At 41.5% G+C, this 72,089-nt stretch overlaps 2 protein-coding genes and 1 long non-coding RNA gene across 6 annotated transcripts; 1 reads left to right on the plus strand and 2 right to left on the minus strand.

The window, feature by feature from the left end:
- Window positions 1-8,213: 8,213 nt before the first annotated feature.
- Window positions 8,214-37,545, minus strand: LOC308662051 (cyclin-dependent kinase 4 inhibitor B-like). Of its 3 annotated transcripts, none has more exons than XM_081317466.1 (2): window positions 37,162-37,545; window positions 8,214-8,483 (listed from the first exon to the last, which is right to left on the minus strand). In XM_081317466.1, exons 1-2 carry the CDS (start codon window positions 37,333-37,335, stop codon window positions 8,217-8,219), a joined length of 441 nt encoding a protein of 146 aa, XP_081173592.1. In that variant the 5' UTR covers window positions 37,336-37,545; the 3' UTR covers window positions 8,214-8,216. The 3 variants fall into 3 exon arrangements, 2 of the variants coding, with proteins under 2 accessions (XP_081173592.1, XP_081173593.1); XM_081317467.1 differs by lacking the exon at window positions 37,162-37,545 and adding an exon at window positions 11,060-11,495; XR_014025089.1 differs by lacking the exon at window positions 8,214-8,483 and adding an exon at window positions 27,788-27,902 and having other exon boundaries at window positions 37,162-37,362.
- A 19,459-nt stretch (window positions 37,546-57,004) lies between these two features.
- On the plus strand, window positions 57,005-66,645 carry LOC308662053. The gene is made up of 3 exons (XR_014025090.1): window positions 57,005-57,188; window positions 60,187-60,454; window positions 66,020-66,645. It is a non-coding gene; the product is annotated as an uncharacterized lncRNA (long non-coding RNA).
- LOC308662052 (cyclin-dependent kinase 4 inhibitor B-like) lies at window positions 58,741-68,935 on the minus strand. 2 transcript variants are annotated; one of them, XM_081317469.1, is made up of 3 exons: window positions 68,336-68,935; window positions 61,271-61,352; window positions 59,217-59,448 (listed from the first exon to the last, which is right to left on the minus strand). In XM_081317469.1, the coding sequence occupies exons 1-3, from the start codon at window positions 68,477-68,479 to the stop codon at window positions 59,348-59,350; spliced, it is 327 nt and encodes a 108-aa protein (XP_081173595.1). In that variant the 5' UTR covers window positions 68,480-68,935; the 3' UTR covers window positions 59,217-59,347. The 2 variants fall into 2 exon arrangements, with proteins under 2 accessions (XP_081173594.1, XP_081173595.1); XM_081317468.1 differs by lacking the exon at window positions 61,271-61,352 and having other exon boundaries at window positions 58,741-59,448.
- Window positions 68,936-72,089: the final 3,154 nt, after the last annotated feature.

A 72,089-nucleotide genomic window follows, 5' to 3' on the forward strand; every position in this document is an offset into this window, starting at 1 on the left:
AAGCAATAGGTTAAAATTGGGAATCATTCTAGCAACCAGGTTTTTAATGCGTGAAGGGTAAGTGATGCTGTTCTGTTTTTCAATCATTTTGTCATTGCAAAGACTAGTTCCTCAAAAAGCATACCTTCGTCTCCTCCTCCTCCTCCTCCTCCTCCTCCTCCATGTTTTATATTTTGCTTCCTTCTCAAGCCACTCTGTAAAAGTTTTGTTAGGCAATGGAGAGGCTATGGTTTAAATCAGTATTTTTCAAACTTGGCAATGGAAAGATCTATGAACTTCAACTCCTATGTTGGCTGTGGGATCCTGGGAGTTGAAGCCCACACATCTTTTAAGCTGTCAACTTTGAAAAATTGATTTAAAGAATTTCTTGGAATTTGAAGAATCCATGGCAGCATACTTTCCTGTCCCTGTGTACCTCCCAAACCTCTGCATTTGTATGAGGCAGAGGTTCTGCTCTAGGTTATAGCAGTTGGTTAGAAAGAATTCAAGAAGGCAATTCTATGGGCTTTTTCAATTTGCCCTGTTGCTCTCCAAAAATATGAGATAAGGCCAGGCTCCATGCAAATTCTTATATTTTAGGAAAATATATGAATGCCAAATTTAGAACACGTTACTTATAGTTAGTCTTTGGGACACAGAGAAGTCACATTTTCCTTTTTTTGTCTACCTTAAATTTGTATAATAGAATATTTGGGATCAACGGTAATATCAGTTACAAATTAATTCTTAATAATTTCCTTTTCTTATTACTCAATATTTCTATACTGCCAGTAATCCAATTACTAGAGTATAGCAGTATTGACAGGAAGACGGTAAAAAAAAAAAAGGCCAGGATTACAGAAGTGGTCTCACAGTGCAAGCCCCACCCTTTTGTATGTCAGATTCAAAAGTGCACTACAACCCACATTTCCACCATTCTGGCTTTTTTTCAGCTTCCACATTTCATTAACACAGTGTGCTATTTTTTTCCAGGTTTCTTTATGGCTCAGCATCTTCAGATGCCATCAGGGCCCTCTGGGACCCCCCTCCCCAGTTATGAATTTCTCAAGCCCCTTGATTCTCAATTGCAATGTTTCTTTTGCAAAGTTCTTCAGTCAATCAATTGGGACTTATTTACTGATCAGGGGAAAATATGTTACCTCTCAAGTAAGTGTATTATGTAAAGATGTGAAGACTTCTCTTCCCTCTACAGAGATTGAGAGAGTTCTGAAAAGCCAAGTTGAAAGGTGACCACCAAGAGTTTGAGAGAGGGACAGGCAACCTTAGATTCCCAGACTAAACTTCATATTACAAGCTTTCAACAAATAACAAATTTAAATCTCTGAAAAGACCTATTTGTAACAGAAGAGGCAGAAATAGAAGGGATAAAACAAAGGGGGGGGAAGGAACTGCTACCTATTTGGGATTCTAGCTTTAGGTAAAGGTAAAGGTAAAGGTTCCCCCGCACATGTGTGCTAGTCGTTTCCGACTCTAGGGGCCGGTGCTCATCTCCGTTTCAAAGCCGAAGAGCCAGCGCTTGTCCGAGGACGTCTCCGTGGTCATGTGGCCGGCATGACTAGACGCCAAAGGCGCACGGAACGCTGTTACCTTCCCACCGTAGTGGTCCCTATTTTTCTACTTGCATTTTTACGTGCTTTCGAACTGCTAGGTTGGCAGAAGCTGGGACGAGTAACAGGCGCTCACTCTGCTACGCGGCACTCGGGATTCGACCCACCAAACTGCCGACCTTCTGATCGACAAGCTCAGCGTCCTAACCCACTGAGCCACCTAACCCACTGAGCCGTCCTAACCCACTGAGCCGTCCTAACCCACTGAGCCAGCTTTAGACAATGACAAAATTGTATCCTCCAATATTAGACCTCTAAATAAGAGACTGACCACATTGCTGGACCTGAAGGCCAGGTTGACAGTCCAGCTAGGTGCAGGGTGACAGTGATTAGCCTGTTGTGATAGGTGGGGAAATGGGACCAATGGCCTTAAAACCATTGTTGCCAAATTCAAATGGCCCTGGTAGATGGGTATTCTGATGCAAACTGCTATTTTTCTATTGCAAATAGAATTAGGTGTAGCATCAGGCTGGAAACGGTGGTCTGTGAGTTCTGTACTCCCATCTTAGACACAAAGTCAGTTTGGGCCAGTGACTTCTGTCAGCTCCAGGAAGGAGGCAAATGGCAAACCACTTCTGAAAATCCTTGCCAAGAAAAACGGCAGGCCGTTTTGTGAGAATTAGACAGGTTTGAACGGAAGAAAGAAAAAGTGACAGAAAAACCAGTCACTGGGACGAAGGGAAAGTAAAGTATCAAGTAAAATACCAGCAGCTTTACCTAGGCCAGGGGTAGGCAACCTTGGCTCTTTTATGACTGGTGGACTTCAACTCAACCCATGGGACTTCAATTCCCATGTTGGCTCAGGAATTCTGGGAGTTGAAGTCCACCAGTCATAAAAGAGCCAAGGTTGCCTACCCCTGGCCTATGCCTAATAAGAAAGAAGATTTCCCAGGACTGATCTAGGCAACAGAGAACTGAAATGTATCCAATTCCCTTGGGAGCAAGACTCAAAGAATACAGTGACATTTAATGTTTTAGTAGGCCTGTCTGGGTGCTGCTTACTTCACTGATCTCCTTTGACTTTGTATACTTTGGGAGAGGGAGGGGCTGCTATACTTGTTATGCATATTTTATTGCTACATTCTTTCTACAAATACTTTTCTAAAACCACCTTCTCAGAATACTCTAAAACAGAGGTCTCCAACCTTTTGGGCACCAGGGACTGGTTCCGTGGAGAAAGGTTTTTCCACAGACCGGAGAGTGCGTGGTTGTGTGTGCTGCCAGCATCCCACAGATGGGGCTTTGCTTGTTTGTGTGGACTGGTTGCTAGCATACCACGGGCCCGGTACCAGTCTATGGACTGGGGGTTGGGGACCCCTGCTCTAAAATACACAATAAGCCCATAAAAATAACAGATTTCCTGGTATAGTTTTACAGAATTATTGCCAACTGCTATGCTTTTTGTGTGTGCAGGGAATTAATTTGCATTCTCTATAGCTTGAGAAGATAAAAGATGGGATGGAGGGAGAGATGTTGCATTTTATAGAATCTGCCATTCCTACACACACACACACACACACACACACATATCTTCTTGCAAGTCAGCTACAAATGAGTGAAGACTCAAATATCAATATTCAAACAAATCTTATCTCCCTTACCAGCATATATATTTTTTTAAAATATCCCTTGTACCTTTCCATACTTACAGTAAGTCAAAATCTGCAACCTCAGGAAGGCCATTCCTTTATGACTGACTAATCTAGGAAACTTGAAACATAACTAATTCACTTGTGAGCAAGCCTTAATGGATGCAGCGCCATTTAATTTTTAGTAAGCATTTTTGAGCCGTGCAAGCCCCTTCACCACGACAAGACCGTGATCCATGAAAGGGGTATATAACCTGAAGATGGTTCAAGGTTCTCTCCTATCAGCAGATTTTGGAAAGAGACGTATATTCTCTTTGATCACAGATCGCGTTCACGGGGAGAAACTGACCGAAACCTTCAGACAAACTTTCCTGTATTGTTCTGTGCTGACCCCCACACACACACACACACCCACTCCCTCAGCTGAACTAAACCGCCACCTAACCCAACCCCCCAACCCCCCCACCCCCAGTTATTTGCAGCGGTTATTTTCGGAGTCAAACGAGTTTCCTTCTTCACACGAGCGCCAATTTAGGCACTGCGCACTGTATGTAAGATGCCCAGCAGTTGGTTCGAGACGCTTGCCTACTTAGTGTGTAAGATTTGCATGTATGCCCTGTCGTTGGCTACAGTAAAAATAATAATAATAAATCGGTCTGTGAAAGAAGGCGCCGGATAAAGCCGGTTTTGGTGACCCAGGTTTGAAATAACTTCCTTCCTTCTAACGCGTTCGTCCTCCGACGCCTCCCAGCTTTTGCTGACCGAAAGGGTGGTGGTTTTGGGGGGTTGGTTTTTTTTTTTTTTACGGTTCCTTCCCTTCTGCCTCGCCTCGCCTCCCCCCCGGTGTCCCCCCTCTCCTTTTATGGAGAAGACACGCCCCCCCTCCCCGCCTCTTCCTTAGGAAGCGGCGTCCAATTCTCCATCTGCAATTGGAGGAGAAAAAGGCAGGGACTGCCAAATATGCGCTAACGAATACCCCCCCCCCCGCGCGCTTCCTAAATTATGCACTTAAAAGTAAACTGAAGCTTAAATCCTGAAGTTGCTAATAAATGTATGGCGCCTCTTTTCTACTAATTTTAGGGACCGGGTTGCAACTTCCTCCCGCTCCTTCTCGCGCTGACGAATGAGCCCCTCCCCTCATTAAGGCTCATTTATCAGGAAGAGACGAGGCGGGAGGAAATTTAATCAACAACGATTACTGAGGGATTAAGGAAAAGAGACTCGTGCTATTTCCCCACCCCCCACCCTCCCTGCGATAGATCTCGTTGTTTGGGGGAAGCCAAAAGAAAAATGCACTTAAATATGAAAGCGAGGTAAAGAATTGAAGCAAGGAATCGGCGCTGTGAACGCTTTCAAGGGCTCGGCGGTGCTTATGAAGGCAGAAAACATGTCTGGAGTGCATCAAATTAAACCTGAGTGAGAGAAATCTTTCTCCCGGATTTATGCCACTATTAGGGGAGGATCTCTGAATGACCTTGGGGCCTGAATGAACCTCAAATTAATGTAGCTTTTGAGATCAAAAATTTCACTTTTGATGTGTGCCCTGGTGCCTGCAGTAAAAAAAAATGGCAATAAAGATTATCTTATTTTATCTCCCTTAAACATTCCACATTTTAAAATAGTCCTGGAGAGAGTCATTAATTCAGAAACTTGTTATGAGAAGTGAGATACTAAAAGCTCATCTAACTTGGTGAGCCTTCACCTTATTCACAAACTAGCTTTTTGTACAAATCAACCCAATATGATTAGTTCAGAATTGACCATGTGGCGGCAATACCTAGCTAGGCAAATTAAGTGAATTGTGGTTAAATGAATGCATATGTGAACCTGTTTTCCCCCTTGGTCACTGTCTCTGGTAGCTACTCATGGCAGAGACATGTCCTGCCAACTTCTCCCTTGTCTCCTTATTCTCTTTCAACAAGGGCAGCAAATGTCATACTGGTTTAAGCACTGAGCTATTGAGCAGTGGAGAAAGGCACTTAGAACCTTAATGCTTATTAAAGAAATTGTTATAAGACTAAAAGCAATATAACTTTTGAAAGTGAAAAGTAAGGGAAGTTAAAAAAAAAGTTGTAAGTGAATAAAAATTCCAAAGAAAGCAAGAGAAAAGGGAAAGGTTATGAAGAAGTAGGTTCCGGTCTTCTTAACATCACTTACAAGTATATTTATATTTTATCCACTCTCTCTAAAGATACATAATTTCTTTCCATAATGTATCATTTTTAATCAGCTCCATAAATCATGAGCTCATATTTTTTAAGCAAAAAGTATTTAAGGGGTTGCCAGTCACTGTATGTAGCTATTGTCCTTTCTCTAAATTGATTTTGCCATCTCTGCTACTTCTGCCATCCTCACCAGCCATTCTGCTGTTGTATTTCAGGGTCTTGAGAACGGCATTTTGGTGACACAAAATTCTGACATCTGTATAGGAAATGTCACTAATAACTTTTACACCCTCAGCCCAAAGCTGAGATAGACTTAATAACATCCTTTTGAGGTCCCTAAATTAAAATGGCATTCCTTTAACTGAATCAGCCTGAAGGTCTTTAGAGTTTCTGAGGATAAAGTCTTGGTATTGTTTTTGCTGGCTCAAGGATGCTGAGAAGAGGGCTTAAGTCTGGGGTTCATCTCTTTTAAGAATAGACCAGCAAAATATTTTCCACAGCTTGATATGGCGGCAAGAACTGCCTGTCAAACTTTTTCCACTTCTTATGTCGCTGTATAATTCTAACCATACACAGAAGTATTCATTTTTTTAAAAAAAAATTATAGGTGTGATTGAAAGTCATCTTAATGAAAATCACGGTGAGGACACATTGTATGATAGTCTTGACTGTAAAGCAGAAACAGCATCTGCAGGGGAGGGGGGTGTCAAAAAAGTCAAGATGGCAACTATGGCCTAACCCCTGAGGATGCCTCTGAAAAATTACTTGCAGGGTTTTCCCCCACCCCTTAAAGGCTGCAGAGTGCCAGAGATAAACAACACACATGCATCCACACAAAACACATTCTATTTTTGCTTTTTAGGCAGTTGGTATCTTGAAGAGCTCATACTGTGAAATCAGACTCAGCTGTCTCTCCTGACTGATTATTCATCATGTGAAGTTTGTCCATTGATAGTAATCAGCTGATTTCCACATCTGTGTGCTGCTGGTTTGATGTGCCAAGGCTCCTTTCGTGAAGGAGACATTTCAATAAGATTGTATTTTTTAAAATATTTATTTTAATCATGCCTTTATTTTTTATATAAATAAGCTGGCAAACATACCAATTACGATTCCCTCCTCCTTCTTTTATTCCCACAACAACAACCCTGTGAGGTGAGTTGGGCTGAGAGAGAGAGGGACTGGCCCAAAGTCATCAGTTAGCTTTCATGCCTCACAGTCTCTTGGTTTCTAGCCTGGTGCCTTAACCAGTACTCTCATCCGAGCTAAAGAGTGCTGCAATGTGTTATTCTTGATTATTTACATCTCATCTGTGTCAAATTACTGTGTACCTGTGCCAGCAAGAACCTTTCAATAGTGTGGACACTACTTTGTCACTTCAGTTCAGACCTGCTGTGATCAATGCCTAGGTGTCATTAGAAACCTAGGACATGTAAAATCCAGCATACATAGATTAGATAGGTGTACTAGTTCCTGACACACTATGTTGTTTCAAATCTTTTCCCCACTATCAAATTGTAATACTACCCAGCCTTGCTTCATTTCAGCAAAAAACTAACATGAAATTTACTGTCCCCTTTATAGCTCCATAGTCTGCCTGAGCTACTGCTGGATTCTTGACTTATCTTCATGGGAATGAATTACAAAGCTTAATGAATTTTATATATATTTTATATATATCATGACTCTCCTCTGGAATATAGGGGAAACATTAAGATCAATACAAGTGGCGCAAGTTAAGGCTGGCTTATTTGTTAAGCGTACTACTATGAAAAGCAGTCAAAAAGTCTCAAAGCGTAAGAAAAAATAGAGTTGAAAACATAATAAAGACAATACCATTGGGATACAACATTAAGATATTAGTAACCCTCCCCCCCCCAAAAAAAATATTATGGCTTTGCAAGATTTACGATTTTGTCACTAAAATGTTATTAACATTTACTGGGATATAGTTCTCTTATTATACTGATCTACTGAACTACAAATTAGGCAACCAATTTAACTTATGCTGCCTTACATTGTACAAACTCAGAAATTTGTGTTGAATACAGTAAACCACAATTAAGTTAAGGTCTGGGAAACTTAAACATTGTTTCCAGTGAGGCTTAAGCCTGTGCAGAATTGCCCTTTAATGTCATATTTTAAGAGAATTCTCTAGATTTTGGAAGTTCAACACTGAGGTATTGATCAGGTGCAGTTTTGTGTCACTGCACAAAACTGTAACCCTAATTAAATGTAAGCCCCACCCAACCCCCGATTTTAGTGGAGTTAACTTCAGAGTTACGCAGAATCAAAGTGTTACAATATGATGTGGGCTTGTTTATCTGCCTGGGAATTATCCAAAGGCTCAGATACAGTTTACAACCTTGCAGTGGTGTCTCCTGTGCTCGGATGCAATTCACACACTTTGCTTTGTGTTCTGCTTTGATTCTGCCCAGGAAAACCAAGCTTATACACTGGGCCCCCTTCATTTTTAATCCAAATTTCTTTTTAAATCATGGGCAGCCCAGAGAGGAATATATGATCAGACAGAAGAAGGAAGAAGACAGCCGGCGGTGGAAAAGAAAGGTTTTTATTGAATAAGAAAGATGGTTTCTTAATTGAAGTCAACAGGCAACAAACTCGAGACCGGGCCTCTTCTTCAGCCGGGGCTACATTTGACTAATTGAACTGACCCCACTGGCGTTTTTTTTTAAGCCGCCTCTCAGCTTAAAGAGAGAGGCGGTCAACCCCCCCTCCCCCCAAATGTTGGCCCAGCTACTTGGGGAACGCCAAGGAGCCAACGCAGCGGATCAGCGCGCCGGGCTGGAATAGGGAGCCGGCCGACGCGGAGAGTCCCCAGCCAGCAGCTTCTACTAAGCGTTGTCCCTCGGTCGCCGGGCGAGGAAATGGACCACGTGGCTCTGCCCATTTTCTGCAGCCTCCTGAAGCGGGAGGCGGCCGTAGCGGTTCGGCAGGTCGAGGCGAGCTCCGCCGGAGATCAGTACCTGCAGAGTATCCAGAAACCCTTCGCGGGCCGCGTCGTGGACGGGCAGAGAGCCCGTGGAAGGGTCCGGCAGGTTGGGATTCGCTCCTCTCTCCAACAACAGCTCGGCCACTTTGGGGTTGCCCAGTTTCATCACCTGGAAGGGGGAAAAAGAAGACAGAGGGGTTGTCAGTCGACCCCTCCACCCGTGGCTTGGGCTTGTCCTCGGGAGCCGATTTCAAGCTTAAGTAGGCAAAAAAAAAAGTATGGAATTAACCGGGACAACTGCGAATCGAACCCCGTTCTAGACTCAAGTTCTTAATTTTGAAATTTCGGCCTCTCTACTCTTCTCCCAGTACCGGGGTGGGGGTTGGGGGTTGGGGGTGGGGAGAGATCCATAATTGTGGCCGAAGGATCTTTGGACTAACGAGAAAATCCAGAGCCGAGCAGCAGCTTGACCGTAAGATATTCTCGCCGCTGACCCACCCTCACATAGCCCTTACTGCAAGGATCACAAGTTCACAACACAAAGACGTAGTCGCGAGAGATTCCAGCGCCGGGTTAATGTGTGGGCCTGAAGCGGGGGAATTTCTGTTCCATGTAAGCAGGCGAGAGGCAACATCAAACCAACCTTGGCTGATCTCAAAAAGCTAAGTGGGAATGAACTAGACAGCACGTGGATGGGAGACCACCAAAAAAACCCCACAAAACTAAACTAGGGCTGTGGGTCAGACTAAAGCTGTGGCTGCACGTGACAGTGTGGAAGAAGCCAGAAGGCATTACGACTTGAATTGCCTACTATTACTTGTTCAAGAAGGCAATAACCAATAACTTGCTCAAGAAGGCCATTATCCTTAGTGACTCAAAATAGGAAGCCTTGCTTCTCAGCTTTATTAACTTGATGATATTTTGGACTACAAGTCAAATGTTTTTATTGTCCTGGATTAGGAGAGCTTCGGCCCATCTCCCAATAAGTAATAAGGTAGTTGTTCAAAGCAACAATTTGCAGTGCTTAAAGTAATCCTGACCTGTCCGTCCGGGGACAAAGCCTGCAAGGATGCGCAGGAAGGATAATCCTGTCCGTGCCCATTTGGGGCTTCATTGACAGCTTCTCTATTCAAATCCAGGAATTCCCTCTAAATAGGAGGAATTATGATGCACGCATAATTTTCAAATTCTGTATATATTTATACATGGAAAATCGCCGTGAAAAAAAAAGGAATGCCAGAACAAGTAGTTGGTTGGAAACGCCCCCCCCCCACCCACACACTTTCCCTTAAATTTCGTGAAGGTAAACCGGACGTCTATATAAGATATCCACTGCTTTACATTTGAAGGATTTCAGCCACGTTTTATTCCAAAAATATCAGGAAATGAAATTGGCATTGTTTCCACCCTAACTCATCTCTCTTCGAGTTTCTCCGCACCATCCTGACTTGCATGATACTATCCAAAATCTACTTCCTGCATTTTGGGACGGACGCTGCTCAAAAAGGAAAGTAGAGCTGGGGCAAAAGCATGAGTGTCAGCAACTGAACAAAATAAATAAATAATAATTAACAAATATGTAACGGCGATTAAAATGCAAGTATGCCGCACCGTGAAGAAAAGCAGCCATTTTTCCACTGTATTTCTTTTCTTTTTTCTTTTGAGGACTGATATTTCTAATTTGGGGGAAACTCTGGTTTCCCACTAATTTTAAACTCCAAACATAGCCAAGCTCACGTCTTACCGAGCGTCCTGTCCCCACACCCCGCTTTTAAGAAAATTACTGGAATTTCAGCGCATAACGAAAAGTTGCCGCACGTGTCAAAACGACCAAGTCGCTTTTTGCTTTATTAATTGCAAGGAATCCAGCCACTTCGTGGGAGGCGCAGCGAAGCAGGTTTTCGCGATTTGTCAAACCCTCCAAAGATCCGACGTAGTTCGTTCGAAAGCACGGCAGAGTCGTGCCCGCGTTGCAAAAAAATAAAAATAAAAATAAAAATAGGGCTGTGTGGAAAGATGGAATTGCTTCAGAGGAATAATGGCGCTGCGTCGTCAACCGAGCAGTCTTTGGGGCTCGTTTTTCTTCCTTCTCGCCTCCCAAACTTGGAAGTTAGGGGGGCAGGAAGCTTGGAAGTTGGGGGGGGGAAGGAAGGGGAGAGAGAAACAGACCGCTCCAAGCCCAACGTTGTTCAGACGACGGTTCCTTCCCAGCTTTTCAGTGTAGGGCCCCCTCTTCCTTAAAGCAACAGGAAGCCAGATCTACCCACCTTTCTCGAGCCCTGTCCAGGTTCCGACCGAGATGCGCTCTTAGAGCAGTTTCCCAACCTTAGGAACTTGAAGATGCGTGGACTTCAACTCCCAGAATTCCCCAGCCAGCTATGCTGGCTGGGGAATTCTGGGAGTTGAAGTCCACGCATCTTCAAGTTCCTAAAGTTGGGAAACGCTGTCTTAGAGCGAGAGGGCTGCTCTGCGCAATCGCCCTGCCTTGGGCCGACATTTATTTGCCCAGCCCCGTTATCGCTGGTGTCCATTTTCTCTCAACACCCCCCTCCCCCGCAAAAAAAAAAAAAATAGCTTTCCCGTCCACGCTCACTCGAGCCTGCCTCCCTTCGGAGAAGACACCCTCCGGAGGAAACGGGAAGCGGGGGCCCCCCCTGCTGCTCCCATCCCCCCCCCGCCCCAAGAACAGCCGAAGCGAGAACCGAGCGCCTCCCCGCGCCCCGTCCAGGCTGCGCGCACTTCTACCTGAATGGCGCTCCTGCCGTACGCGTTCAGCCCGTTGGGGTCGGCGCCTCCGTCCAGCAGCCTTCGCAGATGGGCTACGTTCCCTTCCGCGGCTGCTCGGCTTAGCCGGTCGGACGGAAGCATTCTGCAGGTTGCCTGTCTGGGGCACGAACTGTTGCCGCTCGCCCTCTCTGCGGGCCCCGCCGCCGCCGCCGCGGATTTTTGCCCCTGGCGGATCTGATTGGCTAAACTCTTACACCCACTGACGGGATTTTTTTTTTTTGGAGGGGAGGGGCTGCCCACTCTCCCGCCCTCCCTTTTATTTTTGCAGCTCAGGAAACTGCAGGACGGCTGTTCTTGGCGAACGCACGTGTTCTCTTGGCAGGTCTGTAAAATGGAGCTCTCTCCACCCACGCGCCCATATAGGGAACGGTTGCTGGAATTGGGTATGTGTAGTTTAACGAAGAGAAGGGTGAGGGGTGACATGATAGCAGTGTTCCAATATTTCAGGGGCTACCACAAAGAAGAGGGAGTCAAGCTATTCTCCAAAGCACCTGAAAGCAGGACAAGAAGCAACGGATGGAAACTAGTCAAGGAGAGAAGCAACCTAGAACTAAGGAGAAACTTCCTGACAGTTAGAACAATTAACCAGTGGAACAACCTGCCTCCAGAGGTGGTGAATGCTCCAACACTGGAGGTTTTTAAGAAGAGACTGGACAGCCATTTGCCTGAAATGGTATAGGGTTTCCTGCCTGAGCAGGGGGTTGGACTAGATGACCTCCAAGGTCCCTTCCAACTTTATATTATTATTATTATTATTATTAATTATTATTATTATTATTATTATTAATTATTATTATTATTATTATTATTATTATTATTATTATTATTATTATTATTATTATTATTATTAAAAGTGAACTCGGATGCTAATAAGTCCCCCTTCTTCCTAACCCCATAAACATGGAGGGAGGGTTCTTGCCTGTTCAACAAGCCAACTAACAATTTGTTTTGTTAAGGAATTTTGACTGTGGGGGGGGGGTTGTCCAGGAAGAGAGCCTTCTCTGAGGTTGCCCCCACCCCTTGGAACATTCTGCCCACCCCCGGACCTCCTGGTCTTCTGGAAATGTCTGAAGACCTAGCTCTGCTGACTTACTTGGGTCCCACAGAGGAGCCGTGGGGCTGATTATCTGGTTAGCACCTTGAAGGTGGTTTCTCCCCCCCCACTCCACTTTTTTAGCTTTAAATTTTAAATTACTCTTCTTTTAATTGCCTCTTAATGTGATCTGTATACGCAGCCCTTAATGTTTTTATCTTTTACTTAAACCCCACCTAGCGCTGCTGTCTGAGGGAGATGGGCAGTTTGTAAATTTGATAATTAAATAGCCATGTCAAAAAGTGTAAGAAAAAGTAAGAACTCTTTGAGTTCTATGGTTTTATACATCAGGACATCACAATAAAAAAAATCACCTGGTCCTTAGCAGTTCTTAAAAGCAGGTAAAGAAAAACCTGGGATGAACAACAGCACGTGACACATTGTGCCATGTCACCATGTATTCTACAATTGGAAATCCAAAATGGAGAAGCCATGTAGGAAAAACTACACCCTTACTGCTTCCATAGGTATGAAGGGGTGCTGCTAATCCAGTGCCCTTCATCAACTGATGATCAGCAAGTGTGTCTTCCTCTATAAATGCCAAATTTTAGGAGTTTGCTGGTCTCCAGCCTTGAGGTTGCGTTTTCTGTCTGGGCAGGATAGGTTTTCCTGCCTGGGCAGGGGGTTGGATATCAGCAATGATCTTATAGGAGCAGTTGTTGCTGCCCATCAATCTGGGAAGAGCTATAAGGCCATTCCCAAAGAATTTAAGTCCATTATTCTACAGTGAGGAAGATTATTCACAAGTGGAAAACATTCAAAGGCAATTGCCAGTCTTCCCAGGAGTGGACATCCTAGCAGATTCCCTCCGAGATCCAAGAGTTACATCTCAGTCTCTACAGTTAGCACAGTTAGCATGTTAAATGTTCAAATTCATGACAGTACAATCAGAAAAAAAAGGTTGGACAAGTATGGCTTGTTTGGAAGGGCTGCCAGGAGAAAGCCTCTTCTCTCTATTTGTTGCATCTGAACAAATCACAAGACTTCCGAACACTTTCCTTTTTGATAGACGAGACCAAAGTGGAGATGTTTGGCCATAATGCCACAGTGCCACATTTGGTGAAAACCAAACGCAGCATGCAGCATATCGGCACAAACGCCTCATACCAATTCTCAAGCACAGTGATGGAGGGGTGATGATTTGGGCTTTCTTTTTTTTTTTGCAGCCACAGGACCTGGCCACCTTGCAATACATCGAGCCGACCATGAACTCCTCTGTATATTCAAGTGTTTGAGCCAAATGTGAGGCTATGTCCGACAGCTAAAGCTTGGCCAACACTGGGTCATGCAACAGGACAACGAACCCAAGCACAGCATCCATTCTACAACAGAATGACTGAATAAGAAAAGAATCAAAGTGTTGCAATGGCCTAGTCAAAGTCCAGACCTCAACCCAATTGAAACACTTCAGAGGACCTTCAGAGAGCTGTCCATAAACAAATGCCCACAAATCTCACTGAACTCAAGCAAGGTTGTGAAGAAGAGCTGGCAAAGATTCCTCCGCAATGACCTGAGAGACTGATAAAAGACATACAGAAAATGATAACTTTAGGTTATTGCTGATAAAGGTGGTTCTGCAAGCTACTGAATCATAAGGTGTACAGGTAATCCTCAACTTAAACAGTTCATTTAGTGGCTGTTCAAAGTTACAAGGGCACTGAAAAAAAATGACTTATGATCATTTTTCACACTTGTATTGTTGCAGCATCCCCATAGTTATGTGATCAAAATTCAGACACTCTGGCAACCGACTCATATATATGACAGTTGCAGTGTCCCAGGGTCATGTGATCACCTTTTGTAACCTTCTGACAGAGTCAATGGGGAAGGCAGATTCACTAAGCAACCCCAGTGATTCACTTAACAAAGGTAAAATGGGGCAAAACTCCCTAAACAAATGTTTCACGCAGCAAGAGAAATTTTGGGCTGAATTGTGATCCTAACTCGAGGATCACCTGAACATATGTAGCTTTTGACACATGGCTTCTCCATTTGGCTTTCTTTTTGTAAAATAAATGATGACACATGGTACGATATGTCAGTACTGTTGTTCATCAAAACTGCTAAGGACCAGGTGATTTTTTTTTACTACGTCCTGACATGTAAAACCATAGAACTCAAAGAGGGTGTATTTACTTTTTCACATGATTGTAGATGTATCCAGCAACTACATGTAGTCTGTTTGCACAACACACTTCACTGAATGAACACGTGTTCATTAAAGTAATCACTTTGGCTGGGGTACTATAAACTTGTGAGCCCTCCCTCTGTTAGCCTGGTGCTTGACACAAATGGGGCTGATCTGTCTTAGGTTCGCTTTCATCAGGCAAAGAGCAATGTTCTTCTGAGCTGAGGCTCAGAAGAAAAACAAGTCAGGTTCCAGGGGGCTTCTGCCCACAGAAGCCAGTAAAGGAAAACAATTCTAAGTTGGTACTGGTGACTAACTCTGGGCTCAAGGGCTGGGTCTGGGTAAGTGACTTATTTATCTCCACTTCTGGGGGCAAGGAACTGCTTTGAGGTGGAGACGCCTGGAGGTGCAAGTTCCTAACTGCAGAGCAAATCTGATCTACTTCTTCTACCTCCAAAGCAGGCCTGGTCACCGCAGTTGGAGACTTCCCAAGACGGTGTGCCGAGGCACTGATTTCACTCATGAGATCCCAAAACCAGCTTCCACTTTTCCCATGTCCTGTTCTGAGAAGCTTTTCTCTTCTGCTTCCAGTTCGGGAATCTAAGACATGCTAGGGTGGATCAGACCCAAGGCCGATCCACCAGTCTGGGTGAGGGAAGAATCGAGAGTCCCTCTAGGAGGAGGAGCAAATGAACTCAGTAGCTACTCTTATGCTGATATAATTGGCTCGGCAAACAACATATGTTCCTGCGAAGCAATGGCATTAAGGAGGACAATCAGTCCTGATCGTGATCACTGATTTTTTAAACCTTTTGAGCTCCTGTGTTTGCATTGTAGAAAAGGAGCCATATTAGTCTATGATGGCTAAAAGGAGTCTGATATCACCTTTTCTGACTGTTAGCAGTCAGAAAATCAACTGATGGACATTTTTAGGTGAAATTTTTATGGGAAGAAGAGGGCTTCTCCTGGTGTTTCCACCATGTTCAGTAGTAACTGTTCCAATAGAAGAGAAATAAGATACTCTATCTGGTGGTGGAAAAGAGTAACAAGATGGCTTCTGTCTTTTCTAAATATTCAGCCATTTTGAAATATTAAGAGGAAGTCCATTAAAAGCTGCAAGAGGCTATAATCCAACATTAGAAAAATCCCACTACTTGAGGCTATAATGCAGGCATGTCAAACACAAGGCCCGCGGGCCAGATCCGGCCTGGGGAGGGCCCAGATTTGGCCCCCAGGGGCTGTCCCAGAAATGGCAAGGAACCAGCCCACGCTGCCCTGGCCCTGGCCCTGAGGGATCAGGGGCTGGTGGTGTGCAGCAGCAGCTATAGCTCATTTGCCTCAGCTCACCCCGCCCCTCCCAGCTTAACCCTGTCACACCCAGCCATGCTTTCACCTTTCTTCCCCCCCCCCTTCTCTCTTTTTTAAATCTCAGAAGGGGAGTGTTGCAGAGTAAGCAAACTTACAAAAAGAGGGGATCTCTCTCTCTCTCTGTCTCTCACACACATACATACATACATACATACACGTGCTGCGTGCTGCGTGGGGGAGGTGGTGTGCAGACAGTGGAGAGAGCAAACTCACAGATTGGCTTTGTGGTCTATTCCTGCCTCCTTCCTTCCCTAAAATCCAGGCAATAATAGAACTCTTTGGATTGAATGGGAAGTTAAAAGGAATTGGTGTGAGCTGAAATTAAAAGGCCGAGTCAACTTCCCCCCCCCCCCCAAATATTTTGTCAGAGACTGGAAAGTGTTTCTTGCTTCTACTTCTCATCTTCTCTTTTATAATTTAATCCAGCCTTGCCCAAACTAGTATCTTTTGGATGTCATGGACCACAGTTCCCATCATCCTGTGGCTATGCTGGCTAGAAATGCAATGTCTTATTTTCTCTGTAGTATGCGCCTAGGAGGCAGTAGGTCTGTGGGATTTAGATGTATGTAAACATTCGTTTCTTCTGCCTAATTTATTAAATCTACAAACCCAGGGTGGTTTAAAAGAAAACTCTCAAAGACAACTATTGTAAAGTATCACTAGCACTGCTTAAAACAATATTAAAAATGTGTAAAGAAAGAAAAATATTAGTAGTAATGTACTTAGTGCTGTTTGACCATAAAATGTGTTGTTATTCTACATATGCCTGGCTGAACAGTGTGTTTGGAGTTGCCTCTAAACAAGTGAGGGATGTACTGTTCATATTTTCCTTGGTAGAAAGTTCTATGATTGGGGTGCTGTCTCCGAGAAGGCTCTGCTTGTGGCCACTGTTCTATAAACCAAACCAGGGGGACCATCTGGCCTAAATGGATGGTAAACAAAGATGATTAGGGAGCTGGAGGCTAAAACATATGACAAATGTTTGTGGGAATTGGGTATGTCTAGCTTAGTGTAAAGGACTAGGGGTGGTGACATGATAGCAGTGTTCCAATATTCGATGGGCTGCCACAGAGAAGGGGTCAGTGTATTTTCCAACATATCAGAAAGCAATAATAAATGGAAACTAATCAAGAAGAAAAGCAGCCTAGAACTAAGGACTTGTGAAAACAACTAACCAGTGAAAAGGCTTGCCTTCAGAAGTTGTGGATGCTCCATCACTGGAGGCTTTTAAGTAGAGATTGGATTGGATATTCCATTGCCTGGAATGGTAATGAGCAGGGGCTTGGACTAAAGACCTCAAAGACTAAAGACCTCCAACTCTTTTTCTTTGAGAGAAGTGCTGCCAACCTCTCCCCCTCCCCTCATCCCTTCTTGGGCACAGAGAGAAGGAGGGAAGGAAGGAAGGAGGGGAGGGAAAAAGGAAGAAAGAAAGGGAAGGAAGGAGATGGGAATGAAAAGGAGGGAGGCAGGGAAGGAGGGGAGGGAGGAAAGAAGGAAGAAAAGAAAGGGAAGGAAGGAAGGAGATTGGAATAAGAGGGAGGGAGGGTCTGAGGGAATTCCTGCTTTAGCACTTGGCCACCAGCAGCCCTGTTGCCCTTTCACCATCCCCTGGTGGTCTCCCATCCTCTTGCTGAGGATGCTTTGGTTACAAAGCCAGGTCTCCTCGCATGGAGAGGGAGTGGACCTCCCTTTGACCCATGCACTTTGTCCTCCTGTACCTACCATGAGCAACCTGGCCAAGGAGAGGGAGGACAGCAGCAGCAACCTTGAGGAGGTAAGCGCAGGTGGGCACCCCCTTGGGGAAGTGCGGCTAGGCAAGGCAGGGATGTGGGGTCCTGGTGCCGTGGGAGCTCAAGGGTCGGGCTGGGCTCTTGACCTTTGCTGCCCGGGGCTCCGGGCAGTTCGTGCCACCATCCAGTTCGTGCACAGCCTGAGGTTCAGTGAGCTCCTCCAATGGACCATGCCCCGGTGCTCGCCCCGGTCCCACCCCACCTTCCGCCGGAGACCCTCGGATCTGCCCCAGTCCTGCCCAGGCCCGCACAGGTGCCCCCGACATCAGTGATGTCAAGCTGGCCACGCCCCACTCAGTAAGCTACACCCATGCTCGCCACATCCACCCGGCCCCCCAATGGCAACCACAATGCTGATGTGGCCCTCAATGAAATTGAGTTTGACACCCCTGCTATAATACAACTTTAAAAAGGAGCCAACTTCTTTAGGCCAGGGGTCGGCAACCTTAAACATTCAAAGAGCCACTTGGACCCGTTTCCCACAGAAAAGAAAACACTGGGAGCCACAAAACTCTTTTGACCTCTAAAATGAAGATAACACTGCATATATCGTTTTTTACCTTTATGCTATGTATAAAAAAAACTATAGTGTGCTGCATTTATGAAATCAATGAACTGCTACAAAGAAAACAAATTTTTATTTCTGCATGCAACAAAAACATTTTGAACTCCCCAAAAAAGACGCTGGGTCAAAGGTTACATTCAAATAAATTACTCAATGTCTATTTGAGTCCTCCTCGTATTTATGAAATAAAAAGCCGTTGCAAACTACAAAAACTACAAATAGAAAAATAGAAAAGAAAAAAATTGCAGGGGGGGGAGAAAAGGACAGAAGAAAAAAAACCTTTCTCCTTCATCCCAACAGGTAAAAACAATTTTAGTAGCTTATCTACCATCTTTAAATACAGGATAATTATACCCATACCTCACCTCTTAATTTAAAAAAAATCAAAATATTTCATTAAACGTTCTTTACTAAAAGTTCAGTAAGGACAACCACATTTATTCATATTCTCCCTCTCTCTTTCCCTCCCTGTCTCCCTCCCTCTCCCCCTCTCTTTTTCTCCCTCCCTCTCTCCCTCTCCCCCTCTTCCTCCCTCTCCCTCCCTCTTTCTCTCCCTCCCTCCCTCCTTCCCTCCCTCCCTCTCCCCCTCTTCCTCTTTCCCTGTCTCCTTCCCTCTCTCCCCTCCCTGTCTCCCTCCCTCTCCCTTTCTCTCCTTCCCTCCCTCTCCCTCTCCCCCTCCCTCTCCCTCCCTCCCTCTCTCCCTCTCTCCCTCTCTTTCCCTGTCTCCCTCCCTCTCTCTCCCTCCCTCCCTCTCTCTCTCCCTCTCTTTCTCTCTCCCTCCCTATCTCTCTCTCTCTTTCTGCCCATTCATTCATATCCAGTCCGAGCAACCGCACATGCCCACACAAACACATTTTTCTAGCTTGCTCTTGTGGGGATCAAGAGGAGGAGGAACTGGCCCGACGGAATGGGACAAATGAACACGGCTGCCTTAAGACGCCTGCTGCATCTCAGGCACCCCACCATGGCTGACACACCATGGACATTCTTATGGCTGGGTCTCCACCGGCACTCGTCTCCTGCCCTTGGTCTGCCAGTCCTCTTCCCCCAGCCAAGTCACTGTGTGTGTGTGTGTGTGTGTGTGTGTGTGTGTGTGAGAGAGAGAGAGAGAGAGAGAGAGAAAGAGAGAGGGGGGGCACTTGCACTTCTCTCTCTTGGGGGAGGGGGGGGGCTTTAAGGCTTTAAGCCAAAATAGCTGCAATTGGAATACGCAGATAAAGCAGTGTTACGCTGGCATTGAAGGCAAGTGGAGGCAGTGGACGGAGCAGGCAGGGCTCACTCCCAACATCTAGCCTGGCACCTGGGGCAGCTCCTTCAGATTAACAGACTGCCTGCCAGCTAAGCACTCGAAGCTGGCAGCCTGGTGAGCGAGACTGACTGAACCCCGTGGCTGAGCTGCTGCCAAAAAAGCCATCCCCATTTCTCCTCTGCTGCTTGCCCTTCCTGGGACGGCCTCGTGTGCTCTCTTGCTCGCCTCCTGCGGATGAGGCAGTGGTGTTCTGACTGTGGGAGATGGAGGAGCCCCACTGGGCGGAGGCGATGCCAAAAAAGTGGGACCTGGGCGAGGGGGAGTGAGGCAAAGGCAAGTGGGACAGGGAAGGAGCAGGTGCCACAGGCATCGTGCGGCTAGCAGAAGGCAGCTCTGCTGCAAGCCACCTGGTGGAGGAGAGAATGTGGGAGGAAGGTGAGGATCAAGGGCAAGGAGGGGATTCCTTGAACGGCGCCGTCCAGCCACAATGACTTAACAGCTGCAGCATAGCAGCTGGACAGGAAGAGGAAGAGGAGGAAGGCTCCGCAGGATGCGGGGAGAGAGAGAGAGAGAGAGAGAGAGAGAGGGAGAGAGAAGGGAAGCGCAAGTGCCTGTCTCTGTCTCTCTCTCTCTCTGCAAATGGCAGAGGAGGATTGGGAGCCGCAGTAGAAGGCTGAAAGAGCCACATGCGGCTCCAGAGCCGCGGGTTGCCAAACTGTGCTTTAGGCTATAATCCAAGTTTAAAAATAGCCAACTCTTTTTATAGCCTAAAGCTGTTGGCTTGTTTTTTTTTCTCTTTTCATCTTTTTTTTCTTTTCTCCTTGTGGATTTACAAAACTTGCTTGCTTGAACAATGAGTGCACCAAACTTCACTAAAATTACAAAAAAGCCGTGCTTCTGCACCCTCTTCTGGAATATCTAGTCCAGCAAGTCAGGGATCTATTGAAGCAATGTTACAACGAGAGAAGGAAAACCATCTCCAAAAAGACATGCACGCAACTTTACAACTAATGCAAGAAATGATGCAGAAGAATCATCAAGAAACAAAAAGCAATCTTGATAAGCTAAGTGAATAAATGCTTGAAATAAAGACACAATTTGAGGCTCATTAACAAATGATTCTTAAATATGAACAAAGAATTCAGAAGGGGAAAAATCAATCAGAAGATACTAGGGGGAAAAATTGAAGCACTAATGACAGAGAATGAAACATTAGAACAAGCAAATGAAAACTTAGAAGGAGCAGTCGCTGCTTTGGAAACGGAGAAAGTTGTACACTATTTGAGATTCCAGAACATATCCAAAGATAAAGAGGAAGCTATAGCAGAAGTGATTATTAATCTATTAGCAGGGGCCCTAAAAATTGAAAGATTGGAGATGCAGCAAAAGTGGATGAAATATTTAGAATGAATTCAAGTTATGCGAGGAAACACAAATTGCCCAGAGAAGTCCATGTAAGATTTATGAAGAAAACAACAAGGGATGAGATATTAAGAAGAGTCAGAGATGACCCATTACAATATAAAGATAAAGAAATAGTAGTGCTGAAACAGATTCCCAAGAGAATAAGAGATACTTGAAGACAATATCATTTCTTGACTACAAAGCTGACTGCAAAATGAGTAAGTTTTAGATGGCTGATGCCAGAAGGGATTCTAATCAATTGGAATAATACAACATATCGATTGGATTCAGCATGCAAGGCACAGGATTTTGATGAAAGATATAGAGCATTTCTGGGAGAAAGAACACAATATTAACAAGAGGATGGAAAAAGCCAGAAACAGACAGAACAAACAACAGATGAAACTACACAAGTGGAAGAAGAAAAAGAGAAGATGAATCAAGAAAATGAGGGAACAGTAAGAAAGCAGAGGATTATGATATCAACAAGACCTAAATATAAGTAAATCAAAATGGAGAAGGAAAATGGAATTTTTTCAGTGACTATAAATGGATTGAATTCCCCATCAAAAAGAAAAAGAATTTTCAAACAACTACAGAAATTAAACATTGATATAATTTGTTTGCAAGAGACACATAAAAAAACAACATTATAAATTTTTGGAAAATGCAAAACTTGGAAAACTTTATTACACATCAACTGAACAACAAAAAAAGAGGAGTAGCTATATATGTTAAAGAGAATGACAGATTTTAAAATGATTTATGCAGATGAAGAAGGAAGAATACTAATGGTAGAAATATTTTTAAATCAAAACCAGATACTTTTGATAGCAATATAAGCACCAAATAACAAACAAGAATTTTATCAAAACCTTCACAGAAAAATAGTAAAACTAGAATATCAAAATATATGCTTAATTGGGGATTTCAATGCAATAGTAGATGGGACATTAGATTATAAAAGCAGTAAATCAGGGAAACAAGGAAGAAAAAAAATTACCTAAGACTTTTTAAAACATGATAGAGGAAATTGGTGTACAAGATATTTGGAGAGAAATGAACCGAGGAAAATCACAATATACATTTTATTCTAATAGTTATAAATCTTGATCTAGAATTGATATGATTTGGATGATGCCTGAATTAAGGGTTAATATGCAGGAAATTGAAATAGAATTAGGTACTTGGGCAGATCATAATCCTTTAAAAATGGTGTGGAAAGGAATGCAGAAAAAATTAAGATGGACTTTAAAAGAGAAAGAATTTATAGAATTAGCAACAAAAGAAATGAAATTTTTCTTCAAAGAAAATAAAAAAGAAGATACAACATTACAAAATGTATGAGATACAGCCAAAACATATTTTTGAGGCGTAGGGATAACATACATGGTGGTGGGGGGGAAAGAGACAACAATGTCAGTTGTTAAGAGAAGAATTTAAAAAATTAGAATTTGAACTACAAATAAACCCACAAAAGAAAATATTAAAAAGACAAATGGAAATAATAAAACATAATTTAATAGAATCAGAAAAACTGACACAGCAAATTAAAAGGGCAAAGCAAAACGTTTTTGAAAATGCAAAAAAACCAGGAAGATGGTTAGCTAATAAACTTAAAAAACAAGGTGAAAAAATTGATAAACAATTTAGTAGATGAAAAAGGCTGTTTGCAATTTAAAAATGAAGCAATAAAAAAGATAATTAAAGAATACTATGAGAAACTGTATGTTAAGGAAGAAACTCCATGGGAGAAAATGACTCAATATAAATAATTTACCCAAAAGTCCAGAAAATTTCAAGACTATGTTAAATGAAAAAATAACAATGATGGAACTGACAGAGGCAATAAAAAGACAACAAAATGAAAAAAACACCTGGACCAAATGGACTTCCGGCAGAGTTTTATAAATGCTTACAAGATACATTAAGTTTACCATTGAAAGATGTATCTAATGAACTTTTATTAGAGGCAAAACTCCCAAACACATAAACAGAAGCAAATGTTACTTTGATACCAAAAGAGGACTCAGATTTGACCCAGATAAAAAAACTATAGACCAATATCACTATTCAATGTGGACTACAAAATCTTCATTTCAATAATAGCTGAGGCTGAAAAGATTTTTGACTGAATTTATACATCCAAACCAAAACAGATTTTTGCCAAAGAGACAAATAAAAAATAATTTGAGAGTAATACTAGACATATTGGAATATTATGAACTCCACCCAGGGAAACAACTGCCATTAGTATTTTTAAATGTCCAAAAGGCATTTGATAATGTTTCTTAGCAATTTATGATTCAACAACTAAAAACAATGGACTTTGGTTAAAACTTTATAAACACGATTCAGACAATATATTAGAAACAAACAGCAAAAGTGATTATAAATGGGGATTATACAGAAAAGTTTGATACACGAAAAGACACAAGACAAGGATGTCCATTATCCCCACTGCTATTTATCTTAACTTTGGAAGTTTTAAATAGAAACATTAGGCAAAATCCAGAAATTAAAAGATTGAAAATAAAAGGTGAAACCAATAAATTGCAAGCATTTGGAGATAATTTGGTATTCATTCTAGAGCAGGATATCAAACTGCTGGCCCGAAGGCCGGATGCATCATGCGGACGCCGCGCCCACCCCATTGCCGGCAATGGCAAAACTGTCCCAATACATTGTGCGACATCACGTGACGTCGCAAGTTTGACATGTCTGTTCTAGAGGAACCTTTAGAGGCGATTCCTAAACTGTTGGACAAGATAGAACTATTTGGAGAGATAGCAGGATTAAAGATAAATAGAGAAAAAACTAAAGTGATAGTTAAAAATCTTACAGATAAACAAAAAAAGCAATTATCAGAAAAAATAGAATTGCAAATAGTCAAAAAGGTCAAATACTTGGGAATATATTTGACAGCAAGATGCTCAACAATAAAAGAAGATAACTATATTAAATTTTTAAATCAAATAAAGCTTGATTTGGAAAAATGGAAGAATCTGCAACTGTCGATGTTAGGAAGAATTGTTATGATGAAAATGAATATATTATCAAAAATTCTATTTTTGTTTCAAACGATACCTATAAAACTGGAGAAAAAATTCTTTGAAGATTTAAACTCTCTAATTCAAAAATTTATCTGGCAAGGAAAGAAAGCTAGAATTAAATTGAAAATGTTACAAGAAGCCAAGGTAAATGGAGGTTTTGGCTTGCATAATATAAATATAATGGGTTTTATATTATCAAGCGTCAGTGCTTGGTTGGCATGTTTTTTTATGGCATGGAAAAAATAAAATACATAAATTCTTCCAAAATCACTATATTAGAAAGGCACTATTATTAACATGGGGAAAAAAATAAAATGTAAAATCTATTTGAAAATTCTAGGATGGCTTTCAATAATGGAAGCATTTGTACATCCAAATCTAGTCAGTCTCAATAAAATATGGACTTATAAAGATATTCTAAATTCTTAAGGGAACTTAAAATCCAGGCAAGAAATGGAAAATCAGGGCATCGATTTAACATGGTGGTCACATTTACAAATGCAAGTGAGATATGACAAAGATATTAAACAGTATAGATTTTATAAAGAGTGGACTATGTTTGACCAGACATTACTAAGTTAATTTAAAAAATGTACAATTTCTTATTAAATCTGAAAATGGAAGATGAACAAGTAAGAGACAATGGTAGTATGGGCAAAGAATTTGGGATATAATCTAGACTTAGAGAAGTGGCAAAGTTTGTGGGAAAGAAACTATAAATTGAAAATGTCAGCTTCATATAAAGAAAACTTATATCAAATGTTCTATAGATGGCACTATAGATGGCCACCAACAAGATTAGCAAAAATGTTTAAAAATATGTCAGAGAAATTTATTTATTATTTATTTATTTATTTATTTATTTATTTATTTATTTATTTATTTATTTATTTATTTATATAATTTTGGAAATGTTAACACAAACCAGGTACTTATTATCATATGTGGTGGACATGTGTTAAAGAAAGTAGATATTGGACAAAAATTCACACTTGGTTAGCAAAAACGTTAGAGAAACACAGACTATAAACCTGAATTTTTTTTACTAAGTATACTAAGTATAATGTCACAAAAACTTGTTAAGCAAAGTACATACCTGATTTTACATGTGATAACAGCAGCAAGAATTATATTTGCACAATATTGGAAGAACAAAGAAATACCACCAGAAAAAGAAATAATTAAAAAAAATACTAGACTGTGCGGAAATTACTTTAAGGTTGAAAGAAAAAGACAAAACAGAATATTTTCAAACTTGGGGCCTATTTTATCAATGGTTAGAAAAAGATTTAGGGTCTATGTCAAAATTGGCTGGATATATACGACATGTGACTTTCGGCCATAGCTCAAAAACCACAACAACAATGTTCAACAGGTTTAAAAAATTTAGCATGTGGAATGAACCCAACGGTGAGAGACTTTCAAGTCAATCTTTGTGACTATAACATGACTTTGTCAAAACTCCAGCTCTTAAAATTTTCTTCAGAGCTCGGTCTTAATGGTGAAGTACCAAGGTTGACCAGAATTTTTCTCAGAACACACATATGGTGTGATAAAATAGGCTGCAATCCATGGAGTTGTATAGTCACAGTCATGAATGGGTCAGTCTCTAAGATTCTACAGGACTCTCTTGTTTTTGAATGAACTAGTACAGCTTCCAAGTACATTTTAGTAAGTACTAACAAATTTACTAGTAATTAGTACTTATTTTACTAATACTGAAATAATTTACTAAGTACTTTTTATTTATTTATTTATTTATTTATTATTTAAATTTATATACCGCCCTATTCCCGTAGGACTTAGGGCAGTTTACAGGGAAAATTAAAATTAAAATACATAGCATACAAAATTAAAATCAGTTAAAACTATAATTAAATTACAATCCCTGAAGTTAAACTAAAACCCAATTAAATTAAATTAAAACCCCTGTTTTAATTTTTTTTTATTATGCAAACTTGCATAAATACAGATGCAAAACAATATCAGCTTTTGTATGCCTCTGAATTGACCTTTGGGCCTAGCTAGTTTGCACATGCTAAGCCATAACGTGATGATTCTTCTGCTGAGTCTAAAGTGTTGTGCTTATTCCATTAGCTGTCTGGTGCTGGCTCAGGAATTCTGGGAGTTGAAGTCCACGAGTCATAAAAGAGCCAAGGTTGCCTACCCCTGCTCTATACCTTGTGACCCTGGTCAGCAGTTTCAGCTTGATGAGATCAAAGCATCCTCACTTCCCAAACAGCCTCCTAATAACTGATTAAAACAGAATGGAATCAGTCTGAAACAATTAACTGCAGGATGATTGAACATTATGGACCACAGTCTACTTCATTGGTTGAGGTGAATAAATGCTTTCTGACTTCCCAGACTGAGGCTGAGTTATCCAGCCAGCCAGCCAGCTTCAGTGCTAAAGGACAACTGGAAATTGGGTTTCCCCTGTTCCTAGCCCAGCACCTTAACATTCATTTTCATTAATTAAAACAGTGTTACAGAAATGCTGTGACTTTTTAATGCCCCGAGATCCAGAAACTCTGGCTCTCTTATGAGGAAACTGAAAACAGTGAGATGGGCAGTATATCCATTTAATTAATAAATACATAAAAATAAACCTAATTTTTAAATTAAGTTAGAGTTACACTGGTGCATCATGCTGAACTCTGACCATCTCTTATTTTATTTATTTTTTTATTTTAATTCCATTTATATCCCGCCCTTCTCCGAAGACTCAGGGCGGCTTACAAGCTTAGCAGTAGCCTTCATTCTATGTATATGCCTGCTTATTAGGGCTTTCACCCCCCCCCCAAGCGGCATTATTACAAAGTCAGCTTAATTGCCCCCAACAATCTGGGTCCTCATTTTACCTACCTCGGAAGGATGGAAGGCTGAGTCAACCTTGAGCCTGGTGGGATGCGAACCTGCACTAATTGCAGGCAGCTGGTGTTACTTAAGGAGGCATTAGCCCACTGCTCCACCAAGGCTCTTGTGGGAATGATAGCTTTTGCAGCTCAACATCACTAGAGTTACATGGAGGGATGCCCTTAGGAACTTGGAAAGCAGAAAATGATCCTGTGCCATATATATATATATATATATATATATATATATATATATATATATATATATATATATATATATATATATATATATATATATATATATATATATATATATATATATATATATATATATATATATATATATATATATATATATATATATATATATATATATATATATATATATATATATATATATACCAATGCAATGCATGCCTACTTAAAAGAAAGGCCTATTGAATCCATTATGATTTATTCCCAGGTAAGAGTGGAAGGACATCAGCCTAGGAATCTTCTGTGCTTCATGTGTGTTCCTAGATTCCCTTAATCCCTGAACTTGGATTATTTTGCATTACAGGTAGTCCTCTAATGACAGCTACAACTGAGCTCAAAACTGCGGTTGCTAAGTGAGACAGTTAAATGATTTTTGCCAGTTTTCACCTTTCTTGCCACAGCTGTTAAGTGAATCACTGCAGTTGTTAAGTTAGTAACTCGGCTGTTAGGTGAATCTGGCTTTCCCCCATTGACCTGGCTTCCCAGAAGGTGGCAAAAGGTGATCACATGACCCCCGGGACACTGCAACCCTTATAAATATGATGCTGCAACAGTCATTTAGTGTGAAATGTAGCCATAAATTACTTTTTCCAGTGCCGTTGTTACTTCGAATGGTCACTAAATGAATGGTTGTTCATCGAGGACTACCTGCATACAGTTGGCTAACCTTCTACTCTCTCTCTCCACTTCGACAAAGGCCAATCCAGACTCAACTGAGTTCACACATTTCACCAAACCAAAAAGTACTGGGTTGGAGTTTGGTAAAGCCTCTTGTTTTAAACCACCATGGAGGTTTGCAAAGCAACTCTTTGCATGTGTGAAACCAGATGTTCTCTTCCGTCCTGATATTCCCCAAGAAGTCCATGAGTAAAAAATATGGCAAGGCTTACCACTTTATCAAATTATGGACAGGCCATTCTGCTGGAAGCCAGGAGACTCTTCTGTGGAGCTGCAAGGAGAATGCAGTTGAAATACACCGCTGATTGTGGGTTCCAGTGGGTATTTGTCAACTGGAGACATTTGCATGACTTCTGAAGTATCCTAGAAGAAGTGGAGTTATGTTGATGAAGGCAGTGGTTATAAAAATAATGATGATGATAACGACAAGGACAAGAACAAGAATTTTATTCTTTGGCTCCTTTGATGAAGACTTGTCCAATTGCAATCTCACAGTATGGAAGCCGCACAAGATGAGATGTAATTTACAGAAACCCATATTGGATCAGCCATTGCCCAGGTCAACAAGAATCACATCAGATGTTGAAGTTCCTAGACATCTGGTGACAAGTAGGCTTCAGAACTCAGAACGGTTGGCCTGGCAGTTGAGGTCAGCAATTGCAGAACTACTGGAAGAAAAGTTGCTTACCCATCAAAATATACAAAGACTGGGGGGAAAACCCAAATAATGATTTGCTATTACAAATCAAGTTCAGTGATAAGAGGATATCTGAAAAAATGTGCCAGTTCTAGAAAGAACAATGATCTGAATAAAAAAGATAATAGAGGATAGTATATCAATGTCAATGTATAATATGAAACAAAGTATTCACAGAAGCAGAATTGGAAGAACTGCAAAGATCTACCCAGGGCAAATAAACCAAAGCCTTATCAAAAATAACTTAGGCTATAGAGGCAAACTAGGGAGAGTCAGTAGTAGAGGAAACCAGCATAGCTATTGAATCATTTTTAATCTGAAACCAGGCCCCTCTATTCTACCTACTTCTCAGAAAAAGCAAAGCCCTCTAATTAACAAGAGGAAATGAAACAAAGAATAACTGAGCATCTAGAACAGCACAAAGACAACAGAATAAGACTGCTTGCATTGAAGCTTGTTCCAAAGAAGCAGCTAGCACAAATATTAAAAGAAGACAATACTGTAATATCAAATATAAGTACCAGCTCGTTGCAAGAAACAAACCAATTTATGTACAGCATGGCTGCAATTACAGTTAATTGTTCTTGCTTAGTAACCAATGAAGTTACAACACACTCTGCAGTTATTTATGATCTATTTTGAAGTTCCAATGGTTGCATCACACACCTCCTGTAGTCACGATTGCATTCTGAGTGGTTAACAACTAGCTTGAATATACAGCTGTTTGCAGCATCCTACCATCACATTACTTCAATATTCTGCATTTTTTGCCAGTTTCTAACATATACTTCAAGTTTCCAGTAAAAAAAAGTCCATTGGGGGAAAACTGACTCATTTAATGAGTGCCGGAGAAAAGGTCATAATAACAACCATGACTAATGATCATAATTCTAGGCTCAATTATAGGTAGTATTCAACTTACAGCCGTTCATTTACTGATTGTTTGAAATTACAATGGCATTGAAAAAAGTGACTGATGACTATATTTCACACAACCACTGCAGCCCCCCCTGTGGTCACATGATCAAAATCTATACGGTTGGCAATTTTCATACATTTATGGCAGTTGCAATATCTAGGGGTCATGCGATGGTCTTTTGCTACCTTGTGACAAGCAAAGACAATGAGGAAGCCAGATTCACTTAACAGCCATGGTACTAACTTTAAACAACTGCAGTGATTCACTTAACAACTGTGGCAAGAAAGGTTGCAAAATGGGATAAAGCCCATTTAATAACTGCCTTGTTTAGCAACGTTTTGCCTTTCTTATCGATTGTTAAGTCTGAGATGTTATTGGCAGGTGGTTGCCTGTCTGAATTCTAACGTCCCAGAGCTCTTAGCTTCTGTATTTTCTATTACTTTGTCTACTTTTAGGGTCCCACCAGTTCCTGCTTGTAAGCAAATGTTATTTCTTGCAGATATTCCAATGCACTGTTGTTGTTGCTGCTTTGTCATCACATTGTTTGTAGTCACATTTGTGAACATCTTGCAGCAATTAACTAGATCCAAGGTGGCAAACCTATGGCACACGTGCCACAGGTGGCACGCAGAGCCCTCTCTGTGAGCACGCACACCGTCGCCCCAGTCCTAGGCCTTCAACTGGGTTTTATAAAACCTTTTTGCTTTAGGCCTCCGTCGCCATGTGCAAAAAAAAAAAGTTTCAATCAATCAATCAGTTTCAACTTCTTGCAGGGGGGGAAAGATCTCACAAAGCTGGAATTGATTGATTGAACTTTTTAGTCCCACCCAGTCTGCTGTTACCACCGCAGCCACGCCTACCCAATGGGCCACGCCCACCCAACACCTGATGATACCTAAGTGGGTTTTGGGTTGCAGTTTGGGCACTTGGTCTCTAAAAAATTCACCATCACTGAACTAGATGGTCCACTGTTTCTTCTGCTGCTGCATTCAGTGTCTGTTGCTGTCTTCTCAGTTCTGGATTTATGAGCATTTGTTATTAAGGCTCGGCCTTGTGCAGCTAGAATTATCTCCTCTATTTCTTAAACTTTCCTGCTCTTAGTCATTGCCATTTCTTGTTGTTGTTTTGCTTGGTTTTTTTCTCTTTCCATTTGCTGCCCATGTAAGAAAGTGCTTTTTCAAAAGGCAACTGGAGTGGGGTTTCCCCCTTCCCCGAGGAGAACAAAAGAAACATCCAAGAAACTTCTGATGTTGGGGGAATAGAAGGATAAGTATTGATAGTTGGGACTGGACGGTGGAGGGATGGAAGGATAAGTGGACGGTAGAGGGATGGAAGGATAAGTTTCTAAGAGGATGGTGGTACTTGGAACAGGTCACACATCCTGCGATAATATCTTTTAACAGCATCAAATAACACCTGCCTATCCCAGGTCCTCGGAAATGGCTCAGTAGGTGGATAAAAATACCAAATCAATCAGTTGAAATATACACATCTGGCCAATAACGACGACCAACCCTAATAATTCATTCTAACTTATTGCTAGCAATTAAATCTGGGTACGTGTATAGATACGAAGCACAGGGCAATTCCGGAAAGGAAAGGCCTTCGAGAGACCCTCCGTCTACTCCTCCTTTAAGTCTACTCCTCCTTTAACTCGGAGCACAGTTCGCTTTAGCCCACAGGGCAGGAGAGAAGGCAGAGGGAATCTGTAAGGTCGGGACGACATGGGAAGGGCCTTCGCGGCCTAGCAGCAGAAGGCGAATGGGCAGCGGTTGGTTGCCTTCGGGTTCGAGCTCCGGGGCTTCGAAAGGACGCACTCGAGGTTTTCTGCCCTCTTTTCTTCCCCTCGAGGTTGCTTGAGGACTGCAAAGAGCCTCTGGCGGCGCTCGCAAGGCCGAACCGGCCTCATCACCCGGAGCGAGGCCGACGGGCGGATTCGGCAGATCGGCTCGGCAGCCCACCTGCTCGACCTCTACGACGAACAAGGCCGAGGCCTTCTTTCGATCCGAATTGAACCCTCTTGGCCAGCTTCGTGACTGGAAAGGCAGCGCCCGAGAAGCGAGAATCGCTTGCGGCTCTTCCTTATGGGCAAGGGGCGTTCAGACGCCCAAAGAGGCCGCGATTGCGGAGTTTCGAATTTCTCTAGCCAGGCCCGACAAATCTAGGATTCCCGGTGCCTCTGGAAAGCAGGGGGAAGGCCGACTGAGCGCCTACCGTAAATCCCCACCCAAGCTGTTGGGAGCAGGGATGGGTATTGGGAGTCCCAACGCTTCCGGAGGGCTCCAGGTTAGGGGAAGCTACGTGCGTAAGCGAAGGTAGGGTGGACTGTCCTCGGCTTGCACGACAACCGAAGCCTCAAGGCGGCCGTCGATTCGTGCCAGGAGACGGCAGGGGCGATCCCGAGAATGGAGGGAAAGGCGCGGCTGGTTTCGTACTGTCAAGGCCGCAGGCAGCCAATGCAAAGCCACTGCTCGTATTTCCCTTCAGAGAAACAAAGTCAAGCCACCGCTCGAATCGGACTGTACCCTGCAGGAATAAAACCCCACCTGAGTATTTTCCGGAAAATCCCCATTCCCACATGGCCCCGTTTGTTCTCCTAAATTTATCCCATGGCTTCCTTCGCCGTCCCTCTCTTCGCTTTATTTTATTTTAAAAAAAATAAGTGTGCTGTTGTTGCTCGTAAAGGCGAAAACGGCGTCCTGATTTGAAAATAGAAGCGAGCACGCCTCGTCTTGTAACGGATCGGCTTGCCGAACTTCCCTTTTCTTTCCTACGGCGTGCGTGCCTCGCCTTTCTCCAAAGACCTGTTGTAAGCTTCATTTTTTTCTTCTTCTGAAAGTGGAATGATGATCGCCACTTCCTTTTCCGAAGTAGCCGACAAGTAGCTGGCTCATCAGCTTTTGCAAATAAATAAACAAACGTGCGCGAGCTTCCTCGTCAGGGGAAAAAATGAGTAGCAGCCATATTAACAAGCAAAAGGCGAGGGCACCGCCGTCGAGCTCACCCGGAGGGAGTTTGAACTCACGAAGACAGCGATGCGTTGCCGATTCCGGGGCGATGGGACGAGCTTAGAAGTAACGGAACATCCGCCGGTGCGTGGAAGAGCACGAGCCAAAATTCAGGAAATAACCACCCACAGAGTGACAAAGGACAGTTGGGAAATTGCTTCATTAGGCTGCATTTTCATAACGCGCACTTAACTGGTTGGGGCTGAATTTTATTTATTTATTTATTTATTTATTTATTTTAATTCCATTTATATCCCGCCCTTCTCCGAAGACTCCGGGCGGCTTACAAGCTTAGCAGTAGCCTTCATTCTATGTATATGCCTGCTTATTAGGGCTTTCACACACACCCCAAGTGGCATTATTACAAAGTCAGCTTATTGCCCCCAACAATCTGGGTCATTTTACCTACTTCGGAAGGATGGAAGGCTGAGTCAACCTTGAGCCTGGTGGGATGCGAACCTGCACTAATTGCAGGCAGCTGGTGTTACTTAAGGAGGCATTAGCCCACTGCTCCACCAACTGTGAACTGTTTTGCAGTTTGCACCAAGTTCTGTGAATGGGACTCCCAGCTCAGGATGACCCCTTGTTGGAAATGCACCTGCTACGTCTTGACCTGGGTTGGCTAACTCGGCCACTGATTCATATTCTTTCATACACTTTCATACGCTTTGGTGTAGTAGTTTAGGTACCAGGCTAGAAACTAGAAGTCTGTGGGTTCTAATCTGTTCTTAGGTGCAAGTCAGCTGGGTGACTTTGGACCAGTCAATTTCTCTCAGCCCTAGGAAGAAGCAATTGCAAATACTTTTGAAATCCTGTCAAGTAAACTGCAACACATATTGACTTGAATGCACCCCCTTCTCCCCACCCCACCCTTGACTTGAGTTGGCTGACTTGGCCACTGACTCAGATATTGGTTGGTGCAGTCCAGTAAATATTGGTTCTGTATATACACAAGACACTAGAATTAACTGAATTGTTATGACACACAGTGAATCAATTGGCTGGATTGCACTGCATGTCTGCTGGGATTTTACCATTGAGTGGCAGAGGGCTTTCTCTGGGGCTGTTGGTCTTTTCAGTCCTACTTGGAAAAGTAAAGAATTGATCCCAGGTTTCTTTCAGTGTGGAACTAACTACAGCTTTCTCCTTTAAAAAAAACACATTCCCACCAATCTATGGTCCCTCTGTCCATCTATGGTCCCTCTCTCCATTAAGATTGGCCGTGGGGCTGACATCTCCCATTGCCAAAAGCATCTGAGATGATCCTCCAGGAACAGGAGACGAACAAGGCAGGCATAGACCCAGTTGGATTAATGGAGCTTTTTGTCCTGCCGCAATTGAGGGAATTTAGCAAGATGGATGTGCAATTGAGCATAGAGTCTATGGTGAGAGATTAGTTCCTAAATATGATTGATAAATTGAGGGTGCTAATTTTGTTATTGACAGGAAATTATTCTCAACAACAAAATGGGAAGTATTCCCCCCCAAAACACATAACTATCCAAAGAGAGGCTACGGTGCCTCCCCCTTAAGACCCTCCCCCCCTAGGACCATATTGAATGTTTATATCTGAGCTGAAGATGAACGTGCACTTCTGCTAGGGTCTTCCCTCCCCCTTCCTTCCCTCACCTTAATGATCTGCCTGCCTCTGCCCAGGAAGATGATGGATGGAAGAGCACCTGCATTCATTCTGATGACGGAGGAAAAGCACATGTCCAGGAAATCTATTCTCACTAAAGGTGGGAGAGGAGAAACTGAAACACTTTTTGTGCCCCAATGGTTTATTTCAATTGATGCCCTCAACTTGGTTACTGAATTACTTATTTATTTCCCACCTTTATTATTTTAATAAATAACTCAAGGTGCAGAAAACAGTACTCCTTCTCTCTTCTATTTTCCCCACAATAATAATCCTCTGAGTAAGGTTGAGGTGTGACCCAGCTGGTTTTCATATCTAAGACGGGACTTGAACTTGAGTCCCCTGGCTTCTAGATTGGGGCCTTAACCAACGTACACAGTGCCTTGAACAATCAAATGGGTTGGGTTTGCATAACTTTGTGTGTGTGTGTTTGTGCATTATCAGCAAAGACACACAAACATGTCACATGTCCACACATATACACACACACACACACAAACATGCAACCCCCAAATAAAAGTTATCACTAAACTTAGTATATTTTGCAAATACATCTGCCAGGCTCTTACCTGGTTAAGAATGCTGTGTGAATCAAGCCAATGAGACTTTAGTATACTGAAATGCTGGATTAGAATCTCAAAGACATGTTCATATTCTCAGAAGCACTTGGGCACATTTTCTTTCTGGACCATGCCTTCAGAATGGAGATTATATACAACTCAGACCTTCATGAGGCCATGGGGGTGGGGGTGGGGTATCTCACTTTTGAATAAGTACTTATATGAAGAATAGCTTTTTTTTTGCTTACTAAAGAAGTTTGTTTTATTTAAAGGAAGAAAAAAATGGTCTGTAAGACAATTAATTAAGGTTTGCCCAAGCTTAGTAGAAACAAAATGTTTTCAGTTAAAATTAAATATTATGCCATTATATATATTTGGAAATATTATTGAAAGCAGAGAATTCTGATTCTCTACTCACTCATTTCAGAGTATGCTCCATTCAGATTAAGGAAATTTGCATTTGAACATAGGAATACAATGCTCTGTTGCAAAAGCAAGAAAAAACTTCCATTGCAATTCAAAGCTTAACATGGCTACCTTTTTTGTTTACTTAAAAGGAAACCAATGATATTAAGTGGCCTTTCCTCACTGCAGTGATAGGTGAGAATTAGTTGGAAACGAGCCTTATTAAATTCTGAAATCTACTTCTAAGTGAGGATGTCCAAGGAGGAGCCATAATACATTTTTAATTTATGTCGACAAAAAATTAATTCATGGTGGGATATTTGGCTGATGGACTGGTGCAACATTCTTGGGCCTGCAATCTTTGGCACCTTTAATGGTTAAAAAATGGTCCACTAAATCCTGCCAAACCCAGTTCTGAGTAAACCTATACAGAACTGTGTTGTTACATAATCAACTTTTTCAAACCATGCATTTCATACAAATAGCTGCACTAGACTGAAAGTACTCGGAAATGTTTAAACATGTCTCTTGATTAACGTATCTTCGTTCCTTCATTGGGAAGGTCCTGCTTCCTGTTGTTTCAATTTAGAGATCATTTTCTTAGAAAAAAAAAGGAAAAAATAGAAAAGAGATCTTGAGACAGATTTAATTTTTTTTTATTTCAAAGGAAGACTTAAGCAGATCAGAATGTCCCAATGCAAAACAGAAAATATTTTTTTAATGTTTAGATTATGTTTTAAAGCTTGTCTGGGGCCCAAAAGGTCCCAGAGAAATTTTCAGTGAATATTAAGAACAACTGCAACTATCATGTTAAGGGTAAAAAAATTAGAGTAAATATCTATTGTAGAATGTGGATTATTGTGCCAAGATTGTGGGATTCTTGAAAACTGTCTCAAGAATAATAAAGTGAGAAGAGACATGACCTTAAGATTAATACAGATATGCACCAAGAAACACTACATAGAATAACCTTTTGCTTCAACTCTTCTCTAATGGGGTCTTGTCATTTAAGCTAGACGACATTTCTCTTCCAGGCCTCCATTAATCCTATTTACATTTTCCAATCTACTTTATTTTATTCTATTTATTCTATCTTGTAAATTTCCAAAATTGTCTTTGCAGAGAAATCTACCTGCCAGCTCACTGGATTACCGAAAGGGCAGATTAAATAGGAGACATCAAAGGCCAAGTGCAATTTTAGCAAACTATTTAAAATAACCATTGTTCAAACATAATTAATCTATAGGTTTTTTTAAAAAAATATAAATTATCTTTGGAAATTTAGAGTAAGACACAGAATCAGGATTTTTCCTTTTTTTAAAAAAAAAGTCTGAGAAGTAGTAGCTGCAAAACAAAAGTTAAAAATACAATATAAGCAGATATGGATTTAATAATGTAGAATAAAATAAAAAGAAAGTTGGCATAGAGAAAGGAAAAAGCATGAGACTAATGTTGCAAGGTTTTTTTTTCCTGGCCCATTGAAAATGGAGCACGAGGGAGGAAATTTCAGAGGGGATCTTTTTTATTAAAAGCATGGACCTTCTAGTGGAAGTTTTGAGCTTCTTTCACATTTGTGTAATTGGCCCCCTTTATTTTGCATCTTTGCAAAAATATACATAGTTGCTTTAAGATAGGGAGAAGATCCTAGAACTATTATCGGGTGATAACCAGCAACAAAGAGAGTGAAGTCAGCTTGCTTTAAATATGGAAAGGCCTACTCATCTTAAGAACAGCAACAGTAGGGGAGGCCTCTGAAAGCCACATGGGGAAATATTGCACCGAAAGTGTTTATTACACCCCCCTACACACACACACACACACAATCTCTAAATTAGTAAATTCATATTAATAAGGTTGTGGTTTTTGTGCAATAATTTGCAAAATCCAGTTTGCAGTATTTGCTTAAATTTACAGTGTTTTTTTTTACCAAATCTGTGTGCAGTATGTGTTTGTATTTCAGAACTCATTTCAATGAAACCACTTGGGAAAAAAAGCCCAACCATAAGGATAAGGTAATATATAATATACCGGTATATAATATATATAATATAATATAATATATATAAGGAAATATATAATATATAACCTTCTGAAACCCAGTCGGTAACAAGCACTCTTTCGAGTGAGCGACTATATGCCTACCTATGTATGCATATGTATTGCATGTGTATGTGCGTATGACAAATGCTGTATATGTATGACACATACATAAAAAGGAGAGAGGGGGGTGGATTGGCCCCGAAAGTGAAATCTCTTAAAAGGGGAAAAGAAGTAGAACGAATTCCCTTTGAAAAGGGAAAGGAAGAGAATAGGAATTGGGAAATGCGCACTTACTCGGAAACGGCGCGCCTCCCCGAAGGCAGGAGCAGAGGAAAGCTAGCCGCGTTTCTTTACCTGTCGAGGGCGGGAGGCCGGGCTCCGCCGGTGCTTCACCACCAGCCTCAGAGTGTGGGGCAGGGGTCTACTCCTCACCACCTCCCTGATCACTTTCATCAGGCAACGCTTCAGGAATCGAGGCAACCTCTTGCCCCCGACGCCTCGGACCCGACACTTGACCCGTCCGCCCATGCTTGTAGTCCACGCGAGGTCTCGGGCTGCTGCTGGTGTGTGTATGTGTGTGTGTGTGGGGGGGGCTGGCTTTTATGCCCTGCTGCAGATGCTCGTCACGGCATCCGGAGCGAGGGGAGGGAGAGGAGGGACCCGTTCTCGGAGCTCCTCCAGAATCTCGCAGTGACAGGTTTAGGGCCTCGGGCACCGGGCCAAAAAAAAGGTCCTGAACCCGCGAGTGGCGGAGCAGAGTCGGCTTTGCTTTCGTCCCCTCTTCCTCCTCCTCGTTATTAAAAAGATACCAAAAAAAGGGGAAAAAAAGAGGATCGATGCGCGCCTGCGGAGGCCCGGGGATGCGGAGGCAGGATCCGCCTCTCGCCCGCCGCCCCTCTTCGCCTTCTCCAACTGGAGGAGGAGGAGGAGGAGGAGGAGGGACGGGGATCGCTTTGCACGTTTTCAAAAGTGGCTTCGGGCCTCCTTCGGACCTCCTCCTCCTCCTCCTCCTCCACCTCCTCCTCTCCTCCTCCTTTTGTTCTTCTCCCACCCCTTCGCGCACTGCCTTTTTGGCTAAGGGAGAGGGGGCGGGGGGGGCGGGGGGAAGAACCAGGTCAGCCAAGGCTCGTTTGAATCAGCAAACCCATCTCAGCCGCCCCGCGCCGATCGCCGCCTCGCTCGCTTCCTTTCAACGGTCCAATCGCAGGGGAGGGGCGGAGCTAGAATGCAGCATAGCGGTCCGCGCGCGCCAAACAAAAGTGTCGGCAATTGCTGTTGGGCGGTCGGCTCGGTTTTGTTTTCTTTTAATTCGCAAGCTGTCGTTTCCGTATTTCGGGACTCTCTCCCGAGCCGGCCTTTGCCCGACATGCCTGGAGTGGACAGCAAGCAACCACGGGAGTCTTAAGGGCTCCGGTCTGGATAAACGGCATCCACTTACGATCTCTCTCTCTCTCTCTCCCCCCCCTCCCCCTCCACCACCACTTTCCAGAAGGAAAAAAAAGAAAGCAAAAGTTCCGCCTTTCTTCGGAGGAAAACTCGAAGGGCGAGGAAACGCGATGCAAGAGACGGTTGCGTGTTCGGTTTGACAGTGGCGAGAGTGGTTTGCTGGAGAACTTTGGATTAGAGATCGGCCAAGCCAGCTGAGGAGTGATTGTTTGTTATTTTCCTCCAGCTGGACGTCTGCCTGTTTGGCGGCGCCAATCGACCGGCGACGAGGTAAGTCTCCATTAGCCATCGCGCAAAGGGGATCCCCGGGCCTCGTCAGTTACTGATGAGGGAAGCAAAGCTGGTTCTTTCAGTCTGGGTGGAAACTTTTAAGGGAGCGGATCGTATCCTTCGTTCCGCTCGATCGTAAATCTTCTCTGTTAGCTGCGGCGGATTATTATTATTTTTTTTTTTGCAAACTGCAAGGTTTGCAACCGAGAGAATGAAAGACAAAGAGAGTATACTTGCGGGTTACTGACATTTCCGTATCCGCGCCTTTCCAGGCATTTACAGTAGAAGAGCGTGAATCTCCAGTGTCCGATCTCTTCTGAACGTTTTGCTTTCAGATAGAAGCCAGGGGCTTCCTGGCCTTCGGATTTACTTTACCCACCTTCAGAAGTGTCCCTACTTAGGCAGGGAAATAAACTACGGGATGATCTCACCGAATATTAAATTATCTTTTTACTGGAGGGCGGAGTCCTTTGTATCTCTGTGACTCAGTAACAATAACAAAACTGTTAGACTAATAATTACCCTTAACCAAACCACACGTTGACTGATTTCAACGAAAATACATTATTTCTAGAGTAATATGACTGAGAGAATGAATTTCTCAGTGATATGATTACAGCATCACTTCATCTGTCCTTTAAAAATAAGTATTTTGTAATCAATACCTTTTCTATGAAGAACGTAGGTGTTTACAGGTTACAACTTATTATCAAAAATATTTCTTTATATATATTCCGGGTCACAAGATTCCCAAACCCTTCTTCCCATTTTATTTTCAGAAATTCTCAAAATTTTTCCGGAAATCCTTTGACCCTATTATCTTGCCTTTATTTGCCTGCACATTAAAGTTACATTTTAAGTGGTTTTAAAGTCCTTCTGGCTCCCAATTTTTTGTTTCTATTCATTATTGGTTTATTTCCACCACATTCCTTTTTCTTTGTCAGAAATAAAAATACCTTTGTGAGTAGGGGGAATCCCGTACCACATCAACCTATTGCTACTACATGTGAAATTAAGCTTTAGAAATGCAGAAAAAAGTTGATTTGCTAGTTGTGATCCTTTATAGAGTAAGTCAATGAAAATAATAGAAAAATCTGTTGCATCGCCAGAAGGCTTGACCATACTCTTTAGGTGAGTTTGCCTTTGAAGATAACTCAGAAACTACAGCCAGTAGCCAGGTTGGTGTAACATGGTAGCCAGGCTGTTAGCTAGGGCAATTGGCTACTGAAGAATTATATATATATATATATATATATATATATATATATATATATATATATATATATATATATATATATATATATATATATATATATATATATATATATATATATAGTTGGTTTTGGTCCTGTCACATTGCTGGGTTTTTCCCTATAAAAGCTTATATGGCACGGCATTCGCTCCATGAGGGAGGGAGTGTGTTACTAAGCTTAATTCCGTCTTTATAATCTGGCCATCTGGAAAAGGCTATCTGAGAATCCTGTCCTGTATGGATATTTATATTCTTAACATTACTCTCTTTGGAATAGTTAAATATTCCTCTCTCTGGAATACTTAACTTCCAGAACAATGGCTGGCCTCAAATCTCCTTGCATTTAGAAAGTTTTTTTAAAAAATTCGAGCTAGCCTTCAGTCCCATAGTATGTTTGCTTATGACTGTGTGTTCTGATTTTTATGTTAAATTATTTTTTTTTGGGGGGGTGTTTTTGCTTTTTTGCTGAGCACCTCTCAGGATGATTATAAAACCTGTAACTAAATCAACAAAGAAGCTAGTCTTTCTCTCAAAATATTTAAAAGTGGGTGGGTGCAAGAACATGCTCAAAATGTGAATCTTTTTATTATGCCCTTTCAGGACAAGTTTCTGAAGATTTCTGCTGATTAATATTTGTATACATTAAAATAGGTCTAAAACTTCTTTCATTACAATGTGAGGGGCGGGAGGCAGGGTCTGTGAGGAAGAGAAAAACAAAACCTGAGGCTTGGCATGGGTTTGAGTTTCATACAAGGAAGTGATGACATGGCATGAAGACATTACAGTCTTTCATTCAGCCATTTTAGTGCTAATGTGAGTGTAGGCCTCAGCCTGGCTCTCCTTATACAGCACTGTGTCCTGTTTCATTCAGCTTGGTCCTACTGGTTTTTTTCATTTGTCCTTATCTAATTACTTTGCTTTTTCACCAAAAAAGATACAGTAGATGGATAAGTCATATACACAGTTGTATGTGCATTGATTTTGTTACGATGAAAGGCAAAAATCTCTTCTTATTTCTTCTAATAATATCTGCTATAGCAGCAAATTAGGTTACTCAGATTACAGAAACTATTCATTCTCTTATCATTCATTAGGTAATACTAGGAAGATGACCCAAAGTTGAAATAATATTTACCTTGCCTCTCTCACCTCCAGCATTGTTAAAAATATATCTTTGGGAACTGCCTATATGTAAACAGTATAGTAATGTATTGGCCTGGGCATGTTTTAAATATTATTCAAAGCAGGTGCTTGACATAACTAACATGTGAGAGCACATTTAAAAAAGAAATTTCATTTTTTTAAGGCTTCTGTGTCTAAGCCTGAAGAAAAAAACCCAACCCAGAATGGCTTATACAGAAAATGGAAAAAGTGGTGACTTCTTTAAAAAGATGTAAAATTCACACACCTGTAATTTCTGGATGACTCTTCTGAATTATTTTCAGGTTATGTCTAGAGTATTTATCAGTACCATTAATTCACAGTAAAAAAATGTGAGAGCAAGTTCATCTGAAATGGATATTGGGTGTATTTTTATTATTTGTATTTATCTTCTGGGGTTTAGCTTGTTCTTGAAATGTTGGTGCTTGCTATCAGAAAGGCAAGAAGACTATGTGGCATTTCTTGTATTTATTTGGATGTATTTTTTCTCTTAAGGGAAAGAACCATCTCTAAGGGATATATAATATATATTGTAATACTATATAATAACTGTAATACTATATAATTGTAATAATATGTAATTGTAAAATGATATTTGTAAATAAATGGATGTAACAAATATTTCTAGCTATACTAAAACTTCTAAAATATAGACATTTGCCATGTAACTATACATCACTTTCAGTTCTGTGCATTAAAAAATCATGATATTTGAGAGAATTAACATTTTAACTCTAAGTAGCTTGAGACTGATTTTATTGTGCTTTCTCCTAGAAATGTTCCTTTTATCTGCTCAGAACTTCTGATAGACAAGAAGACTGAAAGGTTTGCATTTTATCTAATAGTAAATATGTTGCCCTTATTTTTAATGTAAGCATTAAAGTTAATATCTATTTAAACTTTTTCCTGAGATAGGATCAGAAAAAGATTTTCATTTACTTTCAGTTCACAAGAATTTAGATAATTAATTTTTATGGTAATAAAATGGAAGTAGAAAATGTAATTGTTCAGAGAATTGTCTGAGAAAATGTAATATACTGTATTGTTTTTGTAGATTTGAAAGTTGAGAGGCTAGTACATTAATTTTTTGTTGAGCCAGCAGTGCTAGTGGGAGATGACTGTAAGATGTTGACTGCCATTGTTTCTTCAATCTTTTTAATATATCATTTTCTATACTTAGAGTTGCACACATAAGGCAGTGAAATAGCATCATGATAGTAAAATATAACATACTTCTAGCTTGTTGTAGATTCTGTAGAGGATACCCAGTTAATTTAATATTATCATTGAAGGATATATATATATATATATATATATATATATATATATATATATATATATATATGTATATATATATATATATATATATATATATATATATATATATGTATATATATATATATATATATATATATATATATATATATATAATGCTATTCTCCTAATGGCATTTGGAAATATTTCTCTTTGTTTTTATTCAGTCTTTCCTAATTCATTGTTTTACAGATGAGGTTGGTAATCCAGTCAGGAAGAACAGTGGCCACGATAAATAAGAATTTTGGAAAATGTGTTTCCATCACATGTAGAATCAACAGGTTATAAAAAAATAGTTATAAAGATTATCTAGTGTGTTGAAACCTTTCATATTTATCATATTAGCATTATCTTGTTTTAATCTCCCTTAAATACTAAAATTTATATAATTTTGTAGCCAGAGTGATTTGTAGAATACTTTGATTTGCAAAATACTTTGAATTTGAACCATTTAAAAGCTGAAATCCCCTGTTTCCTGTGGGAAGATTTTTATATATATATTATTTTGGAAGTTGTTGTACTTAAAGCAGTTCTGTTTTAACTAAAACAGAAAAAGTTGATCAAAACAGCTAGTTTCCCTTTGAAGTAGGAGGGTTCAGATTTCATACAAATCTGAAACATTTTGTACATTCTCCGGTTCTCTGTATTTTCTGCTATTTTTTTCTACCTGGTTTTATTAACAATTTGCTACAGCATGGATGTAACTCAGTTATTTTATTAACCATCCAGGGTTCTTTTTAAGAGAAAAAGCAGTATAAATAGAATACAATAGATAACCTTTATTGTCATTTTTTTTTACTGTGGGCACATTGGCCCACATTAAAAATGAAATTTTGTTGCTTGCTCCAAACAATATTCCAAACGAACAAAGCAAACGAACATGAAAATATTTTGACATGTGAAAATTATTGATATATGCTTCCCTTTCCTTCATTTTATCCTTTCATAACCCTGTGAGATTAGCTACCCTAGCAGAAACTGGTTGAGCTTCAAGAGTATGCAGGAATATGAATTCATTTCAGGCTTAGTAGAGCATTTTAACTGATAAGCACATGCATTCTCAAAAGACACACAATTGGTTGGTTACAACTAAGCCATAAAGTTTGCTTGTTGTTTTAAACTGGCTCATGATATCTAATAGGTGCTAAAATAACAACATTAATTTGAACTAGACAAATTTGGGATTTTAGTGGCATTATGCTTAAGGGATTACAGTAATTATTTTCTTCTCCTCCACACTTAACTAATACATTTTCACAAAGTCCACTGGTCCAAGGTTAATTACTATAATCCATTCTGAAGGTAACAACAAAGATCTCCACCCTCACAGTTCAGGACAAACAGAAAATCTTGGTCCTGTCCATTGTGACATTCTTGCTCTCACTTCAAAATTGCTGCATCACCCTGCTTGACAAAAATTGTGCATCCGGTTTTAACTGGTAATGAAGATTACAAACATATTCTCTACAACAAAAGGAAATGTAGTGCTAATGAGTCCTGCATGAAGTTGAAAAGATACAGACAAATCACACCTTTCCCATATTTAACACTGTATTCTGAGGTCGATCAGTGTGATTCTACTGTGACTACTACTTCTATTAGAGGCCAGGTCATCTTCAATAGTGGTGAGTACTTTGTCAGTGATGGCTCCATGTTAATGGAAGCTACATAGCATGAATTGCAATATGTTCTAATAAATTTGCAACTTTCCCTAGTGTGCACTTTTTAGAAACACAAGTACTCTTAACATATCTGCAATTACTAGTAATCTACAACTGACTTTTATTAATATCAAAAAGTTAGGTAGGATTAGAGATGGTTAGGAATTGGATGGGAGACCAGTTAGGAAATCCCAGAGCCACAGATTAGATTGGGATGTAAAAAAAAACACAACACATCCTGGATAAATAAAATGCAATACATCTATATTGTTTCAATAAACATCATGGATAAATTGGTAGGAGTTGACATGGCAGAGTTTGCCAATCATGTGGTAGGTGTAACTAATCCAAGACACCCAATTAACCAGGAGGCAGATTGATAAGCTTCTTCCTCACTCTCTTTCTTACCACGCTTAAATGTTTTTTTTTAAGGATAGGTGGCCCATTCCCAAATATCTAGGTTGCCCTGTCTGGGATATATGAGGAGAAAATAAAGAACAGAAGACGGTGCTTTGCTGCATCCCAGGATTCCTTTTCAGGGTGAAAACAAAACAAAACAAAAATATGGTCAGATGGGGAGTGCTGAAGGTGTATATGCTGCCCATGTCTTATTTATTTGTCCTTTTGTTGTTGAAAGTGTAATTCATGGAAGTGACTGTTCAGCACCTCGTGACCTACTGATTACAAGAGGACATTGAGGTGTTGGTAGACTGCTAAAAGATTTACTCTGTGTCCATTCTTTGTCTACTTTTCTGCTCTTTCTGTCTGCTTCTTTTTACACCCATACATGGAGCACACATTCTTTGACTGTCCACTTGATAGGATGCAGCTAGCTAAATGCTAATCTTTGATTATCTCTGCAATGTATTTCCTGTAAATACTGTGCATCTTTCCGTTTTATTTAAAAAGTCCTTTCTTTAATTCTTGTTCAGGTCAGATTCCTATTCTCAGAATCATTCATGTGCACCAAAAGAATACTTCCACTTTCAACCGAGATAGAAACAACCTGCAGCATGACTGACCCAGATTTTAAACTCAAGGCCTAAATGATGAGGAAGAAGTTATCTGAGCTGTACCTTCAGCCCCGGCACTCAAGATTTGATTACAGAAGCCAATTCCACAGCAAAGGTACTACCGTATTACAGTGCTTAATTTGTAGGTGGTGCTTCTGCTGCTGCTGCTGAAAGCAAAAAATAAAAATAAAAATGGATTTTTGGTTTTTTTTCTTGGGAAGGAAAATTACTAGCCTTGTTTTGAGTAGCAGAGTATGACTGTTTACAAACTCAGTGCTTGTTGAAATAGAAAAGCTGCTCCGATGAAGGAAAAGGTGCAAGAGGTTGGAGAAGAAGGTTGATAGAGATGGCAGTTTCCAGAAGAAAAGGGGAAACTTACAGAAAAATCTTCTGTTGGAATACTCTCTGTGTTGCCCGCCCTTCACACAACTCAGTGCCAAGGCAGAAAAGACAACTGGCTCCTGAATTTGGAAATTTGTCCTCAGGCGGGAAGAAAGGGAGCCAGAGACTACACAGGTAAGAAGCTGCTTATGTAGTGAGCAGACAAGATCGATTACCAAGGCAACAAATAGATAAGCGTGATGGCGAACCTTTTAGAGACCGAGTGCCCAAACTGCAACCCAAAACTCACATGTATCGTCGGGTGCCGGGTGGGCGTGGCCCATTGGGTGGGTATGGCCCATTGGGTGGGCGTGGCTGCAGTGGTAACGGCAGACTGGCTGGGACTAAAAAGTTCAGTCAATCAATTCCAACTTTGCGAGATCTTTTTTTTCCCCGTGAGAAGTTGAAATTAAAACCCAGATGAAGGCCTAGGACTGGGGCAACGGCGCGCATGCCCACAGAGAGGGCTCTGCGTGCCACCTGTGGAACGCATGCCATAGATTTGCCACCAGGGGCTTAAGCCCATGTGAAAATCTCTCAGACACCCCAGGTGATTTGAATGACCTCCTCTTCCCTATTATGTTCACCTGGCCCACTAGGGCTGGAAGGCAGGACATGCTTCGGATCCTATCAATTATATATTGTCATTTGATGGGAACTATGAAAAAGGGCCTTCTTGGTGGTGTCCCCTTTGTTATGGAACAACAACATTCCCCCCCACCCGTTCCTTTTCCAAAAAGCCCTAAAAATGTGGCTTTGTCAGTAGACCTGGCCACTACAAATGAAAATAGAGCTGATCCAGAGGCTCATCTAATTGTGTTGTTGCAGCCATGTGGGGTGGGATAGAGCTTTTAAATTTTTAAGTACAGGTAGTCCTCGACTTACGACTGCAGTTGAACCCAAAATTGTTAAGTGAGATATTTAAATAAATTTTGCCCCATTTTATGACCTTTCTTGCCACAGTTGTTAAGTGAATCACTGCGGTTAGTAACACAGTTTTTAAGTGAAGCCAACTTCCCCATTGATTTTGCTTGTCAAAAGGTTGCAAAAGGTGATCACATTACTTTGGGACACAGCAAGAGTCACAAGTACGAAGCATCTGAATTTGGATCATGTGACCATGGGAATGCCACAAACGTCGTAAATATGAAAAATGATCATAATTCATTTTTTTCAGTGCTATTGTAACTTTGAACAGTCACTAAATGAACTGTCGTAAGTTGAGGACTACCTGTATTGTAAGGTGCCCGAAGTTGAGTGGCTATATAAATTTGTGATAGATAGATAGATAGATAGATAGATAGATAGATAGATAGATAGATAGAGGAAGGAAGGAAGGAAGGAAGGAAAAGTAAAAGAGAGAAAGAGAAAGAAAGAAAGAAAAAAAAAAGAAAAGAAAGAAAAAGAAAGGAAGGAAGGAAGGAATGGTATGAAATATCTGAAATGGTATAGTTTCCTGCCTGGTTGGACTAGAAGACCTCCGAAGTCCCTTCCAACTCTGTTATTCTATTTCAGGGGTGTCCAACTGCCGGCCTGTGGGCCAGTTCCATCATACGGAGGCTGCATCTCCCACCCCCCCAGCTCCGGCAATGCAAAAAAAGTTGCGATATGTCACAACACGTCATGTTGACACGGTGAGTTTGACACCCGTGTTCTATTCTAAAGAAAAAGAAAATTCATGTGAAGCAGGGGAGGGGAAGCACATTCAGACTTGGAAGATTTTGTTACATTTTAATAAAAGTGGTTTTAGGACTATGAGACCTACCTTGCAGGGCTGACGGCTTCTATGGACACCGTTGAGGCTGGAAAGAGAGGAGAGCAGTCTCCTTGCTTAGGCATTTCATTTTGAACATTACAGTTCTTGATTTGGACTGCTGAGGCTCCAAAGTGTCTTTGTGCTTTTGTTTTCAAACCCTGTCCCTGAATGTTCAAGGGATAAAGAGAATACACTTCACGTTCTCTGCACCTTTAGAAAATCCAGTGTTTGCCTTCTGTTACTCTCTAGTCAGCTCTCCAACTCTCTATTTACAAGGGTCTCTGCCCTGGTAATTTGGTCTAAAGCAGGAATCTCCAAACGTGGCAACCTGAGCACTTGTGAACTCCAGTTCCCAGAATTCCCTGGCCAGCATGGCATGGTCAGGGAATTCCAGAAGTTGAAGTCCACAAGTCTTAAAATTGCCATGTTTGGAGACCCCCTGCTCTAGAGCAGTGTCTCTCAGCCTCCACAATCTTAAGTTGTGGCTGGCTACAGAATTCTGGGAGTTGAAGTCCACATCTTAAAGTTGCTAAGGTTGAGCAATTCAGAGCTATTACCAATTGTCTTTGGGTGGGGGGGGGGGGAGAGAAATTTTGCTGCATTATTTTTTTATTTTTTTTAGTTCAGCTATGAGTCAGTGGAACCTCCTGATTTTGTTAGTTGAACTAAATCTTGGTATAGCTTCCCCCCACCCCCACCCCCCCGATTCTGCCCAAGCAGGTTTTTCTCCAATTCTACAATACATTTATTGTTTAGAATATTACCCTTCATGGGTTCTGTCTGAGGTTCTCTGGAGACAACAGAGGAAAACAACAGAATTGGAAGGAAGAATTGTTAGAAGCCTGTGAAGGTAGGTGGATGCTTTTGGGCAACCTGTGCCCTTCTCAATATCCCTAACCATAGGCCCTGCTCATTTGAGCTGGAATCTAACACTACTTCCCCATTCATCATCCTTCATATTTATGCCTTTCACGTTTGCTTACAGCTGGGATTTCCTTCTGAGTAAACTTGTTCGAATGATGCTATCGTGCTTAAACTCATGCTGACTGGTAAAACTCCTATATGATGTCAAGGGGAGGCAAGCTTTGGAGATACTGAAATAACCTTTGTTGGTTTTTTTGCCTCCAAATATGGGCTCATCAAGAAAGCAATGTCTCGGCTGAAGCAAACCAGAATTATTAATCATGACCTTAACTGAAATTTCCCTCATTTTTCCCCCAGCAATGCCTTTCCCCAAAGACATGGACATATTTGGATATTGCAAAGTTTGGGCTGTAACATTCCCCCCCCCCTTGAGTGCTAGATTTTCAACTTTTCTAACTTGGAGAGGGCCATTGCAGGCAAGTGTAGATATTACATCAATATCCTCTGCTATGTTTCATGCACTGTAAAATACAGGCCTGCTTGACACTCCTAGGGGGATTACAGTCCTTCCCATTTTCAGGCAATTATGATATGTAATAGAATTAGATTAAAGTTAACATAATGGCTAGCATAAATTACACAGAGGGTGGTTACAGGCTACGTATCCAGTGAGAAACGGGTCACAAAGAGATAGTTCCTTTCGAGTGTTTAGAATATCCCAGACCTTTGATACTTTATGAAACTCATTTGTTGTGATCTGCTACTAGCTCTTATCCATCTTTAGGAATACTTGGACATATAACGTTTTGTTTAATCTCAAACATTTTATAGCAGAACAACATGAGATATGGTCATAGCAAACAGGGCATTTTAGCAAATTAAATGATTTCACGGAAAATGTATGTTTGCTTTGAACATGTGGTTTAGGCATGTGAGTATTTCTACAGAAATATCAGAAAGAAGGAACATAAATTTCAAAGATTTATTAAACTGATTATGCCAATAAAGGATAATATTTGTAGCTCAGGGTTGAAATGAGGGATCCTTGGTGTTGTCTGAGCCTGATCGTTTTCTTGCAGACATTTTATTACCAAACTAGGTAACATCATTACTGTAGTGCTAGTAAGGAGTAATATAAGCTGAAACAAACCCCACTCCTTACTAGCACTGATATTACCTAGTTGAGGTAATGAAAGGTCTGTAAGAAAACAATCAAACCCTCTATTGATTGTTAATGAGAGGGGGGAGGGGGAGGGAAGGAAGGAGGGAGAAAGAGGGAGAGAGTATTAAGGAGAGATACAAGGGGCTGAGAAAGTCTCAGTTCTGGATGGACCACTATTGGGTTACATTTTTGTCACCTACCCAAAGATGCCTTTTTTCTATGTTACCGGTTCTCAAATTTTACAACGCAATCAATCCTCTGCAATAATAAAATGAATTTTTGCAACCTTGCTGTGAATAAAATTAAAGATTTCACTGAGTAGAGTGGTTAGGCCATAAATAAACACCCTATTTACACTAATAATGATATATAAATTTATATATGATGTAAAAGAATCTTACAACCTCAGTCTTACAACTTCGTAAACCTCATTGGAAATAAGCAATCAAAAAATCCTTGAAAAAAATTAAATAAACATTGTAATGGCAAGGGGGAAGTTACTTTGGCAATTTCCTGAAATCTAGTCCTCATTTTCAAGATACACCCTACTGTTTTATAAAAGCAAGTGGCCAAAAAAATAATAATAAAAAGGTGTTTCTTTGCTACAGATTAACTTCTTCAACTCCTCTTAAAATGCTACCACTTGCAAAAAATGGCAGGCTGTAAATTAGTCATGGCACCCTTTCTTCCAGTACAACCACACATTCACTACGCTCTTTGTTTGTTTATTTATTTAAAGAGGAAGCATCAGATCAAATGGTCAGAGCTTTGAAAGAATCCAGATAAGTATCCTTTATGAAAGGTAAATTCCAGAGTGCTAATTTTCCCACAAAGACTAATCCAGCTTGTGACAAACACCCTTTCATTTTTATGGCTCAGATTGTACTATACTAAGGGGTAGGCAACCTCGGCTCTTTTATGACTCGTGGACTTCAACTCCCAGAATTCCTGAGTCTGACTCAGGAATTCTGGGAGTTGAAGTCCATGAGTCATAAAAGAGCCGAGGTTGCCTACCCCTGTACTATACTAAGGGAAGGGGTGCATGGGTAAAAGCAAAAACTGAAGGAGATGTGTTTGGCAGAATTCTGATTGAAAAGGTGCAAGAAGATAGTAAGCAACATTTGTGAAGAGCAGTTTATGCTGGGCAGACCAACGTTTGCTCTTTGGCAAGTCATTGAGGAATGTGTAAATGTGAAAAAAGAATATTTACTGTCCTGGGCTCCAAGATCACTGCAGATGGGGACTGTAGCCAAGAAATTAAAAGACGCTTGCTCCTCGGGAGGAAAGCCATGGCAAATCTAGACAGCACACTAAAAAGCAGAGACATCACCCTGCCAACAAAAGTGCGTATAGTCAAGGCTATGGTCTTCCCAGTTGCAATGTATGGCAGTGAAAGCTGGACCATAAGAAAGGCTGAGCGCCAAAGAATTGAAGCCTTTGAACTTTGGTGCTGGAGAAGACTCCTGTGAGTCCCTTGGACTGCAAGGCGTTCAAACCGGTCAGTCCTAGAGGAGATCAACCCTGACTGCTCTTTAGAAGGCCAGATCCTGAAGCTAAAACTCAAATACTTTGGCCACCTAATGAGAAGGAAGGACTCACTGGAGAAGAGCCTAATGCTGGGAAAGATCGAGGGCAAGAGAAGAAGGGGACGACAGAGAATGAGGTGGCTGGATGGAGTCACTGAAGCAGTAGGCGTGAGCTTAAATGGATTCCAGAAGATGGTAGAAGACAGGAAGGCCTGGAGGAACATTGTCCATAGGGTCGCGATGGGTCGGACACGACTTCGCAACTAACAACAAAAACAACAACAAACTGATTCAAAAAAAAGTATATAGTAAAGTGAAGAGCCCTTTAAATGAATCTCACCTTTCATTTCTTTGGCCTATCACATTTTACTTTTTCTGCACTTGGTGTAAAACTACTTCTAGCCTGAATAGTGTGGTGGGTATGTATACATGTTCATGCCAATGTTTTTAAGTTTTTTCTTTAGTATTGCCAGGTATTAAGAAGACTATTTTATTTTATTTGCCTTCCTTTCAGGTTCTATTTTCATTTTAGGTTTAAGCCTCTTGATAGCTTCTCTCTTTAATATCACAAGAAATACAATATATTTAAGAAGCTGACCCTCCCAAGACAATAGCAAACTCAGGAGATCCCTGTCTGGAAGTTATAATAAAAAGCTGGAAAGCAAAAAGTACCGTACTTTGTAACTTCAGTGTATTTTTTCCCCATTTATTTGTTAGTTCCAATTATTTATTATTAGTTATTCAAAAAGTAAAATCCTTGTTTCGTATTCTGGAACAATTATAATTGTAATTATAACTGGTTATGTTGAATTTCTTTCCCTTTTCTTTCTAAATTTATCAACTTTGCACTCATGAGCCACTTTTTGTCTTTTTACTAGCATGCAGTATTTCTTATAGGAAAATTCCTGCCTGGGTATTTTCAACCCTCCTTCTACTTCTTACTGACAACTTTTATTCCTTTTTTTTTTAATTTCAGTGCTGACTTTTAAGGACAACATACCAGACCGTGTGCTCTGGCAGATGTGGAGACTTTTTTTCATCTAATGATCAGGTTAGTTTCCGAATTGAGAATTTTAATATGCATACAGTATATATCTTATTAAAGATATCCTACTTTTTAACTTTTATACTCTTTTTTTTCACCTAATGATCAGGTTAGTTTCCGAATTGAGAATTTTGATATGCATACAGTATGTATCTTATTAAAGATATCCTACTTTTTAACTTTTATACTCTTTTTTTCATCTAATGATCAGGTTAGTTTCCGAATTGAGAATTTTGATATGCATACAGTATATATCTTATTAAAGATATCCTACTTTTTAACTTTTATACTCTTTTTTTTCATCTAATGATCAGGTTAGTTTCCGAATTGAGAATTTTGATATGCATACAGTATGTATCTTATTAAAGATATCCTACTTTTTAACTTTTATACTCTTTTTTTTCACCTAATGATCAGGTTAGTTTCCGAATTGAGAATTTTGATATGCATACAGTATGTATCTTATTAAAGATATCCTACTTTTTAACTTTTATACTCTTTTTTTCATCTAATGATCAGGTTAGTTTCCGAATTGAGAATTTTGATATGCATACAGTATATATCTTATTAAAGATATCCTACTTTTTAACTTTTATACTCTTTTTTTTCACCTAATGATCAGGTTAGTTTCCGAATTGAGAATTTTGATATGCATACAGTATGTATCTTATTAAAGATATCCTACTTTTTAACTTTTATACTCTTTTTTTCATCTAATGATCAGGTTAGTTTCCGAATTGAGAATTTTGATATGCATACAGTATATATCTTATTAAAGATATCCTACTTTTTAACTTTTATACTCTTTTTTTTCATCTAATGATCAGGTTAGTTTCCGAATTGAGAATTTTGATATGCATACAGTATGTATCTTATTAAAGATATCCTACTTTTTAACTTTTATACTCTTTTTTTCATCTAATGATCAGGTTAGTTTCCGAATTGAGAATTTTGATATGCATACAGTATATATCTTATTAAAGATATCCTACTTTTTAACTTTTATACTCTTTTTTTTCATCTAATGATCAGGTTAGTTTCCGAATTGAGAATTTTGATATGCATACAGTATGTATCTTATTAAAGATATCCTACTTTTTAACTTTTATACTCTTTTTTTTCACCTAATGATCAGGTTAGTTTCCGAATTGAGAATTTTGATATGCATACAGTATGTATCTTATTAAAGATATCCTACTTTTTAACTTTTATACTCTTTTTTTTCATCTAATGATCAGGTTAGTTTCCGAATTGAGAATTTTGATATGCATACAGTATGTATCTTATTAAAGATATCCTACTTTTTAACTTTTATACTCTTTTTTTCATCTAATGATCAGGTTAGTTTCCGAATTGAGAATTTTGATATGCATACAGTATGTATCTTATTAAAGATATCCTACTTTTTAACTTTTATACTCTTTTTTTTCATCTAATGATCAGGTTAGTTTCCGAATTGAGAATTTTGATATGCATACAGTATGTATCTTATTAAAGATATCCTACTTTTTAACTTTTATACTCTTTTTTTCATCTAATGATCAGGTTAGTTTCCGAATTGAGAATTTTGATATGCATACAGTATGTATCTTATTAAAGATATCCTACTTTTTAACTTTTATACTCTTTTTTTTCATCTAATGATCAGGTTAGTTTCCGAATTGAGAATTTTGATATGCATACAGTATATATCTTATTAAAGATATCCTACTTTTTAACTTTTATACTCTTTTTTTCATCTAATGATCAGGTTAGTTTCCAAATTGAGAATTTTGATATGCATACAGTATGTATCTTATTAAAGATATCCTACTTTTTAACTTTTATACTCTTTTTTTTCATCTAATGATCAGGTTAGTTTCCGAATTGAGAATTTTGATATGCATACAGTATATATCTTATTAAAGATATCCTACTTTTTAACTTTTATACTCTTTTTTTTCATCTAATGATCAGGTTAGTTTCCGAATTGAAAATTTTGATATGCATACAGTATATATCTTATTAAAGATATCGAGAGTTGTTGCAAGGGGATGCCTTTTTCTGTCCCAACAATCCTGCTGCAAATTAGTGGTTTCTTGTTGCTAATGAAAACGGGGGAAATGGCAATCTGCAGCAATTGTCTGATAGAAATATGAAAGTATTCAGAATTCGCCCAGTTAAAAATTCTTTTGTGCAGTAGCTACCTAAGCCGTGGCAAGGGGGCTTCTCATGTGTATTTAAAGCCATATATGACTGCAGCTGGCTTACCTGGATACCAGTTTTACAGTGAGTATGCATTTGCGTGTACACATGTTAAAATGCAAAACTACTGATGCTGTAGTTTTGGTTTTAGAAAGGCTATTAGAGCTATTTCATTGATGGCTGTTCCCTGTACGTTTGAAGAGAAGTGCATAAGCCTGCTTTGAGCAATCTAAATTGCCTTGAGTATTTGTATAAGCAGAAAGAATGGGTACAAATGTAAAAAATAGAGGAGAATTTTTTTTAAAAAAACCCTCCTGGAAAAGGTCTCCTCATTCTTGCATTTGCCTTGAGATAGGTAGACATATTCTTGTAAGTAGAAAAGCTGATAGCAGTTATGTGGGCAGGCATTCAGATAGCTACTTCCCTCCTCATTTAGAGATTGTTAATTAGCAATTTTCCAATCATCAGTCCAGGAAGTAAATGCATGCAGTAGTCATAATTATTGCCTAATCAGATTTTAGCCAAATTTGATAGACCAAGGTAGTATGTTGTCCTGTTAGTCAAGGCCAGCTCATGGTTTCCATGTAAGATTTAGGGCAAAGTCTGAATATCCAACAAGTTAGTTTGTAGATCAGAATCCAAATGATAATCAATATTAGACAATCTTGTCTTCTGGAAGTATACTGCTTTAATTCTTCGGATTTTACCTTAGGTCAGCCTACCAGGATAATTCCGCCTCTTGGAAACTGCATTGAACAAGTAAACTGGGAAGTTATAATCTCCTCTAAGTAACTGTCAGTAAGATCCAGGTGAAGGATAAGATACCACAGGCTGAGATGGTGCTTATAGAAATTGAATGAATAAATAAATATGTCAATGGGGAGATTTGTTGTTTTAAAATCTTGACTCTACTCTGAAGATATCTTAACTAAGTGTAAAATGAGTCATTGAATGAAAGAGAAGGATGATTGTGTTCTCTCTACACTGCTTTTTAAAAAAATAATAATAATTAACTTCCATTCTTAGCAGAAGCCTGTAGCCTTAAGCAAGAGACTGTGGCTGAATCGGGATGAGGAATCTTTAAAAATTATAACAGGGAAAACCCTGCATTTTTGGGAAAGAGTCTCTGCCATCCTAAACATTGTTTGAACATTATATGGCTTATTAAAAAGAAGACAGATTCTTTTAAACCTTGGTAAACTAGACAGGAAGTGATATGTATCCAAATCTATATGCTTGGAGTGACAGTTTAGGACAGAGGTCTTCAAACTTGGCCCTTTTATGACTTGTGGTCTTCAACTCTCAGAATTCCTCAGCTAGCGTGCCTGGCTGAGGAATTCTGGGAGTTGAAGTCCACAAGTCATAAAAGGGCCAAGTTTGAAGACCCCTGGTTTAGGAGCTTGCTTACTACAGTTATGACTGCTTTCTGGTGTCTAAGATTCCTAGCAAAACAGGCTATTTAGAGGATAGACAGCAGAGCCCAGTTCTTCTGAAGTGCTCCAATGCCATAAGACTGATTTTTAGTAAAGGATCTTCCATTGTTAGGTATTGTGGCACGGCAATTAGTAATGCCAGGCAGCGTCTGAATCTAAGGCAACTTGGATTTGCTCAAAACAGACTAATGTCCTTCTCTTCAACCTTATACTGTAAGGAGCAGCCATGACTGAAATAACTCTAACAGCCTTTCTAAAACCAAGGCTACAGCATCAGTAGTTTTGCATGTTAACATGCACACACACACACACAAATGCACACTCACTGTAAAACTGGTATCCAGGTAAGCAAGCTGCAGTCATATGTGGCTTTAAACCACATGAGATGCCCCCTTGCCGTTGCTTAGGTAGCTATTGCACATGAGAAGATTTACCTGGACAGTCGGAATACTTTCACATTCCTATCAGACAATTGCTGCAATTGCCATTTCCCTGACAAAGAGTTTCCTTATCAAGCTGAGATTGGATGTTAATTGGGGAAATAAAGAGGGCCACAATGGTGAAACCTGCAAGCTAGATGAAGCTCTCCCAAAACCTTTGGGATGGCCTCTGAAGAGTTGTTATCTTGTGATCTTTCTTAAACCTCATTTGGAGAGGTAGAGTGAGTCTTCTTTTCTCAAGCTAGCAAGCTTGTTCTTAAGTAAAGGAGTTGTCACCTCACAGCTCGGTGACAATTTTTTGTTGTTTCTCTACCTTGCTTTCCTATTTCTTGTTTTTTGTTCCACTGTTGAATGCTGTCTGATCTATTTTCTCAAGCCACTTCTTTCCTTTCTGAAGTAATCTGCAATCTGTTTTAATTCTTGGTTTGACTCAGATTTTCCCCCCTTCTTCCTTGTGGAATTCTCTGAATGCAGCTTGTACTGTGTACTGCAATTCCACTGCTCTTCATTCCCCCCTCTCCTTCTCCTGGCCAAAATCTCAGCTGATCCAGCTGACCTTTTTCTTGGCTTTAATCCATATTTGTGGCTCTGCTAGAAAGAGAGCTGATAGCCGCACACTCAGGAACATCCAGTGGCTACAGAGTCATCTTTAAAAAGACCCCAAGCTGCTTCCCATTCTGGCGATTGTCTAACTCAGGAGTGTCCAACACTGGCATCTTTAAGACTTGTGAACTTCAACTCCTAGAATTCCCCAGCCAGCGATGCCAAAGCTTGGTACACCCAGGATCTAGTTTAAGGGTCAGCATTTTTTGGGGGGGAAAGGACCAGTTCCTGCCCCGCCTCCACATCCACAAGCGCTTATTAAAATGCCAGCACTGCACAGAACAACCTCTTACTTGGCTTGGAAACGTGGCTGAGACTTGAGCCTGGCAATCTACCACACTCCCCTCGGGGCTAAATATCGAAAAAGAGTTAGCACTGTAGCTTAATTGATTTAAAGCAAAGTACAGGGCTGGAGCCACCCCCACCTGGGCTTTCTTGAGCAATGCTCAGAAAGCTAAGCAGGGTCAGACCCTGTAGGTTTCTTGGCAACAAGACATCAGGAGGCTGGCTCAAGCCATGCCGGGAAGGCTGGGCTGTCATGAGAGGCAGACCAATGTGGGAGTTAAAATTGAGCAGCTCTCAGATCCTGCTTGAGCACAGTGGCACCGATCATTTCTGATTTCCTCTACACCCCTACTTTCAGCAGCTCTTCTGTGCTAAATGTTCTTCCGCCCAGCTGAGCCTTCTTCTGCTTCCTTGCTTGTCATACTCAGAAGCAGAGGCATTTCCGAAGGTGGAAGAGACTCTGGAGAGTCCAAGCTCTGAGTCACACACCAGACCTGAGGCGCTCTCAATGCTCTTGCTAGGGCAGTCTGATCCTCCGTGTGTCCCCTTGGATGGCTTTCTCTCACTCCTTCCCCTCATCTTCAGGTGAGGAAATCACAGCACATGGCATAGACCTAATCCTATTTGGCTTTCTAAGCTTGTAAGCCGCCCTGAGTCTTCGGAGAAGGGCGGGATATAAATGGAATTAAAATAAATAAATAAAAAAATAACCCTACTGTTCTCATTTTCATTTGGAAGCAATCGTCAATTATCCACTGACCCGCTTTGGCCTCGATCCTCTCCAGAGGCTAAAAATAGAATAATTCATCCAGAAAGCACTGAGATTCCCAAAAGGATAGTGTAACCTGTTAATTGTCGTTTTAAAAGGTCACAGAAAATGGCATCCTTCTTTTCCACTGGCAAGTTATAATCCATCCTCCCCCCTACCTTTTGAGACTACAATTCCCATGTATTTATGCATCACATTATAGTCCCTGATTTACAGAGGCTGCGTGCGGCATGTCAGGTTAGAAGGCAAAAAGATATTCTGGGACATAGAGGGGTAACAGTTGTAGGCAATGTCTATAACTCCTTAATTCAAACCAGCTTTATTTTGGGATTGCACAAAGCCCCTGCCAAGAACAGCTGCCAGAAATCCAGGACAAGGAGCAGCTGCTTTCAGGAATTAACAGCACTCTTATGTGCTCAAAAGCACTTCTGTTGCTTTTGAATACTGAATCTTATGCTGTCATATAATGTACCAAGAGAAGATGAACACACTTTATGTTCCCAAGCATCTTCCTGGCAAGAATGTGCATGATGTAGCAATAGTAGTAAAAGTGGAAAGTTTGCTTTTGCTTTTTTCCCCAACGTAGGTTCTTTTACTTTTGACGATCCCAAATGGGATTGGGGCTTGTTACTTGTTACTCATTTACCACTGACATGTGGTACTCTCTAGGCAGAGGCATTCCTACTGTTCCAGCCAGAGAATGGGAAATGCCCTAAATTTGATGCTTATATGCGTCTTGCTGCCCAGAGCCGCAGACTTGATAGTGGACCATCTAAAGTCCTGATCATTAAGAAGGGAGTGAGGACATTGCAGGAGTAGATTCAAAAAAGGCAAGACGGAAACCAGAACTGCATGCCAAAGCCCTGCTTCTTTTTTTTATGTGTGGTTGTGGGGGGGGCACATGAATGACACATGCAGAAAAGGCATTTGATTCTATGGTTGCACGTGCCATCTTGTCTTTTTTGAACCTCCTCTGCAAGCGTTCCTGAAAGTAGAGCTGTCAGAAGGGACTTGGATTCATCTCCATGAAGTGTTTTGCACCCCGGGGTTGGCAGCACCCCTCTTCTCTTCTGCTTGTGATAGGTGGCAGGTCTTGGCTTGGGAAGCTGAACTGCTCTGAGCAAAAGGGTTTTCCTGGCCATTCAAGTCACGGGGCTGAAATCTTGCCAAACCATTGGGTCTGTTGGAAGAACTCTGTAAGGAGAAGCCAAATGATGTGGCACAGCTAGATGTGTGTGTGTGTGTGTGTGTGTGTGTGTGTAGGTGGGTGTGTGTAGGTGGGAGCATTGTGTTCCCAAGCAGGTTCGAAAGGGTGCTTCATCTGAAGCTCTTTCTGTCCCTCAACCCCTCTCTTCTCCAAATAGGAATAAATTATTTATTTTGCACAAATTTAACACAAGACCATCAGAACCATGCTCCACAATGCAGAGGGTGGGAGGAGAATTCTATGGTGAGTCACAGTTCTGTTTGGGGGGGGGGGAGTAGGGAAATGGGGAGGAGATCAGAGCACACGTACAGACTGATTAGCAGGCCAGAAGAGAGAACTCACAATTGGCCCAATTGATACAATTCCTAGATGCAGGCAATGCTTTTTTTAAAAAAAAATGAGAATAGCTTGGAAAAAAAAGTAGAACCCAGTTTCAGTCGGAAAGAGCTTGTTCCTTCTAGTCTTTCCACAAGTCTTGAGAAGAAAAAAAAAGGCATCTAGTTTGAACACCCCAGGCCTGTCCAAGCCACCGTGGTCTTTATTGCTGTTATTTTCGTTACTTGTCAGGAACATTCCCTGCTCTAGTCTTTCATGTATCACATTGAAACATTTCAACCAGATAATTCTTGTAAGTAGTCAACCACGTGAGCTTGCCCATTCTGTCTTGCCAGGTCTAGCGGGCTGTGGCCCCATCTGTCCAGCTGATCACACCGAGCCCCCCAATGGTGCAGGATCTTTAAAGTGTCTAGGAATCCTTCCTGGGCCAGGTCATGGGCTGGCGTTGCACCTGTGGAGGGGTCTGGCCTGTTGGGATCCGCTCCTCTCTGCAGCAGCAGCTCTGCCATTTTGGAGCTTCCCATCATCATAACCTGGAGGATGGGAGAAAAAAGTAAAAAGCTGAGTTTTGACTGGGCGGCTTTCGTGCTTGTCCTCTATAAATTTCAGCTCCCCTTTTGGCAACAGCCACCTTATCTAGACTGTAACACCCTAGTCTTAACTGGAGCGGCTCTCGTTTCAAGATTTATTTATTTTTTTAGTCTCCCTCCATCTTCAACCACGCATATAGTCCCCAAAGCACAATCCTAGCCTTTAAAACAGAATGAATCTGGAGCCATACCTTTGGTCTTAAAAGCTGCAGCTTGATAGGACTGAGTAAAAGATTGGAAAGAGAGAAAGTGGTGGTCCTTTTTGGTTGAAAGAAGCACCTCAGATGGCAAAGGTTACATGCCTTTGGGTGGGTGGGGGAAGACTATTCTGAACACTTGCAGACGGCCACTGAAATTAAATTAATTCCAGTAAGCTGGGGTCCTGCGTCTATTAATAGCAACAGCATAATGCTATGTTAACCTCCATCTTTCCTTTTGATCTCGGTTTCCAGCCTAGGTCATTTTTGCACCCCAGAACTCTTTTCCAATGAAATAGAAAACACGATTGCCTTTCAGTTATGCCTTTTTGACAGAAATTAGCCATTTGCACAGTCATAGAGCGATTTGTTGGGCTTTTTTTTATGCCCTGATAATTCCCCTAGGACATGTTTAATGGTGCCTCTTTTGTTCATCATTGCACATTTCGTGGTTGATTCATCTTCCCCTGTTTCTGAATTTCAGAAAGTCACACCGCAATGTGTCCAAGTGGAATGTGGGAAGAGAAATTGACCATCTGCCTAGACAAGTTCATGGGAAGTTTTCAAACTGCAGAATGAAGAAGCCTCGACTTCGTATCCACATCCAATGGGTTCCAGCATCCTGAATGGAATGCATTTCCCCATCGGTTAATGATGTGTTAATGGGACGACGCTAATCAAAGGAGAAAACCAATCAGCATGCCTGTAACATCTAAGGACCTGCAAGTCTGGCAAGGTGTGCTACACCAGAGGTAAGACAGATTAGTGATGTTGACACAAGGAGGATTGGTTAATGCCTTATAATTATATCATTAGTGGGAAACTGATAGGAGAAACTGCCAATAAGGAACTTGGAACCATGTTTCTTCTCTCCCTACTGCTGAAGAAAATTAGGGTGGCTAGCTTTGAGACTAACTTTATATCCCGTAAGACAAAGGGATGCCTCTCCAGTTCCATCCTGGCTTGTCTGAATGTGCAATCATTTATTTGTTGCGTTGCACAAGGGTCAGTGTTTTTTTTTCCCTCCCTTCCTTTTGTCAGTGGTTAAAACTCCCAGAAATAAATAGATTTGCCCCGTTTTACTCTGGTCCCTTTTCCCTTCCCTGGTCACTGCGTTTAATGGGGATCAGTCTTCTTTTCTTTTCGTCCAAAGTAATTTATCTGTAAAATGAGACAGTTATTTTTCACTTATTGAAAGTACGATACTGGGGACAGCTGGGATATTTTCTGTCTAGGCTTTCTTTTGTTGTAGCAGTGTTGGGGATTATTTTAAATTCAGGATCATCTTCCTTTGGGATAAATATATTTGTTTTTCAAATATATTTAAATTATTTCAGTTCAGCTGTTAATTCTAGATCTTCCTTGTAGAGTTTAGTATAGTTACAACACAAATAGTACAGCATAGCATAAATGACATACCGTATGCTATTATAAAAAAAACCTTACGTATTTTGGAAACAAAGACCTTCCTTTTTCAGTCAGACTTGAATGTATCAAATAACAATTGATAAATTATCAAAAGATGAGCTGTCAGATATATTTTATTCACTAAAAGTAAAATATAATACCTAGGAATCCGAAATAAAGTGTATAAGTCCTTTTTCTGGTGGATGTGATTAGTTCATGGCAGCCTTGTTTGTTGGAAAACATCTTTGAAAAGAACCAATCTGGGTTAGTAATAAAGTATTATACTGACACTGGGCAATCTCAGGGTCAAGTACACCCTTGGCCTAATCCAAACAATTCAAATAAATACAATTTATTTTCGGTTAACACTGAGAACATCAGACAGTTACATATTTGTTTCTGATGTTCAACCTAAACAGATTCTGTCCACCCATCCTACCAGTCCTTCAGGAAAAGCTCTAAAAATGGAGGGGCACACATACACACACAAACACACATACACAGGGGGGAGAGAGAGAGAGAGAGGGAGAGATTATCAAGGCCTCTATAGTCCTTATGCTATTGGCCTCATGTTGCCTACAGGGCATAATTCACAAGGGTTGTTTTCTGTACTATCCAGAGTTCATATGTTATACTATAATTTCAATTTAAATTGAATAAGCACACATGCGCGCGCACACACACAGGATGCTGAGAGTGCAAGGCATTAGGCTAGAAGTTCACAGTCACAATGTATCACAATTAGGATACACTGTCACCAATTTTCTTCAAGATTTCTTTTTCTTTAACTTGGGGGAGTGGTTGATGTTGATAATGGCTTCACAGGAAATGAATAAAGTAAGACAATCAAGACCACTTGGAAGGAGTTAAGAAAGCAGATGGATTCTGGAATAGGATTCCCGCCTGTTTGGATGGATCCTGCTCTCCTGCTCCTAAAGAATCTGGCTTGCAGTTTGGAGGCTTACACGACAGCTGTAGCCAGGAGCTCCTTTATCCAGTCTAAGCTGATGTGCCAACTGCGTCTCTTCTATTCCTGGAGAGATCAGATTTGCTCTGGGTAGCGCATGCCTTAAAGAGAGCCAGGTTTGTGCTGTGGTTAAAGGCACCAGGTTAGAAAATAGGCAGACTGTGGAATTTTAATTCTGCTTTAGGTAATTGGGGAGGGGGGCAGGCAATCACTGTCTGTCAGCCTTAGGAAAAAGGTGGTGGCAAACAACTCCTGAAAATATGGCCAAGAAGACTAGTGTAGGGTCTTGTCAAAGCAGTCACCAGGAGTTAAAACTGGCTCCAAAGTAAATACAACAATGCTTGCCTTAGAGTCTATCCCCACGACTGTGTGAAGACACTGTCCCTTCTGTTTCGTATCATTGCAGTCTCCCTGGTAGTCCGTGTAAAGAAGCACGCGTGAAAATTTTTTACACATTTCATATCTAGCCTTAAACTTGTTGGCTTAAGGGGGAAAATACCAGTGTAGCAAGGAATGCGTAAATAGGTCTCATTTACAGGTGGGTGTGGATGTAGTCAATGTCATGGGGACAGATGGGGGGGGGGAGAAAGGTGTTGTACCATGCTTGTGCTTGTACTTAGCTGCAAGTGGGAAATTCCCTCAGTTCAATCTTATCAGATTGTTGCAACGTATCACAATATCTGGGGTTACTTCCATCATAGAATTCAGAAGCCACAACTGGTACAAAATGCAGAATGCAGGAATTGTTAATGGGTACATGGCCCAAATGATACTGATCCTAAAAGGATTGCACAAACTATCAGTCAGCTTCCAGGCACAATTCAGGGTTAGTGATGCACATCAGAGTCCTACAGAAAAGAGATAATGCCAGATGAAATAAGAGGCTACCTCTTTCCCAGGTTATTCACTCCCTAAACCCTTTCTCTGGAATAGATCACAATTGTGGCAGAGGAATACTTGGTGTGACAAAAGAAATTGCTTTTCCGAGTCCCTGTCTCACATATGGAATTCCCTGCCACAAGGCCAATCTGGCTGATATTTTAATGATTGGATAAAAGTTTTCTCTTTGGGAAGAGAACAAACACAGCACAGCTTATGCAAAATGTTACTTGAAGCCGTTATTGTGTACGGGTCTGCTCTTATTTTACAATATTTACTAGGTAAGCATAATGTTAACTTTTCTGTTTCTCATTAATTGAGAATTTAATTTCGAGATTGAATTGAACCTTGCCCTGCTTTAAACAGCAGCTGGTCACCCTCAGTGATGCCTCTGCATTAAAAATGTAGGGCATACATTCACAGAAACATATCTTGCCAAGTACTGGGCCGTTCTAGGATGGTTGCAAACATGGAAAGGTGGCTATAATCATTTCACTTGCTGCCCTTTCGTTTTCTTGCTTCGCTAGGGCCAGAAATAAAGTGACTACGAATTCTTCTGTGTTGCCTGATGTGCTCTAAGGTCTTGCTTCATTTCAGGCAACAATTGTGTCCCTGCTCTAAGAAAATAGGAAAAATAAGTGCCACCCCCCCCCCCCCCAGAATCGGCATCCCAGAGAAGGCCCTTTCCAGAGAACCAGACCAGGAGATAGTGAAAAAGTGGGCGGCAGTTGTGAGGTTTGGGAAAAGGTGTGGAGAGTAGAGGTGAAAAGGCAGCCAGAAAATTGCGAGTCAACAAAAACCAGACGAATTGGGCCACACAGGCAGAGGAGAGTGAAATGGGACTGGGCACAGAGCCATCCTTTATCAAGAACAAATGTTGACATTCAAGGTTATAAAAGGCTGATACGTCTTACAGAAAGTCTCAATAATAAGATGCCGCGCGTCTCTCTAAACGCAAAGGGCGGGGAGGGGGGGCAATGATAATAATAATAAACCTTTATTGTCAAAGTACAACATGTGTACATTGAGATTAGCTGAGCCTCCCCCCCCCTGCTCTCTCCCCCCAACACACAGTGACAACAAACCCTCCATCCCACCACACTATGTGAACCAACTACACCACACACACGGCCTCCCAAGTCAATTCTGCATAAGATTATGTCCCATTTAAAAGCCTAACAGCCCACGGATAAAAGCTATTTTTCAGCCTGTTGGTACGGCTGGCTATACTCCTATATCTCCTACCGGATGGTAGGAGAGTAAAGAGATACCGTCCAGGGTGTGAGTCATACATTTTTGTTAAGAGATTTGCGAAGACCGCTGGGAAACTCAGCCCATCCAAGCGACCGCTTAACTCGAACCAGGCGGTTGTTGTTGTTGTTGTTGTGTTTTGTTTTGTTTTTAACCAAGTGCGACCACGCGTGATGGCCCGCACGGCGATCGCGCGTGCTACGGAGTAGTCTTGCATTCCAGTCCAGGAAGCCATTCGACGGGACCGATCGCAAAGCCTTAAGAGTCTCGGAAAAAAAAAAAAGGGAGCGCTAAATCTTCTGAAAGGAGCAAAGCCACGCGCGAAAACCGCGAAAGGAAAGGAAGAAACGTTTGCTTCAGCGACCGGTGCCGTAGCCTAGCGCGTATAACCAGACTTTGGAGAGCAAAGGCTAAGACGGCGTTGAGACCCGAAGAGCTCGATTGAATCGGCTCCGAGGAGTTGAACAGGAAAGCAAGGTCGGGGAGCATTTAGTCCCCGTGCGAAACCGGGGTTTCGCACGGGACTAAATGCAAGAAACGGGTTTTATCCCAAGTTTAAGCGAGAGAAAGAAAGCTCCTTTCCACGCAAGTTGACCAGGTTCAGGAAGCCCCGTTCAACACCTCTCTTGCCACGGTGTAAAGTTTTAACAGTAGGACTAAAAGTAGAGATGGTGACCCCCATATTGGCGGAGGACGATGGGTATTACAGTCCAAGGAGTTCAGAAGGCGATATTTAAAGGCAGACTGAAGATGACCCACGTGCAGCGAGATAACGCTGCCTTATCGCAAGCACAATACTTAACTATATCATTCTGCGTGTAATATCCGTCGGTTTAAACACGGCCTGACAAAACCACGGATTTTTTTTCTTATTTTTTTTTGCTCTCAGTACCTCCGGTAATCTTAAACCACCATACTCGCATCGGTATCTGCTGTTTGTTTGGTAACGGTCTACTCACGTCGCCGAGTAAACATGTAGATAAAACAAGGAGACCCAATCTAATGGAAGGGAAGCATTAAACTCCTATTGCCACGAAATAGGAAAAAGGGAATACTGTACATTTCTTGAAGCAACAGCGCTGATCGGAAGACCAGGGGGGAAAACCCTCCGACCAGCCGCGCTGCCAGACTCTAAAACTCTGCAGTTACTACCAAGATCGCCGTCTCTAAGTTGCCTTTGCCTGCAAATTCTCGAAGGCATTTCAAGCTTTGAGTTGCGGAAAGCTGCTCGGGGGGAATAACTTTTATCTAAAACTCTTAATGGGATGGATTTCCCCCCCCCTCCGTTTCTTTTAGGAAACGTTTCTCTAATTAGCTCAAATTCTTAAAATCAAACTTTTTCTCTTTTTTCCCGGGAGGGGTAACGGTGTAGACCGTATCCGTTGCAGAGCGATATCAAGTCCTTGTCTATATTTGCGTCTCGGTTCCTTTCTAACTTCCTTTCTAACTTTTAATTGCCCTGTACACCGCCCCGAGTCCTTCGGGAGATGGGCGGTATATAAATCCAAATAATTAATAAATAATAAATAAAGGCGTGCGGCGCAACCGGGGGGAACGGACGCCGAGTAGAATCGTCAAGGCAAGAAACGTGATGAACTTGGGAGCACAGGGACCTTTTCGTACACACGATTTCTCGGAAATAATTCCCCTCTAGGCTTCATAGGTAATTTCCACCTGAGGAGTTCCTACCTTGCTTATTCAGCGTTCAGGCATACCGCGTAGATGAGACAATATGCCTGTACTTTCGGTTCCCAATAGGCATCAGTGAAGAGACATAATCACCCGATTTAAGCGTCCTTAACTTTTTTTTTAGGAGACAGACTCAGGATCGCGCCACCGCCTGCAGGGAAGCTTCCCGAGAGAAGAAAAATTGGCTTGTCCCACCCAGTCAGGACCGCACCTAGATGACTACATTTCTTTATTCCTTCGCCTTCAAAGGGACATTTTACGACCCGCGACCTCCGCAATTCTTGGAAATAGAAATCTCAGTATTTAAGGGGGGGCAAGGGGGGGCGCAAGGCCGCCGTGGATCTCCAAGGCAATGAAAGTGCCCGAAAACCCGAGCTTATAAATCCACAAAGTTCTCCGTGCAAACAGGATCGTAAAGGAAAAAAAAAGGAAAATCACCTCCGAGCCACCCGTTGCCTCGTCGTGCCCCCCCCCACACACGTTAAATCTGTTTTCCGTATAGTAGATGGATATGGGACTTGCAACTAGTTCCAGGTTTTAGTAATGTGGATTGTTTTATAATAATGCTTGATTATCGAGGAGAGATTCGAATCAGTTAAACAATAAAGCGAGAAATAGTCTTTGCATTGTACGACTCGAACGCAACGACTTTTTTTTTAAATCAGACGACCCAGCCTTGAGAAGGAAATATATCCTCTGATGTGACCCTCTGAAAAATAAATGTATTATGTTTTTTCCCTGGCCTATGGCGATTTCTATTTTTCACATTTTTGAACTGCCCATTTCATTCATGGAGGAACTCTGGGCAGTATATAATAAAATGTCAAAATATAAATACACCCTATAAAAATTAAAAATTTAGAAGGAGGCACGAATGATTAAACCTTGTTAAAACTAGTTTAAAAGGTGATATATTTTATATATCTATTATATCTATATGTCTGTCTATATATTACATCTATTATATATCTATAAACATGCATATGTATATGCTTTTTGCTTTTGAAATATACATATTGCCCCTCTACTTTATTTCCCTTTTACACGATATCTTCTTTTGCTGCAAACACAGACATTCCTCATATAAAATATAATCTAATTTAATCAACTGGCAAAAATGAATTAAGACTATGCTAGCTCATGACCGGTATATCCTTCTTCTGAAATAGTTTTAATAATTATTTGGTAAAATGGGTGGGGGTGGGTGGGTAGAAAAATATTTAATATTTACTTTTTTATTATTATTATTATTTATTATTATTTATTATTTATTATTATTATTATTCCTTTTCTTTTCTTACTTGAATCCACAAGAGAGGAAATACATACATGATGCTTGAACAATGTTGATTTAAGTTTGTGTATATAGTCTCCACCCTGGTCAGGGCTTGGACAAAAGTTTCTCCTCAGAAACTATATATATATATATATATATATATATATATATATATATATATATATATATATATATATATATATATATATATATATATATATATATATATATATATATATATATATATATATATATATATATATATATATATATATATATATATATATATATATATATATATATATATATATATATATATATATATATATATATAGAGAGAGAGAGAGAGAGAGAGAGAGAGAGAGAGAGAGAGAGAGAGAGAGAGAGAGAGAGAGAGAGAGAGAGAGAGAGAGAGAGAGAGAGAGAGAGAGAGAGAGAGAGAGAGAGAGAGAGAGAGAGAGAGAGAGAGAGAGAGAGAAACAAATACCGTAATACAGTCCAGAACAGAACTTCTGCTTCATCTATTTAGGAGCAGCATATGGTGTGATTTCAGAGCTGCTGACTCAGCACAGTAGCCATTCCTGCGGTTACTGAATTAATTATAAAATCCAGATGATTTAAAGTGGCAGCAGAACGCTAGAGAGGGACTGCGCGTGTGGAAGAGTTGGGTAGCCGGGAGACGTGGGGAAAGGGCTAAGCCCGGGGAGAAAGGAATGGAGAGAGATCGACAGGTCCCTCTTGGGCTGCAAGCTCTTTACGCCGAGCCCGGACCCCGAGTAAAATAGCTTTCGAGTTAAGCTCGAGGCGTCCGTCTCTCTCTCTCTCTCTCTCTCTCTCTCTCTCTCTCTCTCTCTCTCTCTCTCTCTCTCTCTCTCCTCTCTCTCTCTCTCTCTCTCTATATATATATATATATATATACACACATATACACATATACATATACATATATATATCCTGATCAGTGTGACGGGGCTGCAGTTTGTCGAGCGACCGTGGTGGAAATAGACACCAGGAGGCAAGCCCCCCCACCCTCCCACCCTATGACTTCACGGTAGACCCTCAAAGCCAAGAAACGTTTGAAGCCCTTGCACGCTGAGCGGCCAGTGGAAAGTGCAGCCGCGCCTCCTCCCTTTTTACACCGAGCCTCTGATCTTTCGGTCCCACCTGAATCGGACTCCGGCCGAAGCCATTGATGGCATTGGGGTCCGCCCCGCTCTCCAGCAGCCCCGCGACTGTCTCCAGATCTCCGCGGGCAGCAGCGTTGGCCAGCTGGTTCGCCTGACAGTTGTCTCCGTTTGGCGCTTCCATGTTTGATCCAGCGGCGTCTCTAGTCGTAAGGGCGAGCGCCTAAGTAAGTCAGTGCATCCGCCAGCCGGCGGGTAGGTCTTTTTCCCTTTCGCGCACCGGACACCAGCCCTGCACAAAGTCCCACGACCCAGACTTTGGCTTCCTCTTCGTCGTGCCGCTCGGGCAATTTCCTTCCCCCTCTAGGAGGTCGCCGTCTTCTTCGCCTCTTTTCTTCCACCGATGGCCTTTCGTCTCTGGAAGGCCACGGCGAGGAAAGCTCGACGTTCGCCGGTTATCTCAGCTGCCGAATTTAGCGCCCTCTCTCGGTAGCTAAGGGAAACCGGCGGCGGCAGAAACTGCCGGGGGCGCATGCGCTCCGCGAACGCCGGCGCCTGCTGTCGAAGTCCGCGGAGGACGCCGGAATCGCCTGGCCCGAGTGGAACCTCCCGCCCTTCGGTGCGTCTTTAGAGCTGCTCTGTCCGGCGCGCGGCGTGGGAGGGGCTGAATTCAGGATGCGGGGATTCTGCTGCTTCTATTGGACGGCGGCTTTGAGCGCGGCTGGGAATAAGGCCCGTCGCGTGACGTAAGACAGGGCACGTAGAAGACCCCTCTCTGTTAGTTAAAAAAACAAAAATAAAAATAAAAATAAATAAATAAATAAAGACACTTTGGCACCTTTGCTCAGAAGTGACTCGGCCGGTGCTTTTTCCCACTTGCGTGCGGCCGTTGCCCGGTTCATTGGGCAGAAAATGGGTTGGAGCAGAGCGCTCCCTTATGGTTAGAAATGGCACGGTCCACCCTGAAGCCTACGAGCAACTCGTCTTGGAGGCTTTGGACTTACCTGCGTATGTTTACGAGTGTGCCCGCGGATATATGTGCACACCCTGGTTCCTTTGTCTCCCAAACGTTAAGGGCGATTTGAGGCCGGACTGTCGAGGGTTAAATTCATCCAGTCCGACTTTAATGGCAAAGACCCATCTCATTACGGGGCGGGGGGGGGGTGATTTTTTTTTAATTCCATTTATATCCCGCCCTTCTCCGAAGACTCGGGGCGGCTTACAAGCTTAGCAGTAGCCTTCATTCTATGTATATGCCTGCTTATTAGGGCTTTCACACACACCCCAAGCGGCATTATTACAAAGTCAGCTTAATTGCCCCCAACAATCTGGGTCCTCATTTTACCTACCTCGGAAGGATGGAAGGCTGAGTCAACCTTGAGCCTGGTGGGATGCGAACCTGCATTAATTGCAGGCAGCTGGTGTTACTTAGGGAGGCATTAGCCCACTGCTCCACCAAGGCTCTTATGCTATTTCGCATACATTCAATAGCGAGTTCATATTGTTTTTTAAACGGGCTGTGGCCGAGTTGACGCAGGCTGCTAAGAATAGGCTGTGCCGTATGTGGTAGGAGAGCCCAGCCTTTGGCTTGATACATTGGGTGAATCTGTTCAAAATGGGGCGGGGTGGGGTGGGGGGGAGCGTTCAGGCAGAGCGCTTAAGTCGGAGGGTCTTCAAACTTGGCTTTTCGATGACTTGTGGACTTCAACTCCCAGAATTCCTCAGCCAGGCACGCTGTCGTGAACATAGGTAGCTCCCTCAGAAATACATCCCGATTTAACTGGCCGGTCTTCGGGTGCATTCCAGCAGGAACACCTGAAGTACCACAAAGCCTGTGATTCAGAGATCAAATAGAGCAGTCTCACACAGTTCCCATCCTTCCCCAACTCTTCAATCCACCCTCTGGAGCACAGAGATAGTTTGTACAAACAAGTCATTTATAAAAGGTAAAGGTAAAGGTTCCCCCGCACATGCGTGCTAGTCGTTTCCGACTCTAGGGGCCGGTGCTCATCTCCGTTTCAAAGCCGAAGAGCCAGCGCTTGTCCGAGGACGTCTCCGTGGTCATGTGGCCAGCATGACTAGACGCCAAAGGCGCACGGAACGCTGTTACCTTCCCACCGTAGTGGTCCCTATTTTTCTACTTGCATTTTTATGTGCTTTCGAACTGCTAGGTTGGCAGAAGCTGGGACGAGTAACAGGCGCTCACTCTGTTACGCGGCACTCGGGATTCGACCCGCCAAACTGCCGACCTTCCGATCGACAAGCTCAGCGTCCTAACCCACTGAGCCACCGCGTCCCCATAGTCATTTATAAGGCCATCCAAATAAGAAAAAACAAACAAATACGTTAACGTTACCATTGCAACAGCTAGCCAGTTCTAGAGAGACATCCTTGGATTCCTTAGAGTTTGATGGTCCACTGTGGAAACAAGGATATTAAGAAGCTCACTTTTCTAATGACCTCATCATCTCTGCAGGCTCCGGTCTGAATGTTTGTTTTCAAGGAATCAAATGCAGGGTTTGCCTGGCTCCAAGGCCACCAAATTTGGACTTCCTGTTACATACAGAAGAAGGATTTCAGGACAAGTCCAGGCTTGCTGTGCTGATGAACTTCATAGTGTAAAGAGTAAAAAAAAAACCTGCCTTGAGCTGTCAGATGACTATAAATATACATCATAACCTTTCATTGGGACTCTTTTAAGCTGTTGTTTTTAGGGAACATTTTTATTTATGTTCATTTTGGCCAAAGACTATGCTTCTTTTAGAGAGAATGTTTTGGGACAGGTGAGTGTGCCAAAACTGTGCAGGGGTATAGCTAGAGCCCAAATAGAGTGGAAAGGAATAACGGAGTTTTTTTCCCCCCTCTCTCCCTCTGTATAGCAGAGTGCAGAGGGAAGGACTCATTCAGATTGATGCTTTGCTGAGTTTCATGAAACCTTTCTGTCATCAATACCTCCCCCCACAATAAAAGCCTTTAAAATAAAATTCAAGGGCCCCTTCACACACTCTCTCTCTCTCTCTCTCTCTCTCTCTCTTTTTAGATATATCCTACACACCATTATCTTTTTGGCATTCAATTGAGCCTGATTAGCACATGCTCACTTTTTTTCACTTTTTCTACAGATAATCAAGATACATATGTGTTAGGGGAAAAAATAAGACCAGGTAAATGAGCACAGGATGCCTGCTTGAACTGGAGATAGAATTTATATGACAGCAAGACCAATAATCCCTATTAACCCTTCCTGCCCTTGATGATAATAAAAATACACAGAAAGTGTCTTTTAAATGGGATTCCCATTATCCCCGCAAGTCTTTTATTTCTGGTGGCTTTGTTCAGTTCGAAGGTTGGAAGAGAGTTTCTAGTATCCTCTGGTCAGTTGCTGAGTCTCTGATGAGCTGGCTAGGAGAGATATTCAGGGGGTTGTATAGGTCTCATTATTGTGGCCCACTACTTTAGGCTTCATGTGTAACCAGTGAATTCAGGTGTCTTGCTTTGTTACTTTGATGGTAGTCTGGGTTGTCAGAAGGACCTGCTAGGGTCCTCTTCACCTGGGCTGCAATGGGGAACTCCTGGTGAAGTTCTGACTGGACCCACACTCGGTCCCATGCTTTGGATCAGGGGTCTTCAAACTTGGCCCTTTTATGACTTGTGGACTTCAACTCCCAGAATTCCTCAGCCAGGCACACTTTGGATGGATGTAAAGTTTCCTCTAGCGACAGGGTTTGGTCTGAGCATTCTTATCTCCATAGTCTGGCCAATTACTGGTATGTATCCCAAGTAAGTCACCTCCT

The sequence above is a fragment of the Vipera berus genome (genome assembly GCF_964194415.1).
Source record: "Vipera berus genome assembly, chromosome: 2".
Classification (NCBI taxonomy): domain Eukaryota; kingdom Metazoa; phylum Chordata; class Lepidosauria; order Squamata; family Viperidae; genus Vipera; species Vipera berus.

Excerpts from the sequence above, each read along its gene's own strand:
- LOC308662051 (XM_081317466.1), bottom strand. The coding sequence starts at position 37,335 with ATGGGCGGACGGGTCAAGTGTCGGGTCCGAGGCGTCGGGGGCAAGAGG. Across the intron at positions 8,484-37,161 it reads CGGCCTCCCGCCCTCGACAG|GTGATGAAACTGGGCAACCC; the intron begins GTAAAGAAACGC and ends TCCCCCTTCCAG.
- LOC308662052 (XM_081317468.1), bottom strand. The coding sequence starts at position 68,479 with ATGGAAGCGCCAAACGGAGACAACTGTCAGGCGAACCAGCTGGCCAAC. Across the intron at positions 59,449-68,335 it reads TCGGCCGGAGTCCGATTCAG|GTTATGATGATGGGAAGCTC; the intron begins GTGGGACCGAAA and ends CCCATCCTCCAG.